Genomic DNA, 72,089 nt, shown 5'->3' with positions numbered 1-72,089 from the left:
AAGAAGGAAGGAAAGAAGGAAGGAAGGAAGGAAAGAAGGAAGGAAGGAAGGAAGGAAGGAAGGAAGGAAGGAAGGAAGGAAGGAAGGAAGGAAGGAAGGAAGGAAGGAAGGAAGGAAGGAAGGAAGGAAGGAAGGAAGGAAGGAAAGAAAGAAAGAAAGAAACTGTCAATGGGCTTATTCATTATCTAGCAGAGAATTGCAGAAAAATGGCTGAGGAGAGGCTGCCCCTAGAGCCTCAAGCTTCCGACTCACAGCAGAGCAGATGGGATTGAGTTCCTGGCTCCAGAGCCTCCTCCCTCCAGTGGCATGGAAGGGTCAGAGAAGGGGCACAGAACTTGTTGTCCCCTCCAGGGTGGTGACCGGAAGTGGTCTTTGTGTCCCTGTAACTGCAGCTCGCTGCTGAGGGCTGCCTTGGTCTCTTAGCTGCTTTGGAACTTTCTGACTTCCTGTGTGGCCTGGCAGCATCTCGGGAGAGGCCAGACACTCAGCATCCCCCGAGGCCATGTGACAGAGAACAGGTCAGTCCACACTGCCAGCTTAACCAAATTAGACCAGTGCAGCACTCAGGACAACACTCAAGCCCGGGGATAGCCTTGCTGCCACCCTGACTGCCAAGCAGCCTCCTTCACAGAGGAAGGAAACACCAGCACGGGTGGAGCCAGGCTCGGGTGCTCCAGCTGGTTGGCTCTGACAAAACCCCGGCAGGGGTCTCCGAGGAAACTAGGGAGCATTCAAACCTAGGCACTGCCTTTCTCAACAGAACAATGGTTAACTCTGCTCACTCTTCAACTAAACTTCTGTATGGGACTCTGAGAATTTTAGAAAGTTCTGATAAGTCAACAAATCCTTTCGCCTTCATTTCCAAGTTAAACCATTAGTCAGGTTACTAAATTGACCACATGTCGGTAAGTTGGCCCAAGTCTAGATTGGGTTTGGTGGGGTGGAGCGCGCAGCAATGGAGGATTCTGCGTCTCCTTGAGGGGACTGATCACTTTGTCTTCTCTGTTCTCCCAGGCAGGAGGCCCACACTGTCCCACCAAAAGCCACAAGCCAGGTCTGTTTCTTCTGAGAGCCCCCATCTCTTGGCCCCCAGAGGCTATGTGTTGGTTGTCTACAGCTGCTCTCACTTGATCGGGTCTCACATACTGGAAGCTGAATCAACAAAAATGCATTGTCTTATCATGCTAGAAGGCCTTGTTCAGGATGCAGGCGTGTCTCATGCTGGAGTGTAGATGGCATCTTCTTCCTGGGTTTCACACAGCCTTCCCTACATGTGCGCTCCTTTCTGCCCTGACTGTCCTGACGTTCTCTTCTCTGGAGCTGGGGCAGGTCGGATTATGCTCATCCTAACCACCTCATTTCAACGTTACCATCTTGTGTTCAAGAACAGTCCCATTCTAAAGTCTTGGGTCTCAACACTTGGGTGTTTTTCGTTGTCTTTTGCTGGGGTCATCCCAAATGGTGCCCAAGAGGCCCAGGGCCCTTCCAATCAGAAATTCTCAGCCAGCTGTACTGGCAGTGCAATGCTGTGCCCTGAGGATGTGGTGCTCACTCTCTGAAGTACCGGGGATTCCTAGTGGTGCAGAGGGCCTCTAGGGTTTCTCTTAGCAATGCTCAGGGAGCCATGTGGTGCCAGGGATCAAGTATGGGTTGGCACATGCCAAGTATGCATCCTAACCACTGTAATATCTCCTGACCATCAACATATGAACGTTAAGAGATTACAGCTCAGCCCATAGTAGCCAGGCTCTCCTTCAGTCATCTGGGACCCACTCTCACCTTCCTCAGAGCACTACCGCTCCCAAAGGTTCAGGAAGCAGTCACATGGGAGTCCCCACTCTACCTCCTGCCTTTTTGGAAGCCAGCCCGAGCTTCTTATCTCACTGCTCCTTTGAAGGAAATATCAGCCTGGAAGTGGGGCTCTTCTCACTGGCCTTCAGCAATATGAGCAGGACCCTCAAATTCCTGGCAGCTGATCAGTGGTTGAATGCACCCTTGTGAATATCAACAGGAGTTCAGATTTGGCCTTACACAGGCAGTTCCAGCTTCCAGCCCAGCACCTTTCTGCTCATACTTAACTAAGACGATTGCCCCAGTGCCCCAGCACAGTCAGGGCAGAAAGGAGCGCACATGTAGGGAAGGCTGTGTGAAACCCAGGAAGAAGATGCCATCTACACTCCAGCATGAGACAGGCCTGCATCCTGAACAAGGCCTTCTAGCATGATAAGACAATGCATTTTTGTTGATTCAGCTTCCAGTATGTGAGACCCGATCATGTGAGAGCAGCTGCAGACAACCAACACATAGCCTCTGGGGGCCAAGAGATGGGGGCTCTCAGAAGAAACTGAGAGCTTTCTTCTGAGGCACCATCACTGGCTTCCATTTACTGAGTTTCAGAACTTGTCAGGTTAGTTCTACAGTAAGGACCTGATACACATATTAATAGCATTGTGCAATAATCCAGTGAAGTCACTGTCATTACCCTCATATTGAAGAATCTAGAAAGGAAAGGGACATAGCTGGGAAATAGATGCATTCAGATTTGAACCCAGGAGCACATAACTGCATTCCTTCTGACTTTGATGCTACACTGCCTCCCTAGCTAGCCTACCTTCTCTAGTAAAATTCTGTGTTTCTGTGAAACTGTCTCTTGCCTCTTTGAAGGGTTCTCGAGTTCTAGATTTGCTATTATTCTTTCAGGCTCATCTCTTGTCTTAAAGACAGAGCTCAAAGGAGAAAAGGACTTTAGATTCAGGATTCATTTCAGACACCGGCTACAGCATTCATGAGCATATGAGCCTAGGGAAGTGACTTAACTTTAGTAAACTTCCTTATTTGTCAAAGGCGATAACCTCTATATCACAGGGATGAAATTAGTTAAGATATTCCAAACCACTTGCACATTGTCTGTAGGCAGTAAAGACTCTGAAAAGGTAGTTCTGGATTAGAGAAGACTAGGAAATATGTAATTAAATGCATTTGAATACCTTGATTATATCTTGAACAAAAAAATTAATAACAAACCTTAATTATATGAAATTAACTATGTCTTTCAATGTGTATATGTACTTCCTATTAATTTTGAAATTCAAATACTGAAAAACATGAAAGGAAGCAATGCAATAAGACAATAGGAAAAAAATTGATTAGACACATGAAAAAGTGTTCAATGTGATCTATTATCAGGGAGATGCATGTCAAGGCCATAACGAGATAGCACCTCCCTGCATTAAGAATGACCTGTGTCAGAAGGATTGGAAGGGATTGTTGGGAAGGATTTAGAGAAAAGGGAACATTTATGTTCCATTGGTGGGACTATAAATTAGTGCAGACACTATGGATTACGGGATGCAAATTCCATAAAAATATAAGTGGAAACACCACATTACCTAATAGTACCAATTCTACACAATTAGCCAAAGGATATGAAAACAGGAATTCAAAAAGATATTTGCATCTCTAGGTTTGAAGCATCTATATTCACAGTAACCAAAGCATGAAGTCAACTTAAATGCAAATTGATAGATTACTGGATAAAGAAGCCAAAAGTAGATAATGGACCAAACATGATGACCTATCAGTGTCTGTGTTGCAAGCTATATGCCCAAAAGTAGAGAGAGAATATGGGGAATGTTGTCTGCCACGGAGGCAGGGTGGGAAAGGAGGGGTATTCCAGGGATATTGGTGGTGGGGAATGTGCACTGGTGGAGGGATGGATGTTTGATGATTGTATGATTGTAACCCAAACATGAACACCTGTAACTGTGTCACGATGATTCAATAAAATTAAAAAATAAAAAAATTTAAAAAGAGAAGCTGTGGTATATGTATACAATGGGAAATGGTTCTGCTGTTAAAAATCATGAAATTATACCATTTGGGATAAAATAAATGAAACTTGAGGTGATCATGTTAAATGAAATAAGTAAATCAGTAAAAAGTAATTACCAGATGGGTTCATTTATATGGCTAAGGTAGAGATAAGCTGGCAAAAACCTACAAAACACCTGGACTCTGAAAACCAGGGACAAAGATTAGATTGAATGGGAGGAATGGATAGAGGTGTCCTTATGGAGGGGGACTAACACTGAAACTTTGGTAGTAGGTACAGCATTATATACTTACAAAGATGTGAAGTTATGTCCTGAAATTCTACAGTATTGCGAACCAACAAAAAATCAAGAAAAGACTGTGCATGTATAAATATATATACAAAGTCCAGATTCAAATGCTTCCAATTGTCCTAGTTAGTATTTACATATACATGAGCATATAGACACAATTATTGCCTATTTGTGCATATATACATATTTGTACATTTATAATCTAGGGATCACTGAATGAATCTGGACATGGATTCTACACTGGCTAAAAGCATGGCATTCATATCTCATTTACTCACTGTGCTGGTCTTAGAGGAGACAGATGCTAAAACATCTGGAAAAATGTGCCAACATCTGTCAGTAACTTGCAAATATTTCATCAAACAAATGAATACACACATGGGCATACTTGCACACACATAGAATAAGAGATGTTACAAAGTAAGAGTTCATTCTATTATCATTGCAACACTTTTCTAGGTTTAAAACCTTATAAAATAATACAAATTTAAAAATAAGAGTGGGAAAAGAGGTCTTCATGCAAACCTGGCATAAATGGAGTTATTTCACTTCTTCTCCTGTGCTTCATTCAAGCCTTTGGACCAAAGGCGGAATTGCCTTTGGTCAGGCCATGGGAAACTGCATATTTAAGAGTTGGCAGCTTGCTCTTCAAGCCCATGTTCTCCTTTGAATATGCATCTCACCTGTCTCTCTGTCTCTTTGCTTGCTTTTTCCACCCTGGAGAAGCTCATGTTCTCTCTTAAACATGTACTTCCTCTCTTTCTCTCCCCTCACATTTTTCTAAGTAAGTTTCATTCAACAAAAACTATCTTGCTCTATTTGGAGGTGGGGAGGGAGGGAAGAATTAGAGTTTTCTCTTTTTCCAAAGTTCACTACTCTCTGGTCTCTGATGCAGAATTTACTTGAGTTCCCAGCTGTGTTTCCACCCAATATTTTAAAGATTTTTCAGAAGCTTGCACTTAAAGTAGCCAGATTTAGAAAATAAAAATTCAGAATGCTTAGCTAAACTAAAATAAATAGCATATCAGATTTCATTTAATTTTTCTTTTTGTTTTGGGGCTACACCTGGCGGTATTCAGGGTTTAATCATGGCTCTGTGCTCACAGATCACTTCTGGTGGGGCTCAGAGGACCATATGTAGTTCTGGCGATTAGAACTGGATTGACTGCATGCAAGGCAAGTGAGTTATACCCTGTACTATGGTTTCCATATCAATTATTTTAGTACTAAGTACTAAATATTTCAAGTATTGTGGGCACTGAACTGGTAAGTGAAATGCAAGGAAAGTGCCTTAAGTCTGTACTATCTCTCTGATATGATGGGTACTGCCAGGGCAGAGCAGCGCAGGTCACTGAGACTCAGAATAAATCAACTTAAAAATCTAGTGACTTAAAGGGTGCCCATTTAATCGTGCACATGGACTCCAGGGGACAGAAGCTGATCCAAAGTAAGAGCAGCATGTTTCTACTCCATGGCATATGCTACCTGGCCAGGAAAACCTGAAGCTTGGGCTGATTCAACTCTAAGTACTGGGATTATCTGAAGGCTCCTTCCTAGTCAATTGCCTCTAAGGAGGATGAAGACCCAAAGACCTGTGAACTGACCCTTCCACCTTAGGCACAAACCTGCTAGAGGTTTTAAAAATGATTAAAAAATGACTTGCTATTTCTGTTAAATTAAAATGTAATCAGACACCTTCATTTTATCTAAGAGTCCTCCCCACGCCTGTTCCCATCCGATCTTCCCCCTGACCTCCTAAAGTAATGATCATCTATGATGACCCGACATTAAAGGCTCTGTAGAAAGGATTCTCAGACCACTAGGATTCTCAGTTTGCACATGGCCACGATGGCCCTAATTCCTGCGTCCCTTGCAGGACTCTCAAGCAGCCACATACATACCCTAGAGGTCAGCAGGTTGAACAAGACAGGGTGGACCCAAGGGATGCAGGGAGAAAGTCTCTGCCTGTATGGGTGGCATGCTAGATGCTTTCCTTCCCCTCATTCCTCCCCTCTCCTCTTCCTGTTCCCCACCTCCCCAGGTACTCCCGCCAGCCTCACACAGAGTCCGGTGTTGTAGCAGGAGACAGGAATCATCAGGCTTGGGCTGAGTTTCAGCATCACACTCATCAATGGTGCATCTGGCAGTGCTTTATCTGTCTGACAGGCTTCCATATTTGGAAGACCCTGGAAGACTCAAGATTCGGAGTAATTAGTTCCTCCCTCAGAGCCTGGTTACAGCATAAACTGAGTTTCTATTTGCTCTGTTTGCACTCAGGACACTAGTGGCAGGGAACCCTGGGTTCCTTGAGTCAATAACCCACTCCTGGTGGAAAATTAGAGTCATTGCATGGGAATCCGAAGGCTAGAGGCCCCACCATCAGGGCCTGGCCCTGGAGTTGGTTTGATGACTTGGGCCAGTTCCTGCTGAGCACTTGCACTGAAGTCAGGTCTGGGTGGTCAGGATGGAAAACTCTCAGCTTGGGCACTGCCTGTGCCTCTGACCCAGCTAATTACCACGTGGGGAGCTCTGGCACAGAGGACAGTGGCTCCGCTTGGGCTGTTTTGGAAACAAACCTCAGGAACCTCCCATCACATATTACTCACTGTGTCTCCTTTGCTCTTGAATGTGCATTTTCCTCCCAGTCCGGGTCTTCTTCTTCCCTTCTCTTTCCTCTTTAATGTTCAGTTACTAACATTAACTACTAATAATGTTTTTTTTTTGCAGGGGAGGCCCTGAGGGGTGGGCTTTCAGAGAAACTTGGGTTGGAAGTAACATGGAACCTGTGGAGCCAGGCAGTGCCAAGGATCCAGCCTCTGTGCCACCTTCCTGACTCCTAGTATGGGGTTTTTTTTCATGGCCCACCTCCTTTCCATTTGGCGAACACCTCTTCACCTTACTCTTGATCTCAAAGGAAAATATCACACACATGGAGTGTGGGGTTTCAACTGAGGCAGAAAAGCTGATGTCCCCAACTGGTTTCTAGGAAGTTCTAGTGGTGGGAATTGATTCTGGAAGAGGGATTGGCTGAGCCTGTGCCCCTGTGTCTGTGGGAATCAAGGAGCAGGGGGAGGATGCCATGTTCACTCGGGTTAACTATGTTCTGGGGTGCATTGTGCTAAGGTGGAAGGGTCAGTTTCTCTAGAAATGTAGCTGCTCACAGGTCTTTGGGCCTTCATCCTCCTTACAAGCAATTGATCCAAGAAGGAGCCTCCAGATAATTCCAGCACTTAGCAGTTGAATCAGTCCAAGCTTCGGGTTTTCCTGGTCATGAAGTAGAGACACACTATTCTTTCTTGGACCAGCTTCTGCCTCCTGGAGTCCATGAGCTTAATTAAATAGGCTCCCTTTAAATCACTCTCTGTTTATGTTGATTTATTCTGAGTCTTGGTGAGGAAAGCTACTCTTCCTTGGTAGCACCCATAGTGCCAGAGAGATAGCACGGTATTAAGACACTTGCCTTGTGTGAGGCTAACTCCAGTTTGATCTATGTCAAACATATGTATCCCTAAGCATTTCCAGGAGTGATCCCTGAGCACAGAGCCAGGAGTAGTCCCTGAGCACTGTTGGGTTTGGCCCCCAAACAAAAAGCGAAACAAAAAATTACTATAAGGATAAAGCCCAAGGAACTTTATCAGTTACAATCCCATCATTTAAACAAAACCTTGCTATTTTTTCAGTCTTTATTTTTTTTCTTTAGACCCATGTGGGTTTCCTACCTTCTTGTACACTGGCAGGATGTCAAGAACTGCATTCCCTCTTTGATATCCGCTAATAGTGCTATTTTTTCAGAGACATCAGCCCAGACTCCTGGTGAAGAATGCTCTTTTCTTGTCACTGATGGTAGTAAAAGGACAGTAAAAGGTAAACACTTGTCACAGATGGCACTAAATGGACAGGTAGAGCCTAGCATGTTCTAGGGCCTGCATTCACATCCCATTACCACAAGGTTCTTTGATCACCACCTGTCAGGTATAGCCCTAATATCTCTCTCAGGGCTCAAATACCAAAGAGGATAGCTGCAAGTGGCCCCTAGTTGAATATATCACTGTATCACTGTCGTCCCATTGTTTATCGGTTTGCTCTAGCAGGCACCAATAATGTTTCCATTGTGACACTTGTTGTTACTGTTTTTGGCATATCGAATACACCACGGGTAGCTTGCCAGGCTCTGCTGTGTGGGCAAGATACTCTTGGTAGCTTGCCAGGCTCTCCAAGAGGAATGGAGGAATTGAACCTGGGTCGGCCACGTGCAAGGCAAATGCTCTACCCGAAATATATATATATATATATACACATATACATATATATACACAAATATAAATATATATATACATATATATGGGCTGGAGTGATAGTGCAGCGGGTAGGGCATTTACCTTGCATGCAACTGACCTAGGTTCAATTCCTCCGTCCCTCTAGGAGAGCCCAGCAAGCTACTGAGAGTATCCCATCCACATGGCAGAGCCTGGCAAGCTAACCGTGGCATATTCGATATGCCAAAAACAGTAACAAGTCTCACAATGGAGACATTACTGGTGCCCACTCGAGCAAATCGATGAACAATGGGATGACAGTGCTACAGTACTACACACACACATATATATACACACACACATATATATATACATATATATGTATTGATATATGTGAACCTATTTCTACAGAAATATGTATATAAATAAATACACATGCACATGCAAATAAATATGTATATGTACTTATATATGTATGGTAATAAAAACATTATTCAAATGATGTCTATCATGGTGAGTATACTGATCTTTATAATGTGGGGGAGAGATTTGGTTCAGTGCCAAATACACCACAAACAAATTGGATTTATAGCCAAAAAGCAGGCAGAGGTAAACAAACTTCTGACCAAATTGACCTATCAAGTTTCCTGCTGAAGGCAGGCCAGAGGGGATGCTAGAGGATGAGGAATCTGATCAGATATTGAGGGTAGGGGATTCTGGTTAAACTGACTTACCAGGATTCTTGCCAAAATTTTACAATGTGTAGGGAAACATCCAAATCCAAAAGTTGGAGCTGAGGGAGCTCTAAGTAGAATTTGGTCAATGGTACTGGTCTTTGATGTCTTTGTTCTTTGTTACTGTAAGCTTTTTGTTACTTTTCCTTCCTTATATATTTTTAAATTTCTCTATTGACAAAATTTTGCTCTCCTAGAATATAGTTTTGCCTTACACTTTGAAAATATCATTTCTATTATTGATTGTATATTGAAGTAACAGTTTCAGTAACTATTTTTGTTGGTGTAGATAGGTATCCATCTTCTTTCATGAACAGTTCAACTATACTAGGTTTCTCTGACTTCTTTCTCTGCCCTTTCCTCTATTATATACAAGTTACTCAAGTGGAACATTTGGGATTATAAATATCATAAATATCTAGGTAGCAAGATGGAAACTGAACCAAGTATTAAGTTTGTGAATGCTGAGTTTAGATTTTAGATATAAAGTTGTCACTACATATATTCCTGGTTCAGGAGTTTCATTTCAGTGTCATTCTACCCTGCCTTATGGGTCAGATTTTATGTGTTCCTGGGTTATGAATTTTTGCTAGTCCCCTGCACTCTTTTCTCTGAGGTCTTCTGGTCTATTCTATCTCCTTCCCCATGATCATTAGGATTGGTGATTTAATCAGGGCCTTTCTACCTGGTGCTGAGACTTGAACCAGGAGGGATTACGTGCTTGGGCAATCTTTCTTGTGAATACAGCAGAGATCTCTTTTTGAGAGTTGTCATGTAAAGAATTTAGATTTGTTGATAATGGAGTAGGAGCCGAAGGCTGGGGTCAGCCTGAGATGGACAAGGCAGTCACATAAATGCATGGCAGGATCGATGTAAAAGTTTGATATTCATTTATTGTACATTTTCAGGCAGCAATTTTGATGCTCTAAAAATTCTTGCTAAAAGAAAGCACTTATGTTGATTGCTGAGTTCTTCTGACACCTCCTAAAATTTTGCTCCACAAGAGACTGTCTTATTCACCCTCCTTGAAAAATCTATCTCTTCAGGATTTATTTTTCTAGCATTTGTTGAGGCAGACACACCACACTGATCTGCCCTTTTCTCTTTCCCACCTTTTCTCTTCTCTAATCCTGCTGTAGCCCCTGATCACTTCCTAATATTTAAAAAGAGAAAAATACTATTCCAGTTGGTGTCTGTACCTGGAGTAAGAAATAAAAGACTGGACAGGTGTGGGGACATGTGACTCTCAGTTGACAGATGTAGATAAGTGAAACAACTCTTGTTGTTTCCATGAATTATCAAAGCAATGAGTTCAGCATTCCTATTCATCCCAGCTCAGAGAAGTGGTACTCCGCTGGAACTCGAGTAGAAAGATGTTATTTGCCTCAGCTGTTTTGAGGCATCAAAATTGTCTGGTCAAATATGAACATAGTTTTTAAAGTGACTAAATGTGTCCCACTTATCTCCTTTATTGCCCCATGGAAATATGTGTGGGTCTTTCTGAATTATCAGAGGATGCATAGAGTGGTTGATGCTTTGTGTGTGTTATTTGCTTGCCCATTTTTTTCTTAAAAAGAGGAGCCCCTAAATCTTTTAAACACTTTTAAAGAAGCAAAAATAAAGTTTCTTTCATTAAAATATTGTTTCAGAGCAGCATTGCTGGCACATCACGCCCCCACATTGCTGGTCATGGTTCTCACTCTGGACTTGTTATTATGATTGTTAATTATGTTAAAAGCAAAGTTTAATAAAGCTTCCAAAATAAAAGCTAATGTAGTGGTAGATTTCCCTGACAATATGAATATAGATCCATAACAGACTCCTTCTCCCTTTCCCGTCCCTCCTTCCCTTCCTTCCTTCTTTCCTTCTTTCCTTCCTTCCCCTCCCTTCCTTCCTCTCCCCATCCTTCCCTTTCTACTTTCCTTACTTAGCCCTCTCCCTGAGTGTCATTAGGTTTGTCCTGATAGTCATGTACAATTAAGTATTATGCCTATCCCGGACTGGAGCAATAGCACAGCAGGTAGGGCATTCGCCTTGCACATGGCCAACCCGGGTTCAATTCCTCCATCCCTCTCGGAAAGCCCAGCAAGCTACTGAGAGTATCCCACCCACATGGTAGAGCCTGGCAAGCTACCTGTGGCATATTCAATGTGCCAAAATAGTAACAACAAGTGTCACAATGGAGATGTTACTGGTGCCCGCTTGAGCAAATTGATGAACAATGGGAAGCCAGTGCTACAGTACCTATCCAAATGAGCCAAATAAAGACAGTCTTAAATATATTTAAAATGCTGTGAGTGTCTTTTTATTAATAAAAATTTAAGCTTTTGTTTGGCAGATTAAGCACAAAGAATATCTCTTCCCAGCTATCATGGCTAGCACAGCTTTCTGCAAGCAGAAAAAAACATGTTGAAATAGATTGCCATAAGGTACAAGAAACATCAAAACATCAAAGTTCTACTTTCTGAAATATGTTTTGACTTAAGCTTAATTTACTCTCTAAAGGAATTTAAAGTAGGTTTTGTTTTTACCTATAACATATATTTGGCAACACTTTGAATTGTATTGTGAACCTGTGCAATGCAGACAAACTAAATCTGGTAGTATATTAATGTCATTGATAGCACATTTATTTATAGAATTTACCCTCTCTTTGGTTCTCAGTTAGAAGCCCATACACAGTAATTAAGCCATTATAAAAACACAATGGGATATAACATAATGGAACCATCCTGCTGTCAAGGCACGCAGAGCAGGGAAATCAGGGTAACATAAAAGAACACAATGCATCCAATTAAGTCCTGCTGTGGAAATGTCACAAACCAGTACCCTCCAAAGGATAAGTAGGGGGAAAGTTATTTCCACAGACAACTGGGGATTGAGTCTTAATTTTCAGAAAATAGCAAGTCCACCAGCAAACCAATCAATCAATCAATCAACCAAACAGCCAGCAAGGGCGATTGTTCAGAGCTAAGTGAGGACTACAAGGTGTGTATTTGGATTTAAGAGATTTACAGTCACTTCTGAAGTAAAGGTTAAAAACTCTGATACTGTGTGGTAGTGGTTTAAGGTCATTACAAAGATGGGATTAAGCAAAGAGCAAAGGCATAACATAAATCCACTGGAATTCTGCACTCCAGAAATGCCAGGGAAGACTGATATTGAGGAAATAGGGCTTGAGCTGAGAAAGAAAATGGTATGAAAAAAATATTGAAAATCTAGATATTTTTTATTGGGGTCAGGGATTGCTCTTGGGTCTGTGCTCAGGAACCACTCCTAGCATGTTCAGGAGACCACATGGGATGCCAGGGATGGACCCCTTGTTGGCCACATGCAAAGCAAGTACCCTGATGGTTGTACTATCTCCTCAGCCACAGAAATATAGATTTTTTAGAAAATATTTACAAGCAAATACTTGGTTTGGTAACTCATAAAATATTGGACAATCAGCTGGTGCCATATAATCTCATTAATGCTATGATCCGCAGAGTCAGAAATAAAACTCCCAGAAGAGAGCAACATAGGCCTTGCCCATGAGTGAATCTGCTCTATGATTGTGTTCTAAATTTTGGAGCGAATGTGGCCACACAACCTCTCATATTCTATAACACTGATGTACCAAGAGTAGAACACAACATTTGAGGGGGTTTAACAAACATGTTTGTAATCTCTTATACAAGGGCTCTAGGATTAAATACAACAGTCTTCACACACTTTCCTCTAACAAAACTTTTTTTGGACCATTTTTAGTGAATTACTCATATCAAGCAATACAAAATTAACAGTATCAGTTCTGCTTTAGGGGGCATGGTTTGGGAGTTGGGGTGGGAAGGTGCAATATTGGTGGGGTTGGTGTTTGAATATTAAATGTAATGAATTATCGTGAACAACTTTATAAAAATTAAAAAATGGGCAATTAAACAGCAGCTATATTTTCTTTTTTAAAGGAGCAATGCTCTGATGATATGTAGTAAAAAATAGAGACACAAAAATGTATGTTATATATCTATATATGATCCAATCCACAACAGAAATTCATATGTATCAAGAGGAAAAATTAAAAGAAAATGCATCTGAAATCAAAGAAAACATGAGGAAATGGAAACATATACCCTGCTCGTGGATAGGGAGAACCAATGTTGTCAAAATGGCAATACTCCCCAAAGCATTATATAGATTCAACGCGATCCCTATAAGGATACCCATGACATTCTTCAAAGAAATGGATCAAGCAATCTTAAAATTCATATGGAACAACAAACGTCCAAGGATAGCTAAAACAATTCTTGGGAAAAAAGATGATGGGAGGCATCACCCTCCCCAACCTCAAACTTTACTACAAAGCAGTAACAATTAAAACAGCATGGTACTGGAACAAAGGCAGAGCCGCAGACCAATGGAACAGGGTGGAATACCCCTACACACAACCCCAAATGTATGATCATCTAATCTTCGATAAGGGAGCAAGAGATGTGAAGTGGAGCAAGGAAAGTCTCTTTAACAAATGGTGCTGGCACAACTGGACAACCACATGCAAAAAAATGGGCTTAGACCTTGACCTGACACCATGCACAAAAGTCAGATCAAAATGGATTAAAGACCTCAACATTAGACCACAAACCATAAGGTACATTGAAGACAAGGTCAGCAAAACCCTCCACGATATTGAAGATAAAGGTATCTTCAAAGGTGACACGGAACTAAGCAATCTAGTAAAAACAGAGATCAACAAATGGGACTACATTAAACTAAAAAGCTTCTGCACCGCAAAAAATACAGTGACCAGAATACAAAGACTATCCACAGAATGGGAAAGGATATTTACACAATACCCATCAGATAAGGGATTAATATCAATGGTATATAAAGCACTGAACTCTACAAGAAGAAAACATCCAACCCCATCAAAAAATGGGGCGAAGAAATGAACAGAAACTTTACCAAGGAAGAAATAAGAATGGCCAAAAGGCACATGAAAAAGTGCTCTACATCACTAGTCGTCAGAGAGATGCAGATCAAAACAACCATGAGATACCACCTCACACCACAGAGACTAGCACACATCCAAAAGAACAAAAGCAACCGCTGTTGGAGAGGATGTGGGGAGAAAGGGACCCTTCTTCACTGCTGGTGGGAATGCCGACTGGTTCGGCCCTTCTGGAAAACAATATGGACGATTCTCAAAAAATTAGATATTGAGCTCCCATTTGACCCAGCAATACCACTGCTGGGAATATATCCCAGAGAGGCAAAAAAGTATAATCAAAACGACATCTGCACATGTATGTTCATCGCAGCACTGTTTACATTAGCCAGAATCTGGAAAAAACCCGAATGCCCTAGAACGGATGACTGGTTGAGGAAACTTTAGTACATCTATACAATGGAATACTATGCAGCTGTTAGAAAAAAGGAGGTCAAGAATTTTGTATTTAAGTGGATCGGCATGAAAAGTTTCATGCTGAGTGAAATGAGTCAGAAAGAGAGAGACAGACATAGAAAGATTGCACTCATCTATGGTATATAGAATAACAGAGTGGGAGACTAACACCCAAGAATTGTAGAAATAAGTACCAGGAGGTTGACTCCATGGCTTGGAGGCTGGCCTCACATTCTGGGGAAAGGGCAACTCAGAGAAGGGATCACCAACTTTAATGCAGTCGAAGGCCATGTGGGTGAAGGGAATTTCGGGCTGAACGAGGGTTAGAGACGGAGCACAGTGGCCACTCAACACCTTTATTACAAAACACAACAGCTAATTAGAGAGAGAGAACAGAAGGGAATGCCCTGCCACAGTGGCAGGGTGGGGTTGGGGGAGATGGGATTGGGGAGGGTGGGAGGGATGCTTGGTTTACTGGTGGTGGAGAATGGGCACTGGTGAAGGGAAGGGTTCCCGAACTTTGTATGAAGGAAGCATAAGCACAAAAGTGTATACATCTGTAACTGTACCCTCACGGTGATTCACTAATTTAAAATAAATAAATTTAAATTAAAAAAATAAAAGAAAATGCATCAAATATCATTCTATATTTTAGGGGGTAGTCATAATATGGTTCCTTAAATTTTTTCATGGTAATTTTCTTGTTCTCCAAACCTTAATCTAAACAATAAAAATATATACAATAGGGTACAAAGGAGATCCAAAAAAAACCTTGTTGCATTTTTAATGACTCCCCTCTATAAATTTTATAATCTGCTAGTCATTAATAGGCAGCATGTGTTAAAGGGGGTTTTCTAGATTCTCTGTAAGGATATAATTGCATTTTCTCCCACATATGAATGTTGAGTCTTTCTCTCTGTGTGGTTGTACAGGGAAATAGAGCCTTTCATGAAGGAGTAAGATTAAATTAGGGGGTAAGTGTAGGGCCCTAATACCAGGAGAGCAAGATCTTTATAAGAAGAGGAAGACATGTGAGGACTATGTGAGCTCAGAGAAAAGTCAGGTGAGCACAAGCAGGAAGGTAAAAAACTTCAGGAGAAAGGAAACTGGACAATAGCTTGATCTTGGACTCTCAACTTCCTGAAGTGGTGTCTGCACCCAGTGGTGTCTGCTCTGGCAGCCCCAGCAGAAGACTCTTCTGGCTAGCCTTTCGCTTACACCGCACATTAGGCAGTAAATGCAGGGTTTGAAAGAGGGGAATCCTAAAGTCGCATTGGCCCCAGATTAAAGGGAGAAGAACAGAGAAGGAAATCAGCTGAAGGGGAGAGAAGAGACAGGAATCAAAAGGGAGCAGAGGTCAGGGGACCCCAAGTACATCTGTGGTATAAAGATGTGGTAGAGCTAAATGTCCCCATTGTAGAGCCCACAACACTGAAAATAAGAGACAAACTTAAACAGCAAAACTTAAAAATATGCCTATCTAGGTGGCAGGCTGGGTGTGGGTGTGGCAGGAGGGAGAAAATGGAAATGTGGTGGAGGCAAGAAAACGTTGGTGGTGTGATCGATGTCAAAAGTCCAAATATGAATAACTTTGTAAATCATGGTGCCTTAATAAAATCTTGAAAGAAAGAAGCCTGCCAGAAAGAAAGAGGCAGGGTGGAGGGTAAAAGGGACTCTGAGGACATTGGTTGAGGAAAGTGGATTGGGGTGAAAGGGTTGATGTTGGAACATTGTATTACTAAAATTTAATCATGAATAACTTTGCAATTCACAGTGATTCAGTAAAAGACCATTTTCCACCTAGTTTTTAAAAATACAATTAACGTAAAATAACTCTTGACATTAATACACACAGAATGAATCTTCTATACCAGTTGTGGCTTTCCATTCTTATCATCTCATTGACTTGGTACCACTGAAACATTGGCCATGGTCAATACCTGAAGAAATTACAGATTGTGTGGGACACAGAAGAGACCTTCGCCTTGCCCAAAGTGAAAAGAAGTGTTGATGGGCACTGTGGACAACCACGGAGGCAATCCTAGTAAGAAATCCCCTTCGCTTTGTTTTGCCTGTATGTGGCTCCACAGAGATTTTCTTCAACACCACTTCTCAATTTCCATATTTAATCAGTAAATGAGTTCTGGACACTTTTTCTTCCCTGCTATATTTTATTTTTCTGAAAAAAACTGTGCCCTCAGCTTCTTGAGATGCTGCTGGTGATAGCCCAATCCAACCTTCACACTGCCCTGTTTGAGAAAACCCTACAAAGGCATCCTCCTAATTCAAAACTAAGCCCTCTCTGGAGCAACCTCTATCTCAAGGCTGGACAACAAAGGCAGATAAAGGTGTGATCTTTCTTATCTAAACTGGTGACATCTCTGAAAGGCCATTCCAACACTAGATCTCCCTGTCCAGGGCTCAACTCTGCCTTTTGGCCAATTCGTCTTCCTCTCTTTCCCCACAGATATTTATCCTGACCTGCAACATTTCCTAATTTATCTGCACCATCTCTTTCTGCCCCAAATCCATGTAATCTCACAGCAGTTATCTGTACATCAAAGATTATAGCTGACCTTTTGTGAGGCACCCAAGACGTTTTAAGATATCTGGCATTTCAAGACCTCTGGTATTTCAAGACCTCTGGTTGAACAGGGAAATTTATTTTATCTCTGATTTGAATTCCTACAAAGATTGCTGTTGAGCATGAGGGTTAAGCTGTGGTGGTCAGCTTTCTCTGCCCTTTTCACCAAGAGGTTTTGTCCTCACACAGCCTTATTCTTTTAAAATTGGGAGTCTAGATCTCCCCTAGCCCTAAGCAGTATTTCTAAATTTGAACCTTAGAACTACAAATATAACAATCAGAAGCCACCTTTGAGGTAATTTAACTCTAGAAAGACTGTTTCAACTTGAACAATTGTCTTGAGGATTCTGAAGGTTGGTTGGCGGTAGGTATTAAGTGTGGGGTGGGATGGAGAGTGTCAGCCATCACCATTTTCACCCCTAGATAGTCCCCTCTCTTCTTTAATAACTCTCCACCTCACCCCACCCCCCCACCATCTAAAAGGGATGAAAATGACCCAAGGTCAAAATTACCCAGGGTTCTGTGGATGGTTACAAGAGTCTGAACCCTAATCATTGTGCCAGAACTAGCAGTGGAGAATCCTACATCCAACAAGTCCTACATCCATCGATGCTACATTTAGCCTGTCTGCTAAACCTAGTTTATCTCAATTCCTGGTATACCTAAACACAAGATTTTGAGCCAGATTCCAGTTCCCTCTTTCTGGGCTGCCTTCTGTTACCTCACATCAACCTGATCCCTTGGCTTGAATTCTGTGTTTTTCATAGTTAAGCCCAACAATGTTTTAGCACTTTGGGATAGGTAAGCTTGGTAGCTCCCCGTGGAGTATTCGATATGCCAAAAACAGTAATGATAGGTCTCATTCCCCTGACCCTGAAAGAGCCTCCAATCGTTGGGAAAGATGAGTAAGGAGAGACTGCTAAAATCTAAGGGCTGAGTGTAATAGAGACGTTGCAGGTGCCCGCTCGAGTAAATCGAAGAACAACTGGATGACAGTGATAGATATAGTGATACAGTGAAACTTGGTAGCATCTTAATTCTTTGATCTACCATTCTTTCCATTCATTTGTTAAAAATATATTAAGGGGGCCGGAGCGATAGCACAGCGGGTAGGGCGTTTGCCTTGCACGCGGCCGACCCGGGTTCGATCCCTGGCATTCCATATGGTCCCCCAAGCACCGCCAGGAGTAGTTCCTGAGTGCAAAGCCAGGAGTAACCCCTGAGCATCGCTGGGTGTGACCCAAAAAGCAAAAAAAAAAATATTAAGCATTTGCCTGGAAAATGTTACAATTATTACCAAAAGTGTCTACTTATGTGTAGATTGGTGACTTAAATGTATAATGACATATAAACTGCCTTATAACAGACTTTTTATTATCTTTTTTCCTTTCTTTTTTCCTCCCAAATAAATAACATCTGTCCTTCACTAAGAAATGTAACCCTTTTTACTCTTTCCATATTGTTCTACGGAGATGTCCGTCACACCAGCCCACGCTCAAGCTATACTGTGAATGTGTATATTCACAGTAATTTACTAAATATTAACTATTTATTAACTAAATATTCACCCATATTTAGTTCTAATTGTTAGAATCATGCCCCTTCCTTAAATTTAATGATACTCTAGTATTTAAAAGTGTCAATATCCTTTACTTTCACATATGTGTTTGCCATTTAACATACGTTACTGTTATATGGGAGAATGGAATTTTGCATTCAGAATTTACTTGGCAGAGTTGAAAATGGAGTGATTACCATAGATTATCCATGTGGGCCCAATGGATCTCCAGATGACTCTTAAAAGAGGAATGAGAGAATGTGATACTAGAAAAATGAACTGGAGATATTTGGAGCATTGAAGCACTTAATCCATTCAGTCCACCCTTGAGAACTTTTCTAAGCCCCTCAATGTGCAATGGGAAGTGAAAACAATGGTCAATTCTCTTGACATAGTGATTGACCAGAGGTGGATATGGGGTTCAGGTGGAGCCAGTACAAGCTCTTTCTCCTTAGGCCACAAAACTTTGGGTTTGATTTTTTTGGTTTGACTTTCATTTTTTTAGGGTCAGACTAAAGATTCTTAGGGACAACTCATGGAGTTTCTCCCAGCAGCGCAAAATATGTGCTCCAGCTCATTGAGCGATCTCTCAAGCCTAAGAGAGTCAAGTCCCTGGACAAAAATTATAAGAATGTCTGGCCCTAGATCTTCAGGGTTCATAGTGTCTGCCAAATGGAAGAGCTGATAAGAACCAGGCCAAGACATAGCATGAGCATGTTGGGAGTCAGTGCAGGTCTTGAGAAGATTCTTGGACAACTTCACCCCTGACCCTTCCTGTCCAATAAACCCCAATAAACCTTCCTTTTTTTTTTTTTTTTAGTTTTATAAATGGTGAAGTGGGATTTTAATGCAGTCTCACTTAGAGCTCATTTCTTTTTCACTACATTAATCTGCTTTGTGATTTGTCTTTTTTTTTTTAATTTATTTATTTTTAATTAGAGAATCACCGTGAGGGTACAGTTACAGATTTATACACTTTTGTGCTTATACTTCCCTCATACAAAGTTTGGAACCCATCCCTTCACCAGTGCCCATTCTCCACCACCCGTAAACCCAGTGTCCCTCCCACCCTCCCCAATCCCATCTCCCCCCCACCCCACCCTGCCACTGTGGCAAGGCATTCCCTTCTGTTTTCTCTCTCTAATTAGCTGTTGTGGTTTGCAATAAAGGTGTTGAGTGGCCGCTGTGCTCAGTCTCTAGCCCTCATTCAGCCCGCAACTCCCTTCCCCCACATGGCCTTCGACTACAATGTAGTTGGTGATCGCTTCTCTGAGTTGACCTTTCCCCGGAACGTGAGGCCAGCCTCGAAGCCATGGAGTCAACCTCCTGGTACTTATTTCTACAGTTCTTGGGTGTTAGTCTCCCACTCTGTTATTCTATATACCATAGATGAGTGTAATCTTTCTATGTCTGTCTCTCTCTTTCTGACTCATTTCACTCAGCATGAAACTTTTCATGCCCATCCACTTGACTACAAAATTCTTGACCTCCTTTTTTCTAACAGCTGCATAGTATTCCATTGTATAGATGTACCAAAGTTTCCTCAACCAGTCATCCGTTCTGGGGCATTCGAATAAACCTTCCTTTTGATATATTTATTTTAGCTGACTCCGTCTTCTCCTTCTCCTCCTCCTCCTCCTCCTCCTCCTCCCCTTCTTCTTCTTCTTCTTCTTCTTCTTCTTCTTCTTCTTCTTCTTCTTCTTCTTCTTCTTCTCCTCCTCCTCCTCCTTCTTCTTCTCCTTCTCCTCCTTCATCTTCCTCTTCCTCTTCTTCTTCTTCTTCTTCTTCTTCTTCTTCTTCTTCTTCTTCTTCTTCTTCTTCTTCTTCTTCTTCTTCTTCTTCTTCTTCTTCTTCTTCTTCTTCTTTTCTTCTCCTTCTCCTTCTTCTTCTTCTGGCATGGGGTCCAGGAGCATCTCTGCAACTTGTTGATTTCTTTCGAGGTTTATTTATGAGTCTCTAGATCCTGGGCAGTTAATGAAGCCATTCCTGGACACAATTGTCATGCTTCTGGAAGAACAGTGACTCTGCGGGGGAGGGTTGCCCATCCTCAACTCTGTGAGAACCTCAAGATTTCTCTCACAAAACCCACCTACCTGAATTTTTTAACAGATCAATTTATGAATGAGGCTTGTCCCAAGCAAGGGATGCAGGCCATAAGCATGGCGGTAATTGTGGAGGGTGGAGCTTTTCAGCTGCTCAGGCTTTGTTAGGATGGGTAGTGGTCTCACGAGCCCCTCTCTGGTGCCCCCAGATGACTCAGCCTGATGCAGGGTCTGGATGCATTTCTGCCAGTCACTGAAGTCTTAGGAGCAGGCACAGACAAAAGGTACACTACTTTCCGGAACGCTACAAGGTAAAGACAGAAGAGTTGTTGAACAGCAACACAATTTCTTCTTGCAGTTTGCTTATTGTTGGAGTCTGAAATTCTGCCAAGTCTTTTTACTTCAAACTTGTCAGCAGTTTAGTTGAAGACAATAGTTGAAACGGCCCGTTTGGCCTCTACCTAAACTTCAGCAGAGAGGAAAACAGCTTCAGCAGCTGAACTTGAATGGTCTCTTTACCTTATTTGCCCTGACCAGAGTTGCTTGCTAGCGAGGAATCTCGAACAGGGGACTTGGAAGTGCTGGGTTTATGAGACAAGGCTCAAGCATACACATTCTCTGAGTCAGAGTCTTTGGAGTTAGTGGTGATTTCGTCGGGACGTGGGAGGAAAGTGCTTTGCGAACTTGAGAACCTCCTTCTTAGGTTCAACATTTTCAGCAAACTTGAAAACTTAAGTCTTTCAGCGTTGGGAGTTTGTTTTCTCTCGGAAAATGCCAGGATCCTTTTTCTCTGCAAGAAGGGAAAGACAAGGCTGAAAGTGAAAGATGAAAGTTTACTTGGGCATGAAATCACTGTTGGACAACTCATTTCGTCTGAGTTAAGTGTCAAAAAATCTGCAATTTACTGAGAACTTTTCCTGAAATTACACAAGGGGTGGATAATTGAGAGCAAACTACTTGGGCTGATGGGTTGAAGCTGCCCTTTTCGAGAATGTGGGTCCCTCCCAAGCTAGAGCTTCTGGGACAAGTTGTTTGCTTCCAGTACCAAGTTCTGATCAATCCCCACTACGTTCCCAGTTTTAACTTTGCCCCAATACCCTTACTTCTTTCACTTTTTTATTTTTATTTTTTATTTATTAATTAGTGAATCACCATGAGGGTACAGCAACAAATTTACACATTTTCATACTTGTGTTTCCCTCATACAATGTTTGAGCACCCCTTCCTCTACCAGTGTCCATTCTCCACCACCAGTGAACCCAGTATCCCTCCCACCTCCCTATACCATCCCCCCTCCTCCCACCCCCCTCCCTGCCTCTGTGGCAGAGCATTCTCTTTTGTTCTCTCTGTCTCCTTTAGTGTGTTGTGGTCCACAATAGGAGTATTGAGTGGCCATCGTGTTCAATCTATAGTCTACTTTCAGCATGCATCTCCCCTCCTGAATGGGTCCTCAAACCAGAGCTTACTTGATGTTCCCTTCTCTATCTGAACTGCCATTTCCCCCAGCATGTGAGGCCAGCTTCCGAGCCATGGAGCCAACCTCCTGGTACTTATTTTTACTATTCTTGGGTGTTAGTCTCCTACTCTGCTATTTTATATTCCACAGATGAGCGCAATCTTTCTATGTCTGTCTCTCTCTTTATGACTCATTTCACTTAGCATGATACTTTTCATGTTGATCCACTTATATGCAAAGTTCATGACTTCATCTTTTCTAACAGCTGCATAGTATTCCATTGTATAGATGTACCAAAGTTTCTTTAACCAGTCATCTGTTCTCGGGCACTCGGGTTTTTTCCAGATTCTGGCTATTGTAAGCAGTGCCGCGATGGACATATAAGTGCAGATGTCATTTTGACTATATCTTTTTGTTTCTCCGGGATATATTTCCAGAAGTGGTATTGCTGGATCAAATAGAAGCTCAATTTCTAATTTTTTGAGAAGCATCCATATTGTTTTCCAAAAGGGCTGAACCAGTCAGCATTCCCACGAGCAGTGTAGGAGGGTCCCTTTCTCTCCACATCCTCTCCAACAGCGGTTGCTTTTGTTCTTTTGGATACGTGCCATTCTCTGTGGTGTGAGGTGGCCAATACCCTTACTTCCGAGCAGCCATGAGGCTAGCTTCTATTTTGTCAGATCTGCAAACATTGCAGTTGCATTGCAATTTACTATTGTCACTTGGTGATTTTTGATGTGGATCTCAGGAAAACTTGCCAAAAACTCAAGTTCTGTATGTCTTAATAAGAGTGAATGGCACCCTCTTTGCTCGGCGACAAGTGATGGACAGCTTCTCTGTGTATAATGAGCTGTGGGTCATCATGCACAAGAGTTTCCCAGGAGGTGCTGGGGCATTTTTCATTTCTGTTTCCTGGGATTCTGACCCATGGCCCTCTCACCTTCCAATCTTCTGTCTACTTTAATGCAGCAGTATTTTCATTAGGGTTCTATTTGGAAGCCTCATAAAAAGGGGGAGGGGGGAAATTTTAGGTCAGTATGGAAAAAAATATTTCAAAAAGTCTTTACATAGCATGAATTTCTTAAGAACTGAGGGCTGGAGCGATAGCACAGTGGGTAGGGCATTTGCCTTGCATGCGGCCAACCCAGGTTCGATTCCTCTGTCCCTCTCGGAGAACCTGGCAAGCTACCGAGAGTATCTCGCCCACGCAGCAGAGCCTGGCAAGCTACCCGTGGTGTATTCCATATGCCCAAACCAGTAACAATAAGTCTCACAATGGAGACGTTACTGGTGCCCACTCAAGCAAATTGATGAGCAACAGGATGACGGTGACAGTGTTTTTGGTTTACAGTGTTTGGGCTCACTCCTGGCTTGGTCCTCAGGGATCACTTCTGTCAGGGCTTGGGGGACCATATGTAGTATTGTGAATTAAACCCAAGTCAGCCACATGCAAGGCAGCACCTTCCTCACTGTACTATATCTCTGGCCTCTTAATAAATATATTATGGGCACAGTTTTCTTTTGGTTACTAGGGGCTGGAAGGAGGGAGGGACATTAGGGAGTGAATGTGCTTTGCGGTGACAGGAGTTAAATGCAGTGCCTTACAACATGCAAGTCATTGTTGCTACTTGTGAAAATACCCTGGCTTAGCGTGGTTTTCATATTTGGAAGGTTGGAGAGTGGGGGCAGTGGGTAGGCCATACCTGGCTGGCTCAGGGGTTACTCCTGGCTCTGTGCTCTGAGACCACTCCAATATTAGAGTTTGAGAGACAATATGGTGCTAGAGATCTAAAGCAGATTGGTTATGTGCAATGCAAGTGTTCAATCACATATGCTCTCTTTCCAGCTGCAATATGGCTTTCTCGGGTTTGTCCTTTGCCTTTTTCAGGGTGCAGGCTTTCTTAGCATCCACAAAACTAAATGGTATCAGTTGGCATAAATCTGAGGAAACTTGATATGCTTCTGCTGTCAGAATTCCCAGGACCCAGTGCTCTCAGTGCAGAAGGGTGACTCAAAGCCTTAAGATATGGCATGTGGCTCCCCCACCCAGGGGTCAAGCCAGCATTGCTGGTCCTATGCACACAGTACACTTTGCTATCTGGAGCAAGAATTGGGTCCACCCTGTGTGAGAGGAAAGGCTTGTTTCATGCTCCTGGCGTCCACGGGCTCTGAAGTGCCGGCCAGTGGAAGGCAGCTCCTTTCTTGCTCTGCTATCAGACGGTCTGTGAAGAGGCGAGAGCTCCCCCGTGAACCACCTATCCCCTGGCCTTTCCTGACTGAAGTGTAAATGACTTTGGGGAGCAGAACCAGCTACTCAATGAATGCATTCTTTGAACTTCTCTAACTGAGAAGCCTTCTGAGACTTTGAAAATCTTCAAAGATCTCAGTCCATGAAATCAATAGTTTAGTTTTTTTTTTAAGTTGCCAGAGTTAAGGCCAGAATTTCACTCAGCAAGCAAATAGGAGAGGGCCTGGAATGGAGGATCTGCCTCCCAGTGCTCCTGAGGAGGGAGAGGCATGGTCCTCACCACCAAAGGGTAGGTGAAGGAGTAGAGGGCAGGTCCTGTGCCTGTAAGATGGCAACAGAGGCCCTTTTGGATGGGTGTTGGCAAGGAGATAGGAAGGGAGCAGAAATCTTCTTGGAGGGAACTACTTACAGCCAAAGTTGGAAGTGACCAAAGGAATCTGAACTGTGTCCCCACCTTGTGCCTTTTTGGAAGGATAATTTTTAAAAAAATTTTTTTATTGAATCACCATGTGGAAAGTTACAGAGCTTTCAGGCTTGAGTCTCAGTTATACAATGCTCAACACCTATCCCTTCACCAGTGCACATATTCCACAACCAGGAACCTCTGTATACCTCCCCCCAACCCTCCCCCACCTGTGTAGCTGATAGATTTCACTTTACTTTGATTACATTCAATATTTTAACAAAAAACTCACTATTATTGTTTGGAGCTTCTCCCAAAAGTCAGACCTTTTGAAAAGGAAGCATTTGATAGTTTGTTTTCCATTGCTGACAATTAAGAGATATGAGGCTGTTGTGGCCACATGGTTTTGGATTTCTGTATTTTAGTAACTACGTCCAGGGAAATTTCTGCCAGAAATTACATCACTGCAAGCTTGTACCTCCCTTTGTGGTGCTTATAAAATGGTGGCCACCATGCCATGTCCGGAAAGGAAAAGCCAAGAGAAGAAAACCCTTCCCCTCCTGGTGCGACATGGGGCCGTGGCTCAGTTCACAGTTTAGAGACATTTCTGCAAGAAGCTGCTTGTGCCCAAAGTAGTTTAGCTGGCCTCTGGAATCATGCTTGTGCAGCAGCTGAAAGGCCGCACACGTGTGGCCTCTGTGCTTAAATCTTGGCAGAGAAGGCTTGGAAGGATAATTTTAAAAGAGATACACAAATAGGACGGATGTCTCATTTGAATACAGTAGTTACTATATATGCTGTAAGTTTTCATGAATTTTCATGCATTATATAGTGTAACTCTTTTTTATAAATTCCCATAAGAATTGTTTAACTATCCCTAAGTTTAATTTCATTTTTTGGTGGGCCACATCTGGCTATGGTTGGGGCTTACTCCTGGTTCTGTGCTCAAGGATCAGCCCTCGTGGTGCTCAGGGTACCAAGGGTGGAATTATGGTCAGCTACAAGGAAGGCAAGTGCTTTGACCCTTTTACTCTTTCACCCTATCTCCACTCTTTTGTTCAGATAAGAAATTGAATCCTAGAGAAGTCAAGTAACTTGCTCAGGACCCCTTGACTAATGAGCACAACTACTGGGATACAAACCTATATCTGTTCCTGTTCCTGTAAACTCTCCCCGAATCCAGAGGTGGGGAACATCTGGCCCATGAAATGAATGCACTGTAGCACTGTCATCCCGTTGTTCATCTATTTGCTCGAGAGGGCACCAGTGCCGTCTCTATTGTGAGACTTGTTACTATTTTTGGCATATCGAATACACCACAGGGAGCATGCCAGGCTCTGCCGTGCGGGTGGGATACTCTCGGTAGTTTGCTGGTCTCTCCGAGAGGGACAGAGGAATCGAACCCAGGTTGACCTTGTGCAAGGCAAACACCCTACCTGTGGTGCTATCACTCCAGTCATTATGGTTAGGGTTAGGGTTTAGGGTTAGGGCTGGGGTTAGGGTTAGGGCTAGGACTAGGGCTAGGGTTAGGGTTAGGTTTAGGGTTAGGGTTAGGGTTAGGGTTAGGGTATGGACTGAATAAAATGCATAATCCCATAGTCTTGCCTGAGCACCAACTGGGCAAACTCAGATGCCTCTCACCAGCTGTTTGCAGCCTTTCTTCCTGTATCATATGAATCATGAATGGTGTCAAAAAGATCAAAATGGCCTTTTTGGCTTAGAGGGGTTCCCCACTCTGTCCTAAATGATCATTTTTTGTTGTGCATTGGGTGGGTGGAAGAACTGAATGCTTTTGTTGTAAAATTTTAAAGGAGTGTCTTGGCTCCAGAAAAGGCTCAGGGAAATTCTTAGGTTTAAGTTCAGAGTGCTAACTTCTAGGAGCATTGCTCCGTGCCAGTCACAAAGTTTCAGGGCCAAGGCCATGCCTCTCTGAATTTCTTGGGCCCCACAATTCTGGATGGGTTTTTCTTCCCTATGCCAGGCTGTTCCCTTACTCATCTGCATGGATGGTTCTTACCCTGAAATCAGGAAACAAAACTGGAAAGAGGAAAACGGTGTTACAAGTAAAGGAAAAATATCTTCCTTTAGGAGGTGGGGCCCAGGAAAAGGGAGTGATGGTTAAGAGGTTTGTGAGATGCTGGTACCTGTTGATGAACAGTGACAGAAGTCAGAAGCAGAACAGGCCCCTCCCTTTGTGCCTGCGAACAGCTCACGTTGAGGCCCTGTGTTGGCGGAGAGTGGAGTGTGACTTGTTATCTTTGAGCAGGATGTCAGCCCAGTCCACAGCACCCCCAGGGCACACGGTGCAATAAAACATATATTTGGTGAGAATGTTCAGCTTCCAGATGTCCCTGCGCCACAGCGCAGCTCGCTGAGAGGCTGCACATGACTGGCTGAGGTGTGGGGACCACTAACTCGCGCTCACTCCCCCTCCATGGGACAGTAGGACCCAGCTTCTTGGCAGCAGTAATGGGAAAACTGTTGGGGGTTTGGACACTGCCAGAGGATCACGGGTGAACCTTGGTTGAGGGAAGGTAGGAAAAGGTGGATGTTCTTTTGTGCTGCTGCTGAAAAGGAAGCTACCAGGAGCCTGATTTTTGTTTGTTTGTCTGGGGGTCCCACCCAGCAGTGCGTAGGGCTTACTCCTGGCAGGCTCAAGGGACCGTATGGAATGCTGGGAATTGAACCCAGGTCTGCCAAGAGGCCTGGGGGTTTGGAGTCCAAGGCCAGAGCCCTGTGTGGACACACTTGGATACATGGGATGAGTCAGTGGGTTGGGGCAGGGTGTTGCGTGTGAGGCTAATATCCAGGCAGGCCCAGGAGCGCTGGCCTTGCTTTTTCGACTTAGAGGATGTTCTTTCCTGGTATCTACTAGGGCACACGGGATCCTTCAAACTGTAAGCGCTTGTTCTTCCTGGCAAAGAAACAAATCCAAACCAGCCCTGAATTTTGTAGTAGTGCTGACTGGTAGCTGCTTGGTTGAGTCTAGGAAGCACTTCCTTTGTGCCTCTGTGTTTTCATCTTCTCAACAGTAAGCTCCAAAGACAGTATTAGTTCCCATTCTTGGAAACTGAGAAAAGGACAAGCGCCCTCCAGCCATCCCAACTTGCCAGTTGTGGGGCAGGGCCTATTGCTTAGTTGCAAAGGCATGCCTTGAGTGCATGAGATCTGGTTTCGATCCCCAGTGCTGCAAAAAATTTCCTCTCAAACAGACAGAGACCTCCCCTTACCAATGTGCCAATCATTACCATGCTTATATACTACAAATTCCAAATCATTAGTTTTTTCCTCAAGGGGCATACCTATTAGGAGCCCGGGTCACTGAGGTAGAGCTTGACCTGGTGGTGTCGGGCCTGTCCTGCCCACACCCAGGGCTGCGCTTGGAGGTACTTCAGAAGCCACATGGTGTGGGGAGTTGACTTTTTATAAGCTAGCCACATGCCCTGTCACTTGTTCTGTCTCTTAGCACCTGAATTCTTAGCTTTTTAAAAAATTTAATTTAATTTTTATAAAGTAGTTCACAATATTTGATTACATTTAATATTCAAACACCAATCCCACCATCATCACACCTTCCCACCACCATATTTTGGATGTTTCCATCCTGAACCCCAATCTTTGTCCCAAAGCAGAATTGAAATAATTTATTTTGTATTATTTGTTATGAATAAACCACTGAAAATGATCCAAAAAACTATCCTTAGAGGAGAGTATATGAAGATTGTTGAATTTCACTCAGAGGCCATTAGCCCTTCTAGAAGAGATTACTAATATGTTGTTAAGGGTTGAGCCTTGTATGTATATGTATATATATATATATATGTGAAAATATATTTCCCTTTAAGTTGCTTGCCTTCTACTTTAAAACTCATCCAATGCTGTGCACTACTCTTGGAGCATGAGCAGTGTGCGATATGAGAGGTTGAGCGCCCACAGATGCAGACACGTGGTCCAGGAATAGGTTTACTAGTGAGTGAGACTTGGCCTGAGCATGTTGGGAGCGGCCTTGAACATGGAAGCAGTTGAGTTCTGGAGGTTTCCGGCCGCTGGGGCTGGTCCCTTAGGGTGGGGAGGGGTCTCACCTGACCCCCTCCGGGGTGCCCCAAATGAAACAGCCTGGTGCAAGGTCCAACAGCATGGCTGTGGCTGTGTTGTGTTATGCTCTCTTCCGAGAGTGAAGGACAAGGAGTCCCGAATTCTTAGCTTTTTAATCCAAGCATTTTCTTGACATCTGTAGTTCAAGTATACAAGCATTTTCTGACCCTGCTCGCCTCTCCACCTTGTTTTAATTACAGAGACTACTGGAAGAACATCTGGGAAGTTTGGGAAATGTCTTTCTAACCAATTGGTAAATAATTTCAATATTTTAAATCTCACTTTCTCTCTATCTCTCTTTCTATCATTCTTTTGTCTTTTCTCCTTTCTTCCTTTTCTTCTTTCCTTTCCTTCCCTCTCTCTTTCTTCCCTTCTTTCTTTCTCCCTCCCTCCTCCCTGTCTTTGCTGCATTCTTTCTTTTTTTCCTCTGTACCCAGGGGTCAATCCTGTGGCGTCAGAAATTGAATCCATGGTCAGCTCCCATGCAAAGCAAGTGTCTTAATCCCTGTTTAATATCTCTGGCCCAAATTATGTTTTTAGATAAAAGCAAGTATTATTATACTATACAGCAGAAGGGGGAAGTATGTACATGAATCAAATTTTCATATAAGTGCAGCATCTTGAAGAGAGGCTGCAAAACATCTGCAGGGGGTGGGTTGTATGAACCCACAGCAGGAACCTCTGAAGAGAGGCTCCAGTAGGGGCTGAAGCATCTCCCTGGTGAGCCCTGAACATCCTGGGGTTGGTAGATGGGGTTGCAGAAGACAGAGTGGAGGAGAGAAGGTCTTAAATGGAGTTGAGAAGATTTGCAACTGGTGTGAACTAGGTGAGAGGCAGAGAAAGAAGATGATATGCTGACGACTTTCCCTGGTAATTTCCAGAAGTAAGATTTGAACTGCTCTTAAGCCACCCTGGAGCACTGCATCAGATGAAATCTAGAAATAATCATGCTTAGAGCAATGATAATATTAGCTTCATTCTTTGAGTCCTCTCTATGTATCAGGCCTTATGCTGCCCTTGTTGCTGTTCCATTTCATTTCACGTGTGCCATTATCATGTGCCTACTGTTATCCTGCTTCTCCATGTGAAAAATAGGGCTCAGAAAACAGACACCTGTGTGGCTAAATATCCAAGGGACCACTCCCAAGATGCCATTTGACATAAATGGCAACATCATCTTCTCAGTTTTCTTAGAGGGCAATCACCAGGCATAATCTCTCTCTGTTTTAGTACTAGAAACACACTCTCTCAGGGCTGGAGAGATAGTCAAGCCTTAAGGCATTTTCTCTGCATGTATCCCAGTTAGAACCTTAGTTCTGCATATGGGCCCCTGAGTACCATCAGGGGAGATCCCTGAGCCAGGAATAAGCCTAAGCACCACTGAATTTGACCCAACGTCCAAACTTATTTACTCTACCTTCCTACTGTATGGGAGTGGGGGACACCTGGTCTGCTCGGGGGCTATTCCTGACTGTGCTCAGGAGTGACCCCTGGCTCTGCTCAGGGGACACTACATGGTAACAGGGACTCAAACCAGGGTAGATTGTGCAAGGGATTCGTCCTACTCTCCGGACTACTTCTCTGGCCTCATTAGCTTTTTTAAGACTCCACATGGATTTCTGGGGTAAATTCCACCCACAGTGTCCACCTCTTGTGCATTGAGGAAACTCAAATAAAAATGGTTAGGTAAGTTCCCTGAGGTCATATCATCTGAGCAGAAGTGTTGGTGGGGGTCAAATCTGGATGCTATGATTTTAATGCTAGAACATGGCTGCTCCTGTTACTGGGTAGGCCTCTCTCTGTCTCTCTGTCTCTGTCTCTGTCTCTTTATCCCCCCACCCCCCATCTCACTTATATGCTCTTTTGTCTGGCTCAGGTCTGTGCAAACGTTCCCATGTTTCACACCCACCTCTCCTCTCTTCTTCTCTGTCCTCTTCCTCCTTGAGTTCACACTTTCCTCTGACTCCGTGAGCCTCAAGCCTCAAGGCTGCATGCATACAGATAGTGGTGCTATAGTTGTTAGCGTATCTCTAGTCCTTTGGCACATGAGCTTCCCTCCCTGGTCTCCACATCAGCCCTGGGTGAACAGCCTGCTGTGGAGAACAAGTTACTACCTTGCCACCAATTACGCTCATGTATCATAATTGTACGGGTTTTTCTCTGAAAGCCAAATGATGAAGCTAATAGAGTTCATGCTGAGAACAGATGTTCTTATTTCTACCCAGATGCTCTACATGGCAAGGATCCTCTGACTCTTTTGTACTTCATTTGAAGTGTTTCTGGTTGAAGAGTTCTTGGGAAAGGTTAAAAAAAATCATGCTGTCCTTCCAACAAGGAACTGGGCACAGGTCTTAAGGGGGTGTGAAGTCGCTATCCTTGGCATTTTAGAATCCATCTGCTTCCTGAGGACATAATCCTATTTCTGGTTCAAAACTGTCTTTGCTCACATTTTGTAATTAAGCATTCAGATTTTCACTTCTCTGCTTGTTTTCATCCCAAATAATGTGGCAGTTAGTAATTCTCCCACTTTTTCTTTATTTCCTGGTCCCTCTCTACTTGGTATTTAGGGAAAGTTCTTTTTTCTCCTTATCACAAATCTTAAAAAAACATGAATACATCAAAATTTATAGGGGACTTCTTATGTCCCATTCAGTCAACATTTATGTGGGGAGGGGGCTTCCTATGTCCGGAGTGCTAGGGTACACAACAGATAGTGTTTCTGCCTTGCTGGCACTAATATTCTGCTGGGGGAAAGGGAGACAATGGGAACAGAATTCAACCAAGGATCTAATTTCTGACTGAGAAAGTGATAGGAAGGGATAAAGTGAGATGGTAGGATAAAGGGTTGTTCTATAGAAGGTGGTCAAGGAAAGTCTTTTGAGGAGGTGACAGATTGAGGTTAGGAAAGAACATCCTAAAGCGTGACTGGCAAGTTCACAGGCGTGAGTCAGGGAAGAACTGGGGAGTCTGAGAACAGAGACTGGTCAGCTTGCTGGGCAGAGCACTGCGCACGGAGTGGAGGGGAGATGAAACCAGAAGGCTCTCAGCTCATAACACCCTCAAGGGACCTTTTCTTTTTTAAAATTTGATTTCTTTTTTAAAATTTGAATCACCGTGATATAATTGCAAGCTTTCATATTTGGGTTACAATCACACAGTGATCAAACACCCATACCTCCAACAGTGCACATTCCCTACCACCAATATCCCGGGTATACCCCCCCTTTTAGCGCCCTCCCCCTGCCTCCATGACAGACAATATTCCCCATACTCTCTCTCTACTTTGGGGCATTATGGCTTGCAACACAGACACTGAGAGGTCATCATGTTTGGTCCATTATCAACTTTTGCTACACGTCTCCCATCCCGACTGATTCCTCCAGCCATCATTTTCTTAGTGATCCGTTCTCTATTCCATCTGCCTTTTCTGCCCTAAAGTATTGTTTTCAGTCAGCTAGCAAAGGTTGACTAGAAGTCTGTCCCCAAGGCTTGTTTTGGGAGAGGGGTAGTTTGTTCACTGGAGGTGGGTCAGAGTTGTGCTTTTTCATCTTTTTCTTTTTTTCTTACATTATGCAAACACTGTGATGGGATCGAGCGATAGCACAGCAGGTAGGGCATTTGCCTTGCACATGGCTGACCCGGGTTTGATTCCCAGCATCCCATATAGTCCCCCAAGCACCGCCAGGAGTAATTCTTGAGTGCGTGAGCCAGGAGTAATCCTGTGCATTGCTGGGTGTGATCCAAAAAGCAAAAGCAAAACAAAGAAAGACAAAACAAAAACCACTGTGGTTGTTGATGATGATTTGTTCCAGGCATTCAATATTCCAACCCCAATCCCACCACCACTATCACCCTTCGCCATTGCCTCCATCTTCCCAACCACCCCTCAACTTGCTCCCATAACGGGCCCACAATAATTTGTTTTATGTTGCTTGTTGCCACTACTTGGCTAATGGAATAATAAAAAAATTCTAATCCTGAGATGTCAGGAGCGAGGGAGTCTCGGGTCAGTGTATTCAGGGGGGAGGGACAAAGAAGCCAACAAGGACAGGGATTCTTTCGCTCAGCTCTGCTTTGCATGTAGGCGCCCATCCTCCTAGAAGCACCTCTGTGTGCTTTGTCTCTCCTAGACGTACGAGCCTAGGTAAGCCCAATGGGAAACACTAAGTGTGAGGAGAGGAAGAGATAAGATTGCAGCATGTTCTGGCCAGAGAGTATTGCCCTCCAAACACAGCACAGACCTTTCCCTTCAAAAAGAGTTTACCTTGGGTCTGAAGAAAGGGAACGCTTTTCTGCATCTCGGCCACATAAAAGTAATAATTTCTATTAGCCTGAGTCATTCAAAAATGTTATTTTCATAGGTTGGAATAATTAAATGTAGTAATTCAAACCAGGAGCGATAATAGCGGGTAAGGTATTTGCCTTGCATGCAGCCGACCCAGATCGATTCCTCTTTCCCTCTCGGAGAGCCTGGCAAGCTACCGAGAGTATCCCTGCCTACACGGCAGAGCCTGGCAAGCTACCTGTGGCATATTCATATATCAAAAACAGTAACAACAAGCCTCACAATGGAGACGTTACTGGTGCCTGCTTGAGCAAATTGGTGGGCAATGGGATGACAGCGCTACAGTGCTACAATAATTCAAAATAAGAGAAATAATGCTGGCATTTGAGCATGGAGCAGTCATTGAAATTTACTGGTTGTACTTGGATCTGCAAAGAATGATGATGAACTATTTTCTTTCAGTTCTCTCGGCAGCAGTAGTTCTCTCTTGGTCCAGGGAGAAAGAACATATTTAATTTTCACATTGAAGACAGTTGTATCTCTCTGCTTTCAAACAGGCTCTTTCATGTTAACATCACTTATTTGGAGGAAAACATCAGTCCTTTGCGGTTGCTTCCTCCTCCTCTTCTCTTTCCCACCAGCCAATGGGGCCCGAGTCTCCAGGCAGCTCCTGTAACTGCACCATGCTGGGGGAAGGGGCTTCAAGGAGTCCTTGTGGCCTCTGCCCTGGCCTCCCCTTGCCCCCGGCACTGGGCTCCCAGCCTGGCTGTCCTCTGTGCTTCAGCCTCTGCTCCCAGCTCTCTGCATCTGTAGCCTTTGGTTTCTGATCCCCTTCCTCCTGAACTGTGCTTCTTAGCGTTACTGAAGACCTTGGCAGCTTAAAAGACAAGGCACGCTACTTTACCTGGGATGTCCAGGACGTGGGGTGGGGTTGCCCTGTGTTCTCCCCCTGGCAGCCAGGCTGAAGTCAGGGACACTCCAAGTCTCTAAGCAGCCATTCTTCACAAACTTTCCACTCTGCCCAAGGAAAAAGGAACTGACCTCATTCTAGTAGTTTCTCAGTTCCATGGAGTTTGTGAGTTATCAGTTCCCCATGCCTATCTTAGGGTTCACCTGAGGACATGTGGATAAAGAGAAAATAGGTGCTCCTGGGGCTGGCTTGCTGAGTTCTCTCCTTTTGCCCCCTCCTAACAAATCCTCTTACCCTTCAGAGTGGAAGGAGCACCCCTTAATGTCAAATAACCCTCTTTCACTGCCTTATGAAAGCTCATGCTAATTTCTTTTTATGTTGTTTCCTTGTGACACTTTTTGTTTCTTTGCTATAGGGCCACAGCTAGTGTTGCTTGGACACAACCCCCAGCTCAGTGCTTGGGAGTCACTCCTGTGAGGGTTTGAGGGATCCTGTATTGGTGGATACAGAACTGGGACCTCCGTCCTGCAATGCATGTGCTCAGACCTCTACTCCAGTTCTTCTCTTCAGTTTTCTTCTCTTTAAACCCGTTGTTCTTCCCACCCATGTCATCACAACAATCTTCCTCTGATCAGCCTCAAAAAGGTAACTTAATTTTAATTTTAACCTACATCAAAGCTGTCTCTTCAAAATATAATAAGCTATATAGAAAGCTTATTCCATATAGCACAAAAGCCTACCTTAAGGCTTTTGTGCTATATGGAATAAGCTTTCCTCTGCTTTGGACAATTGGCCCTGGAAATGCAATAGGACTGTGTTTTAGAAACAGTGTCTCCATGGGGAGGTGAGCAGGTGCCCATCACATGAAATATGCTCTTTGATTCAATTCTCCTCATAACCTTCATCAACAAATTCATTTCTAAACTGACATAACTCAGACATAGGGGTGGAGCGATTGTCTGAGGTTGCCATGAAGAACCGAAGTCAAAAGATTTACACCCAGGCCTCCAGGGACTGAAAAACGTGAAGACTTCCCACTAGCTGTTAGCCTTACATACCCGCCCTACTACCAATACATCTATCACCTACATATCAGACAAGCAGAGTTTTTGTATATTCACATATTTCACAGGGCATAATTCAGAGGGACAGAGGATCCCTGACTTTAGAGAATGACCTATTATTTTAACTCAGAAATTTTGGCATCTCAGCCTTATCATCATTTGCCGTCTTCCTTCTCTCCCACATCTGCAAGACTGTGTTGACAAAGCTGGTCTCTGCCTGCCATTGGGGAGTCTGCTGTTGGCCCAGATGGAGATTGGCAGAGCTGGAACCCCGTGGGGTCAGCCTCTCCACATCCTGCCCGTCTGCCTAGGTTCACAAAACCCAGCACTGTGTCCTATGCAATGTTCCACCCCCATGGTGAGTTGTGAAGGAAGAGCTGGCAAGCGGAGAGAAGCCACAAGGCAGACAGACATGTCTGGCGATCAGAACTGGGGGGCATTGTTCGTAAATTGAGGTGATGAAGGGATAGTGACCCATGAACCCTGAGACAGGTGGGAATACAGTGAATTAGTAAACATTGTCAGCTTCCACAGATTCCAACAGCTGGCGGCTGTTGGGAATTGGGAATGGAAAAGACTGTTGCATATTGGGCACCAGGATTAGACCTTGCATTGGGTTGAGTTTTGTCCCTTTTGACTGCGCAGGCTAGTGACTAAGACACAGCATGTCTGGGTTCCCAGACTTCTCCCGGCCAGCCTGTCTGCACAGTGTAAACTGGAGGCACAGGGCAAGGGCACATCCTTCTGACCTCCCTTGCCCATGACTCAAGGCAAAGGTTCCATGACTATTTCCAGGGCAGAACAGACATTATGGGTATGTGAGGCTGGTGAGCCATGCAGGGATACCATGGGGGGCAGCTGGAGTGAACCGATTTGTGGTCAACATAATTATATGGGCTCAAATATTAGCTGACTTCTGCAAGACAAGTGCGAATTTAACAGATAAAAAGTGGAAGAAGGTTCTCAACAAAACGAGAAAAGCTGTCGGCATGTCACCAAGGCAAAGCACATTCAGGAAAAGGTTTTTCACATTTCCTGTAGGTCTCTGCTATGACTTAGATAAACTGTCACCATTTTATTATATGTAAGAAAAAAGATTTTGTTACTAAAAGTCATAATTGACAACACTGGCGTAAATGTTTTGAAAAAATTCATTCATGGGCTGAGAAATAATACAGCAGGTAAGGCATTTGCCTTTCATGCAGCAGACCTGGGTGTGAGTCTCAGTACCATACTGAGTTCCCTGAGGCCCGCCAGAGTCATCCCAGAGTGAGGTCAGGAGTCAGCCATGAGTATAGCTGGGTGTGGCCCCAAAAGAAACAAACTAAAATGTTCATTTACTGGAGAAACTTCTCATTAAAATCCTGCGCTGCCATATCCACCTATGATGTTGTAAAATTTGGAATAAAATCTCTCTCCCCATCTCATTGAACTGGATTTTGGTCTCAGTTCTTTGGGCCCACAAGACATTTTTTGTTTGTTTGTTTGCAGATATCAATACAAGTAAAATTTTTCTTAAACTCTTGCAGCCAGAAATATGATGGATAAAACAGCAATAACTCTCAATTGCCCCAGCAGGAAAGATGTAGATGTTTAAGTAGCCTATCTTTATAAACGAATTTTTCCATTAAAAATGCAGAGGTGTTTGTGAAGAACCACCGTAGCACTGTTGCACTGTCGTCTCGTTGCTCATCGATTTGCTCGAGCGGGCACCAGTAACGTCTCCATTGTGAGACTTGTTACTGTTCTTGGCATATCGAATACACCACAGGTAGCTTGCCAGGCTCTGCCATGTGGGCGGGATACTCTCGGTAACTTGCCGGACTCTCCGAAAGAGACAGAGGAATGGAACCCAGGTCGGCTGAGTGCAAGGCAAAAGCCCTATCTGCTGTGCTATTGCTCCAGTCCATGAAGAACCACTATCATAGAAAAAAACTGGATTAAAAATTAACCCCAAGTGTAAGGTAATAAAAAGTATAAGGGTTGGTGGGGGAGTGCATTAGGACAGAGGAGGGACCACTATGACAATGACAGTTGGAAATTATCACTCTGGACAAAAACTGGGTACTGAAAAAGAGGTAAGTGATAAGCATGATATCCTTTCAGGAACAGTATGGCAAAGCTCAGTGCTTAAAAGGAGAAGTGGGGGTAGAGAGAGAGAGAGGGAGAGAGAGAGGGAAAGAGAGAGGGGGAGAGGGAGAGAAAGAGGGAGAGGAAAGGAAGGGAAGGAGGAAAGGGGAAGGAGAGAGAGGGAGAGAGAGAGAGAGGAGAGAGAGGGAGGAGAGAAAAAGTATTTGTCATATTTTCCATAGAGGCAGGCTGGGTAGGAGGGAGGAAAATGGAACATTGGTGGTAGGAAATGTACACTGGTGCTGGAACATTGTATGACTGAAACCCAATCATGAAAAATGTTTTAGCTGTGCATTCATGACAATTCAATGAAAGAAAGGAAGAAAGAAATAAAAGAAGGAAGGAGGAAAAAATAAGAAATGAAGAAAGGAGTTCGAGAGGAAAGGAAGGAGGGAGGGAAGGAAGGAGGGAGGGAAGGAAGGAGGGAGGGAAGGAAGGAGGGAGGGAAGGAAGCAAGGAAGGAACGAAGGAAGGAAGCAAGAAAGGAAGGAAGCAAGGAAGGAAGGAAGCAAGGAAGGAAGGAAGGAAGGAAGGAAGGAAGGAAGGAAGGAAGGAAGGAAGGAAGGAAGGAAGGAAGGAAGGAAGGAAGGAAAGGAAAGGAAAAAAGGAATCATAGACAGGGTTAGATTGAAGGAAGGAAGGAAGGAAGGAAGGAAGGAAGGAAGGAAGGAAGGAAGGAAGGAAGGAAGGAAGGAAGGAAGGAAGAAAAGGAATCATAGACAGGGTTAGATTGCTTTGTCCAGGAGTCCAGGAGGGCAACTGTGAATAATGTCAATGTCATTGTGCCTGACTTTGACGGAAGGAAGGAAGGAAGGAAGGAAGGAAGGAAGGAAGGAAGGAAGGAAGGAAGGAAGGAAGGAAGGAAAGGAAAGGAAAAAAGGAATCATAGACAGGGTTAGATTGAAGGAAGGAAGGAAGGAAGGAAGGAAGGAAGGAAGGAAGGAAGGAAGGAAGGAAGGAAGGAAGGAAGAAAAGGAATCATAGACAGGGTTAGATTGCTTTGTCCAGGAGTCCAGGAGGGCAACTGTGAATAATGTCAATGTCATTGTGCCTGACTTTGACAGAGATTGTCAATTTCAACCATTTTATGTACACAAACATATATCAATAAGAGGCCTTTTGATGCATATGTACCTACAAAAACATGCATTACATAGGAATTTAACATTACAAATCATACCAACCTACAGATATTTGAGTCTCTGCAGCTTGTGAGATGTTATTCTTCGGGACATAAACACATCAGTGAAGGAAGCTGACAAAAATTCTTTTTGTGCAGGGAGTCAGAATGCAGAAGACAAACAAATCATCACACAGGTTGATGCTACATGCTAAGAAAGAAAAATAATCTGCAAAGAAAGATGAGAAGGTGGGAGAATTTGGTGGTCTTGGTGGAGACAATGAGATTTGGGCAACATCCTGAGAGAGATGGGCTGGAGGAGCAGATTCTGCAGGCAGGAAGACCCCTGGTGTGAGTACAGGGAAGAATGTGTCCTGTCCTCAACTGCAGTGTGTAGGGGCACAGGTAGCAAATAGCAAAGGTTTCTCATTCTCTGTCTCCACATGGTGCCAGTTTAATGGCTCATTCTAGGTCATCTAAATGCTTGTGTAAGAAACAAGCATATTTTCAAATGTGTTAAGTTTGGTTCATCTTGCACTATTACACATCATCCTAAATCATTAGGAACATACTTCATTTGAATAGTTCTTTTGGTATTCTGTTGGAAGCAAGTACTGTGTTTTGCTAGCCATTCTTCTCTTTGGGGGCCTTTTAACTACTTCTCATAGTTATTTAAAAACATAGCACTTGTGTCTGGAGCAATAGTACATGAGATAGGGCATTTGCCTTGCAAATGGCCAACCCAGATTTGATTCCCAGCACCCAATATGGTCCCCTGAGACTGCCAGTAGGAATCTTGGAGTATAGAGCCAGGAGTTAACCTTGGTCACTCCTGGGTGTGGTCCCAACACAAAAATAGACAGAAAAAAGTAGCACTTAATGTTCTTGTCTATTAGTGTGTGAAGATTTCTCTGGGATAGATTCCTTATCCAAATATTTCACAGAGTTGTTGTCCCCACTAAGAGCTTTGAAATGAATTCATTGTGTGCTATGATTCCTTCTGGGAGAACCTGGCAAGCTACTGAGAGTTTCCTGCCCACATGGGAGAGCCTCTCAAACTTCCCATGGTGTATTCATATGCCAAAACCAGTAACAATGCTGAGTCTCATTCCCCTGATCCTGAAAGAGCCTCCAATGCAGCGCAGTTGGAAAGGAGGAGTAAGAGAGGCTTCTAAAATCTCAGGACTAGGACAAATGGAGACGTTACTGAGACCGCTCGAGAAATTTGATGATCAACAGAATGATGATGATGATGATGATGATGATGATGATGATGATGATGATGACAATGATGATGGTGTGTTATGTATTTTGATTAATGACTTGGAAAAACTCCTCTAAGGATTTTTTCAACTTCCCTGCTATTTGACATAAGACAAAAACATTTTTAAAGTATATTCTGGTTGAGGGATGGGTGTTTGATCATTGTGTATTGTAACCCAAACATGGAAGCTTGTAACTAGCTTATGGTGATTAAATAACATTTTTTAAAAAAGCATATTCTTGTCAGTAACTACTTTTGGCATAGCCAGAAGTTGAACATCACAATGGAGTGGGAAAGAAACTTTTTCCTCCAAATTGCATCATTTGGCAAACTTTTTTACTACGGTAGTCACGTCTCTGTGAGACATGAGGAAGTGTCTACAGAAAGCCTCTCCGTCAATAGTTTGCTGCTGCGAGTCCAGGCCAGCATGGAAGGTTCTCTCCACTGATCCTCCTTCCCCATCCCACCCCTCCCACCCCCAGTCATTTGATCAGGCTCTAAAGCATACTATTATGGGCTTTGCTTTCTCATTAGACACTTTTAAAATTCTGCTTAAATACTTAACTAGGTATTTTCTAGGATGTTGACAGTTTAAACTCCTCAGTGTACCCCAACCATACTGGTGAGTGCCTATCTGTCTGTATGCAGACTCTGTGTGCTTTCTGGATGACTGACATCTTTGTCTAAAGCAGCTACAATAACAATGGGAGCAAGCACCCTTGAGCACTGCCTTAGTGAGTCAGGGCTCATTTAAAAATTTTACTTTTATAATAGTCCAACAAAGAACCATCCTCTTCACTTTATACCTGGGAAACCAAGAATAAGAAAGTAACTGCCCAAACAACACACAGCTCAAAGGTGAGTTGAAGCCAGATCATTTTTAGACTTTGCGGGCTTATCATAATGAGCACTGCACATCCTGTCTCATTTCCGGTCTAGCATTAATCTGATAGTGTTACCCATGCACGGAACGTATTCTCCATGACTCCTTTATTATAAGTCAAAGCTTTGACTGTGGTCCAGGGTAGCATTTCAGAGCTACATTATAAAAGGTACTTCTGATGTTTCTGGGGTGACTATGCATGACCATTATCCAGGATAAACTGCCTATATACAGTTAAGAAGGTCAAGCAATTAGAGTTAGAACACTGATTTCATCACCTAACAGGTACAATGACCTTCCTTGGTTTCTTAATTTGGAGAACAGAGACCACAATGACATAGTTTTAGTTTGTTGTGAGTATAAAAACTGTGTGACTAAGCACCAAATCTAAATACTTTTAATATTGTTTATTATTGTTATTCCAAAGGATGCAGAGTTGACATAATTTTCATTTATTTTCTCAATTCATCAATAAATTTTTTAATTTATCAATAAATCTCAATTTATTTTCTTGTGCTTTTCTATTTTGGTTTTTGGGCATACCTGGTGGTGCTCAGAGCTAACACCTGGCATTGAACTCAGGAATCACTCCTGGTGTTACTCAAGGGACCTTATGGGATGCCGAAGATCAAACTGGTCTCCTGGTGCAAGGCGAGTGCAAGCCCTATTCACGGTACTATCTCTCCCGCCCCTTGGTACGTTTTAGGGGGCTGCAGGCTCTCGGTGTTTAGCCTGCACTGCAGAGCGATGGTGTTGGTATTCAGGTTTTCTGTGGAACTTTGCAATTAGCTGTGCTGTGATCCTACTGGGCTGGCAGTATTAAGAAATCTTGAAGTGTCCAGGAACTACAGACCTGGAACAGTTTGATGAGGTTCTGTTGTGGAGCTGGGCTGTCTCTAAGTCAGAGGCTGTACCCACAGGCTGTACTGCAGGCTACTGTACCTTAAGGCAGAAAGGATAATTCTCCTCCCCTATTCCAAGAAGGCTTTAGAATTCTCAGACTTGACCAGTCTTTCTCGGAAGTTGCTTATTGATCTTGATGGAGATTTTAGAGCAGCATCATTCAGTAAACAGATAGGACTGGAGAGCGCAGTGGGCATGCTTTGTATGCAGGAGTCCTGGGTTTGATCCCTTGCACTGCAAGTTCACCCAGGGACTAGGAGGAGTGACTTCTAAGAATGAAATGGGAGGGCCCATATGGGGTCCCAGAAATTGAACCTGAGTTAGTCAAACACACGGCAAACACCTTACCTGTTGTGCTATTATCCTGCCCCGGAAGTGTTAATTTTAGTATTTAATTCAGCATGTCCATGATGCCAACTCACTATCATATTCAACAGACACTATCATATTCACTCTCCTGGCTGTGGTGTTCATACATCTTTGGTTTTTTGGTTTTTGGGTCAAACCCAGTGGTGCTCAGGACTTATTCCTGGTTTTGTGTTCAGAGATGACTCCTGGCAGGCATATGGAACCTATAGTGTGGGATGCTGGGGATCAAACCTGTGCAAGGCAAATGCCTTACTTGCTATACCCTCACTGACCCCGAAAACACATCTTCATTGTGCTTTGCCAGACATGGCCTTGGTACAGCCAGAAATTATTTGAGGCATTGCGGATCAGAGTGGAGCGATAGCACAACGGGCAGGGCATTTGCCTTGCATGCAGCCGACCCAGGTTCAATTCCTCCATCTCTCTCAGTGATAAGGGCAAGCTACTGAGAGTATCCTGCCCGAACGGCAGAGTCTGGCAAGCTACCCGTGGTGTATTTGATATGCCAAAAACAGCAGTAACAACAAGTCTTACAATGGAGACATTACTGGTGCCCACTTGAGCAAATCAATGAACAATGGGATGACAGTGATAGTGCTGAGAAGAAACAGCATGAGTATGAGTTTCTAACTGAAGATACCAAGTTTCTGGAAACCACAATTCAAATGACCCGGAGCATTATGCTAAGGCAAGAAGCCAATCATAAAAGGCCACCTATTGGATAATTCACTTTGGATGAAGTGTCTCAAACAGACAATAGAACAGTGGCAGATAATTTCAGGGATTTCCTAGGATTGTGAGGTTTAGGGGGATATGGAAAGTCATCACTGAAGAATAAGTGGTGGGCGGTGTAAATATGTTCTAGTATTAATCGTGATGTTGTTTTTGTAACTCTGTGAATATGGAGAAAATCCTGAATGTGTGAAGTGAGCAAAGTAAAAAGAAGGTACTGATAATATATCTCAGCAAAAAAAATTTTCCTTAGAAATAAGGTCCTAGGACTGGAGTGACAGTTCAAAATGCTGGATCACATACCCTGCATGTGTGAGGTCCCAAGTTCCATCCTTAGCACTGTAGGACTCCTGAATATCCCCAGGTATGGGCTTAGTGGCTGAAGCCTCGTCTGACCCTAGGCCTGAGCACTGAACTGTTGAACCTGCAGAGTACCTGAGGAAGACCATTGAGGAGGTCGGTGTCAAAGCAAAATGAATGAAAACAAATTTCTGTAATATGCCAAAAAGAAGTCGATATATGCGGTACTCTATCATGTATGCTATTATAGAATGCGTTGCTCAAAAAAAATTTTTTTACAGTATTGTTGCTTCTAGAAAATATACAAAAATAGGCATGAAGGTTTTTCTTACTTTTTAAAAAAGCTTAAGACAAAATAATCCCAGGAAGAGAAACTAGACAGAAAAAAAGTCAAAAGTTGGAAACGAGAATACCTGTAATTCTCCACTCAACCTGATTCATGCTCAGCGGGGTTTGCATTTGGAGTTATTTGTGATAGGGCTGGTCTGTGTGATTCACCCATCCTCTCTTGTGGGAAAGCCATGTGACCAAATGGCCTCCACGAAAGAGCTACTTGACCTTGCTCCACAGGCCACACAGATGCATACATGGCAAAGGGCCCAGGAAAGATGAGAACAATATGGAGCTTGTGGAATCGACCACGGGGCTGAATCCTCACCAACTGTCAATCTGGGTCCAGCTGGAGGTATTTAGCCCACAGCAGGTGGAATGCCCATCAAAATAGGAAAAGATGCAGAAGTAGCTTGGTCATAAATGTGTTGTCTCTTGCCTCACACAGAAAATATCTATAAAAATGACTGGCTCATGTTAGGACCTTAATTCATATTTGGGGAAAGCACTGCTGTTGGAATGAAACCAGACATAAAAGAAATGGTCCTTGACTCTCAGGTAGTCAGGGAACATAGCAGAAAAAAAATACATTGAACTGCTTTTTTGACATTAAAGTAACTATTAGGCCAGAGAGATAGTACAGGGGTTAAGGTTTTGCCTTGCACATGGCTGACCCTGGTTTGATCCCCGCATATGGAATTCCAGGAGTGATCCTGAGCACAGAGGCAGAAATCATCCCTGACCACCGCTCTAAACCGAACTGCCCCATCCCCGCCTCCAAGTTTCACTTTTATGGGTGCCTTTCAGTGTTTCTTATACCCACAGGTCATTGACATTCTCATTTTGCTTATAGAGGTTAGACTACTGGAAGGCAGACTTAATTTGCAAAGTCACACTTCAGGCAGTAAAGGGAGACTCCAGTCTAGTTCCCTTCTCAAGACCCTTGAGCTAAAATGGCCAGGCCTGATAGCATCGCTTAACCCTTCCACTTTTCCAGGGATTATGTGATGCTAACCACAGACAGTGTTGTTGAGTGAACTATCTTCTGTGGCAGCCTCAGAAGTGGATGGTCCACCCAACTACCTCTTTGGGGGCAAAAACAAGGAGTGAATTAATTCTGAAGTCAAAAATCCCTGCACCTGTGGAGAAGGGAAGCTCACCATAGTGGTTTGGACCCGTAATCTGTCTTCACCATAGTTTCCTCACCTGTAAACAGGGGCAAGATTGGTGATGTAAAAAACTGTGCAGGAACTACATATGTGACCATATGTTAAGTGCCAAGCACCATGTGGAGAGCAGAGTTCATTGAAACTTTTTTTTTTTTTGGGTCACACCCAGCGATGCTCAGGGGTTACTCCTGGCTCTGCACTCAGGAATTACTCCTGGCGGTGCTTGGGGGACCATATAGGATGCCGGGGATCGAACCCGGGTCGGCCGCATGCAAGGCAAACGCCCTACCCGCTGTGCTATCGCTCCGGCCCCCCCTTTTTTTTTATCCCTCATTTCCTACTCACAGTTCTCCTTAACTTCCTGCCATTTGCTCAGGAAAGGGGTCCACTCACAACTGAGAGTTTAGACCATCCTGGAGGGTCTACAAATACCTCTGGGGTTCAGGGTTGTTTGATGTGGGGAAAGGTAGAGGAAAGGCATGTTTTGTTTAATAATTTAAAGGCAAGACTAGCCATGTCTTTTTCTTTCCTTTCTTCAAATACCACTTATTTATTTTGTTCTTTCTTGGTGATTTTATTTATTTATTTTGGTGTTGGACCACACCAGTCAATGATCAGGGGTTGTCCTGACTCTCCACTCTGGAATTATTCCTGGGGGTGCTTGGGGACTATATGGGACACACTTGGGATCAAACCTGGCTTGGCTGTGTGTAAGATGAGCACACATACCCACTATACCTGATTTCTTTTTTTTTCCTCTCTGTCACTTGTTAAGTCAGAACCATTGGGTTTAGTGCCCAATCTTTTTTTTTTAATTTTATTTTATTGAATCACCATGTGGAAAATTACAATGCTTTCAGGCTTAAGTCTTAGTCATAAAATGATGAAACAACCATCCCTTCACCAGTGCCCATATCCCACCACCAAAGACAAAAAAAAAAACACCACAGTACACCTCCCATCAGCCCACCCCCGCACCCACCACCCGCCTTGTAACTGATAAATTTCACTTTACTTTCTATTTACTTTGGTTACATTCAATATTTCAACACAAACCTCACCATTGTTATTAGGAGCACCCCACTAGAGTCAGACCTGTTGTGAAGAGAAATGAGGTTGCGGTTTTGTATTTCTGTACTTTAACAACTAAGTCCAGGGAGATTTCTTCCGGATCATTGCAAGCTGGTAAACCCCATCTGTGGTCGTCATAATATGGCGGTCCCCACGCCCTTCGTCCCCGGGAAGGGACAGGAGAGAGAGAGAAATACCTTTCCCCTCCTGGGCGGGCATGGGGTCGAGGCTTAGTTCTATGGCTGGAGACAATCTGCAAGGAGCAGTCCATGTTGAAGTTGGTTCAGCTGGGTCTGGATTCACGCTCGTGCAGCTGTGGAGGAGCCGCACGCGCGTGCGGCCCCCAGGGCCACATCTCGGCAGCGGTGGGAGGGGCTGGTGCCTCCCACCTTCCCAAGAGCACCCTCACGCCCTTTTGCTGCAGTTTTTGTCGTAAAATCCCATCTGTGGTCGTCATAATATGGCGGTCCCCGCGCCCTTCGTCCCCGGGAAGGTACAGGAGAAAGAGAGAAATACCTTTCCCCTCCTGGGCGGGTAGTGCCCAATCTTGACCAGGATGAACCTGAGCATTGCCATGCTGGAGAGAGCTCACAGGAGCCCATGAATCAGAATGACAGAAAATTTTCCCAGAAGAGAGCTTGTCCCAAGAGTGTGGTGACCAAGGAGCCCAGTGGTAGAGCGAGATGGAGACTCGGGTCATACCCAGGCAGAGTTACAGAGTCACTATTATTTAGCTGGAGCAGCGGCATGGCCAGAACTGGATGTGATGAAAATTCAGAGGCAGAGACGCCAGGAGGGAGTTTCTGAAGTCAAGGCCTCTGTCATAGAGGTGATGCCAGTTACCAGCTTGGGCTCAACATTGCCACTTAAACATCTAGAAACACTAGTACATGAATCATGAGGCTGAGTTGCCTACCCAACATCTGGGACATACGATGAGGAGAGTATCCCCTCCACCTCCTCATCCCACTAGGCGGTCCCCGCCAGGACCCTTTTCACTCCAGCTGACCAGACTGGCACTGGGGGTTTCTCCCAGTAGCAGAGCACCAGCTGTCAGACTCAAGCTTTGGCAAAGGTCCCTAGGGAATTGCATTAGCTTCCAAAGGGCCAAATTCATTCTGGATCTTTCTTTTAGATTTTTGGGTTTGGGGCCAAACCCAGTGGTTCCCAGGTCTTCCTCCTGGCTCTACAATCACGGCTCACTCCTGGGGGGCTTAGGGGACTATTTGAGGTGCCAGAGCTCAAACCTGGGTCATCCACACATAAGGAAAATAGCCTATCCACTGTACTATCTCTCTGGCCCTCACTCTGAATCTTTCTGAAAAATGAGAGAGAAGTGTGACTTCTAAAGAAATTTCAGTTGAGACGTTTACAATTTCAAGGCTGTTAACCTATTAATCAACTCTGCTGTTCCCACAAAGCTCACTTGACCCCAGGAAACTAGTCCTTGGGGAACAGGTGACTCTGGGCCTGGCCCAAACATTTACCCTCTTATCCGATGCTTAATCTTCCCTTGTGCACCTGCACAACAAGGTAAAACACATTCTTTGCAGTTTGTCCAGTTCAAACCAGTAGCCCTGCTGTAGGTGAATGCTGATTACAAATCTGGCCCCTTCACAAAATGTTAATAGTGTGCTTTGAACCCAGTGGAAAATGCCCGTAGAGAGATGACCAAGAGCAGCTCAGTGGAAAGGGCACCAAGTCAGAATTCAAGAGGCCTGGATTCCGGATTCCATCTGTGTTCTCCTGTTACCTGGATTTTCACCTGTACTGTCACCTGGATTGGACGGTGTCACTGACCACTACATAGGAATGTTACCTGAGTTCTTTAGGATTACAATGGTGCTACAGGGAGAAAGATGTTGGAAACCAAGTAAGTGTTTAATTCTTCCATTCAAGAAAACGGGTTGCCAGTGGCAGCATATTGGCTGCTCAGTAAATGTAGGCAGTCCTTGGAGGAGAAAGAGTAAGGAAGGGCACATCGAGCTGCATTACCCCCAAAGGAAGCTAGGCGCTGAGCATTTAGGAGAAAAGGAAGGATAGTGGGGAGTTAGATGAGGGCCAGTATCAGTACCATCAAGGAGAAGCTGAGGCAGGAAGAGCAGGCAACTCCTTCAGACTTGGTCAGGGTCAGGGACCAGAAATCTGAGACCCTGGAGGACAGAGGATCAGGGAAGTTTGAAAAGAATCTCAGGAATTTCAACCGGCCCCTGGGCTCACACAGCTGCATGGAGAACAGCCCTGTCAGGATTTGCACCCCTTACCAGATGCATAGCAAACTCTTGAGTTTTCTGGGATGAAAAGGGGTTTCTCAGATGTGACTTCTTATCAGAATCACCTGGAGGGCTCAGCCTTCTCCCTGCTCCCTGCACCTCTGTCTTTTCGTCGTGATGTTTGGTGGTGACTTCACAGAGCTGTGATCCCACCCAGGGCCGTGTGTGTGTGTGTGTGTGTGTGTGTGTGTGTGTGTGTGTGTATGTGTGTGTGTGTAAGCATAAGCTCTACTACTTGAGCCACAGCCCTGACACCTTGGAGGGTTTCTTAACACACCATTTGCTGTCCCCCCAAATTTCTGATTTCATAAGTCCACAGAGGGGCTTTTTGGAAGGTTCACAAGTCCCAGTAAAGTCCATCTATCTGCTGGCCTGAGGTGGCACTTTGAGAGCCCAGCACACAGGCTGCTGTGAGCTTTGGGCCTGGGCAGGAAAGAGGGAGGCAGAGCAGGCCTTCGAAGAGCCGTAGCTTCCTGTTCTGATATCATAGACCTGTGGCTGGGTGGGGGAACACTGCACCAGGGGAGGAGCTTGGACTGGGAGGAATGCCATCTGCCTTTCCAGCTCTCCTTAATCTTGGCCACAGAGTGCCTGGGGCCCAGTGCGCCTTCATCTACAAGACACAGTGGCTCAGGGCAGCACAGTGAGGGAACCACCTTGAGTTCAGAGTTCTTGTCTGACAGGGGAGTCTTTGCACACGTGAAGCCTCGGAGGCCTCATACTCAACCTCATGTTGGCTTGTCTTGCCTCCCTCCAGGCTTGGGAGCAGTTATGATGGTGAGGCTACATTTCCTCACTTCTTGGTATTTTGCGCTAGCCATGTCCCTCCTTCTGAAGAAGCTGGTGTGGTTGCTTCACAATCCACTCTGACCATTGGCATTCTGTTCAGGTTTCCTTTGACTCAGACAGTTTTTCTTTGACATCCTGTGAATAGCTATTTTGTCCCCATTTCCTTACCTTTTCACATCCCCATTAACACACGAAGAAGCTCTGTGTTCTGCTTTTATTGCTTTCTCAGGGTGGAAGTTGGACACCAACCATAGCACATACGGGTTGCTGCTGAAGTATAGGAGACAGAGTGGGACCCGCATGGCTGGTTCAAGGAAGTTTCTCTAAACTAGTATTTCCTAACATTTTTGCATGCCAGAATTAACTGGTAGCTTCTTATAACCTATATCCATAACATGAGAGTTGGATTTCAATTTATCTAGCACAGAACTCTTGGCTTTAGAAACTTTGAATCTCCTCAGGTGATTTGACTGTGTAGTCAAGCTTGAGACTCACTCCTTTAAACCAGTTTTTAATCACAACACTTGGGTGCTGTGTGCAGCTGCCTTTTGGTGTGACTTCCTTTTAACAACCACAAGCCACGTCAAGGAGGTCGGAGACTGCCACCTTGGAGGTGGAGCAGCATCGATGCCACAACCTTAAGTTTAGGCAGGTAAGAAAAGCAAAGAGGTATCTTGAGACCAGGAAGGCAAGCCAAAATAAATTCATGTCCAGAGACTAGAAAAAATCAAAACAATACAAAACCAAACCCAGACTGAAGACGAGGAGAACTGGGATCAAATCAGGGACATGAACTGAAGCTTCCAGTGCCCAGAGAAGAAAACTTCAAAGGGGGATTCAGACCTTTTTAGTCAGCACTGGGCCAAATCTCAATTCTAGATCATTTGCAGCCTAAGTTGGAGCCTCTTCAGAATCATGTCCTGGGCCAGAGCTGGCACAGTGGGTGGGACTGAATTCCCTTGAGAGGCCCACAGCTAAGACAGAAAAGAGAAAAAAGCCAGAAGTTTCTTGAAAGAAGAAAGACAAAAAATAAAAAGTACAAAGGGAATTGTTTGGTTTATGTATTGCTTAACAATCACTTGCTTATTTTTTTTTATACCAAATTGGCCAAATGTTTCCGGTGTTGCATAGATGCAGTCTGTAGTGATGGGACTCCAAACATAATGCTCTCTTTGAGCAGTACTTCTTTAGGCTGACAAGTGGAAATGCATTCCCTGGAGGCCTTGCTCAAACAGTGCCTCTAACTCAGTAGGTATGCAGTGAAGGGTGGAAGTATGCTTGGAACTCTGTATTTCTAATAGGTGCTCCACCTCCCAAATGATGCTCATTTGAGGATTCTTGGGGAATCACAAGGACAAGCAGGGTAGTACTGGTGTCTACTTCTGGTACCTTGAAGGAGCCTCATGGGGACCTCTTCTGGCACTGTTGGCAAGGAGGAGGGCTCTCATCTCATTTTTCAGATGACTTAGGAAATCTCTTTCTTACATGGTCCCAGTTGGAAAGTCACATACATAAGGACAAAGACAGCATTCTGTCATGCACTGCTCTGAGTAAATCCCTCCCTCTCCGTGCACACGTCTCTCTCCTGGGAAGACCCAGTATCTCCATCCTAAGAGAACCAGACTGGGGGGAGGGTTCCTAAATGCAGTAAAAACCACAACTAAGTCACCTGTTACCCAGGAACAGAGCAGCAATTCTTTCATAAATGAATGTCAACGAGGTGCAATTTTTCTGCTGTAGCAGAATTTCTACACCTGACAGTATTCTTAATATACTTTAATTAAGAGGTTAATCTGTTGTAGAAATTGCTTTTCTCTGAAGCCACCTGAAATCAATTTAAACTCAATTACAAGTGGTTAGCTATTGTTTATGTGGTTAAAGATTAGAGAATACATTTTTGCTTGTCAGGAGCCATCCGAGTGAATTTTGAATGTCATGATCAGAGGAGAGGCTGAAGAGTTGAGTGCTCTTTAATGGGCATAGAGAAACCATTAGAAAATGTAATCAGTCATATTTGATGACTTGACCTTGGGACACAGTGAGAAAAGGGTCTAATCATGTCTGTCCTATAAGTGCCACCAGGATTGCTCTGCTAAAATTAATTGATCATTACGTGCTTTCTGAGAGCCCCATATACCCAATTTGATGGAATATAAATTGCAAGAATAATCTGTAAATTATATAACAAGCTTCAGAATACATTTGCCCTCTGTCTCTGCGGCAGAGATTAAATCTGACAGCTAGTTTCAAAATGATAAAAATTGCTTAACTATGTCAGTAGTTTGGAATGTTCAAATTTTACAAAGAAAAAAATCTTTCACATGGCAGGAGCCCAGTATATAAATCTGAATTATAGTCCATTTTCTACCAGTAAAATGTAGAGAGTAAAGGGGATTTGAAAAGATTTTCTGGGACTTGAATACATTATTTTTTATTCAACGGGCTTGCTAAGGTACTTAGCTGCTATTAAAAATTTGGATGCATGTCAGACACAAGGAAGCTGCCTTGAATCTGATCCACTTCTATGCATGTATATGAAAGAGTGGCCTACCTCAAACAGGCCCGTCAGCTTGCTAGTGTAATATCTCATTGTCTGGCAGAGTGATACACAATGACATTACATTCTTTCGATTAGCAGCAGGTTAAAAGGTTCTTGTCACCCTTTCACATGTCAAAGCATGAATCCAGTTACCTCCTCTGTGTGTTACTTGGGGAGGGAGACATTCTGCCACTGTAGTATACACATTCCACGACATTTGGGTGAAACTTGCAACATCTTCTAGAACTCACCTATCCCCCCCACCCCTGTGAAAGGAATTATTTTTACATTTTTCCTTTGGGCTGACACTTTTCATGTTTGAAACAAGCCTTTCCAGGATTTTCTTCCTAAATTTTGGATGGTTAACTATTGAGTAGAAGACCATCTGTTCCTGCCTAACTGGCATAACGTGGGAAGACCACATTTTCAGAGCATGAAAAAAAAATGTGAATTGGGCTCAGGAGTGCTTTGCTTTAAGGGCTGAGGCAGTTCCCCAGATGCCAGGACTCTGGCATCTTCTTCCATGATGAGCTTTCTGGAACTGGCCCTTTGGCAGCTGATTAGTGTTGAGAGTTGTGTAAGAGGGTGGAGCTCACCTCCAGGGGCCACATTTATCCTGTTAGGGCTCTGGATTAGAGGAAATGAATTCAAATCCTGACATCACTTACTCATTGGGAGCCTTGTCAGATTCTTGGGAATTTTAATGCCTCAATTCCCCATCTGTAAGATGGGATAATAGTCAGAGTAGCACTGTAGCACTGTCGTCCGGTTGCTTGATTTGCTTGAGCGGGCACCAGTAACATCTCCATTGTGAGACTTGTTGTTACTGTTTTTGGCACATCGAATACGCCACGGGTAGCTTGCCAGGCTCTGCTGTGTGGGCGGGATACTCTTGGTAGCTTGCCAGGTTCTCCAAGAGGGACGGAGGAATCGAACTTGGGTTGGCACATGCAAGGCACACTCTCTACCCGCTGTGCTATCACTCCAGCCTATAGTGAAAGTAAAATTCAATACTGTGCTTAGAAGAGTGTCAGGCACAAATACTTCAACCTTTCAGCCTAATCAAAGGAAACCTAAAATTGTTTATGAGTTCTAAATAAGGATAAATTATGTGAGAAAGATTCTTTTCCTGGCTCATCAATACTTTTTGGATATGGAAAGTCTTATAAAGACACCAAATTAAGCTTGCACTTGATTTTTCATTTCACAGATATCTTTGGTGGCAAGTCCTTTTGCAGTGCACTCGGGTGGACAGTGCAGATCAGGTCCTGGGCGGAGGCCCAGGGTTAAGTTAGTCGTGCTCACAGCCATGACCTAGACCAGCTGTGTGAGACGGAGGTGGGAACTGGCCCTGTGGCAGCTAATTACTGTTGCTCCTCCTTGAAGCACAGGTGTTTTGTTTTTTTTGTTTTTTGTTTTGTCTGTAAAGGGCAGGATTGAGACATGGCCCAGACAACTATGTAAGCACTTAGATTCCAACCTCTGTACTGTTGGACATCTTTGAAAGAACTTTTCTTGTTTTTTTTTCTTTTTTCATCACACCCTGTGATGCACAGGGGTTACTCCTGGCTTTGTACTCAGGAATTACTCCTGGCAGTGCTCAGGGGATCATATGGGATGCTGGGAATGGAACTGGGGTCGGCCGCAAACAAGGCAAATGCCATACCGCTGTGCTATCGCTCCAGCCCTGAAAGAACTTTTCTCGATCTCCAGTTCAGAAATGGACAGAAGGCAGTCACTGGTCAGATGATATGCCATTTAGGTTGCCACCTCTGGGGTTGGCAGCCTTGTGCTACCTGATCTTCTGCTCATGGTACACTCATTAGGGGTGGCTATTTACTAAGTTTATTACAGTTGAAAAGCCATGGGAGATTAGGGAGGTATCTCAGTAGTTAGTGGTGCTTGTTCAGGGACCTAAGTTTTATTCCTGGCAGTACCTGGTATACAGCATCACCAGGCTGTATATTGCACTGTACTATTCACCCTGGTTGGCTGAGGATCTCTGGGAGAGAGTCCCCAGCCCACTGAGCACTGCTTTGGAACACATCCCAAAATATTAGGTCTTCCCTTGAATAATATAAAATAAAGCACGAGCACTTTAATTCACTCCATACTGGGAAGCGCTGTTAAACTTCCTTCATATCCCCCAATACCCCTTTTACCACGTTGTGATTTTGGGAGTGGAGTGGAGTGATAGCACAGTGGGTAGGGCGTTTGCCTTGCAAGTAGCCAATCCGGGTTTGATTCCTCCGTCCCTCTTAGAGAGCCCGGCAAGTTACCGAGAGTATCCCACCCACATGGCAGAGCCTGGCAAGCTACCCATGGTGTATTCATATGCCAAAAACAGTAACAACAAGTCTCATAATGAAGACGTTATTGGTGCCCACTTGAGCAAATCGATGAGCAACGGGAGAATAGTGCTACAGTGATTTGGGGAGTATTTCCTTTGTCCTACTTATCTTGTCCTTCCCCGAACACCCACTCAGCAAATGTCTGCAGAAGGAGATTCTGAAGATGTTCAGTTTTTTTTTTCTTTTTTGTGGACTTTTGGACCATTTCTTGTTATTTTCACTTTCTCAAGGTCTTGCTGGGGAGACAAAGCCCACATCATCCCAAACACAACTTCACTGCTGCTCATTTTATGGCCCCAAGGGTGAAGCATCTTTTGCAAAAAGCACCGTTGTGTCCTGTGAGCCTCACACCAGGTTGGAGTTGCCACTTTCAGGAGCATGATATCCAATCCAAAATTATTTGTCTCTCCAAAGGATCTTGCACAATTGGAAGCAGTTCCAGTAATTTAAAATCAGAAAATTCCACTGACAACACATATTTATAAATTCTCTTGAACCCCCCCCCGACAAATTTTAAAATCAGGGCAATAGAACAAGGATATAGTATGAGATGATGAAAAAATTCTTCTAGAATGTCTCAGGGGCCAATTGAGAGTCTCTTTGAACTGTTCTAGATATTTCTGTTGAGCAGTCACCTGGAGATGATTGAAAAGGTGTCAGGTGGAGGATGTTCCACACACCCAGCTCCTGCGTAGCTCGCCAGCCTTTGGGAGGTATTTGAGTCTGGGTCCCACTAAAGGTCTACCCTGTAAGCCAGTTCTAATTCCTTCAGATTCAGTCCTGATGCACATGCTCGTCTCTCAAACAGAATCCCACTTTGCGATTTATATAAATTATATGTCACTGGGCAACAGGCTCTAAGTGCTGATTTGGCCATGAACAGGTAGCAGAGAACTAGGGAAAGAAAAAGGAGTTGGCAAAGTGTTCAGAGCTTCCCACATTTTCCTGGCCCTGTGCAGCAGTTCTGCAAGTAAGGAGGCCAGAAGTAAGGCAGAACAATTCTCCTTCTGCCTAGACCAGGACCATGATCTTAATAGGGAGCCTTGGAGTGCCCGATCCTCTGTTGCCTGAGGCGAATAGAATAGAAGAATAGAGGGCATTCTGTGAGGAGGTTCAGAGCAATCTCACCATGAGTAACCAAGAGTCTTCCTGCACTTACAGAGGCCTGCATACATAGAATTTTCTGCCCCTGGGCCTGATTTTCCTCTGATGTGAAATCACTGTCCAACTCTATCATTCTTGTTTTCATGGCTTTCCCATAAGAATTGTGCTCTTTGGCCACAAATGAGGGCCCATATCCAACCTATCCCAACGTTAAAGCTTCCCAGGAGACACCATGGTTGATTTGCCAGTGGGTCATAGGTTTTACTGGTAGCAGGTCTGAAGAAACTGCCCTCCTGGTAGAGTTCTGTGTTAGCACCACAGCATCACAACATCAGAATGAGTGAGGATAATACCACTTGGGGTGAGCATCAGCTCATGAGATTGAGTTCAATGTGCCAATCAGTGGCTGAACTCAGAAGGTTCAATGGCCCATGAAATCAGGGGCAACAGAGTAACTTCAATATAATATTCCACATTACCTTCAACTGAGTCATTCATTTGAGAACTTGGTTACTGAACCAAATGCAAGAACAGATACCCGCAGAGTGCACGTGCAGACAAAAAGAGATTCTGACTGAGGAGCTAATTTCCATTGATTTAGTGATACAATGAATGGTTTCACTCCTGTGCAAAATACCAAGCAAAGGATTTTGGTCTTGTCCTCCAAAGGCTCCCCCTGACTCCATTTCCCTAGAAATAGCAGGCAGACTATGTTACAGTAAATTCCCTCTGTGAGTTGAATTCTCTGTCATGGAATTAGGGACTTGGATTATTTTATCTAAAAAGGGAACAATGAAGATCATTTTCCTTTTCCCCTTCATAGTTCTTTTGTTCATTAACAGGATATATCAGCCAAATTTTATTGAAGGAATGAAATGGGACTCTCTGGCATGCGTATGTGATATAAGGCTAGGGTTTTTCTGAAATCTGTCAGAATGTTTTTATAGTTAAAAAATACAAATTATTTTTTCCTTATGGAATAATACATCTGTGTATTCTCCTGTAACCTTTTGCATGTATGTTTCTATGATTATATTAAGAGTTAAAGCATATTTTCCCCTTTGTTCCTTTAACTTTCTAAACTTGCTACGTAGGAAGTATCTTTAATGGCCCAATAAGAATCCATCAGATGAATGTACCATTGTTGTGATTGCAAAACTGCTTCTAATTTCTCACCTCTCCCTCTTTCTACATCCTTTTCATTGTGATTTTATAGCTCCTTCCATCAGTAGGTGAATCTTATTTTCCAGTTCTTGGACTATGGCTTGGCCTTGTGACTTATTTGGCCAACAGAATGTAGCAGAAGTGATGGTGGGCACATTCCTTACCTGTACCTCCAGAACGCTTGAGTATTACTGCTTTCTTTCTTAGAACACTGCTGCAAGACACCATTGTCAGAAAAATTCCAAGCTTCTCTGTTGGAGTCTGAGAAATGGTGTGAATATGTGTGGGGTGTGACAGTAACTCAGATCATAGCTAAGCCTCCTAGGCCAACCAATTACCTCTTGATCTGCCCATATCTATAGTTGCATGAAAGAATTGACAAAGACAAGAAGAAACTCCCAACTGGTCTATAGATTTACTCACAAAAACAAATACTTATTTTGTAAGCCAAATATTTTGGGGGGAGTTTAGTTAGGCAGCAATAGTCAACTGACATAGCCAGAAGTGTCTTAATTATTTCCATTTTGTTATTTATGTAGGTGTTTTCAAATTTCTTTATTACAAAACAATGCCATAATGAAAAACTTGATGGAAAATGTTTCATCTTTTTAAGGGAAACTGACATTAGCTTTTGTTTCTTAAAACACATTTAAAAATCCAGTGGTAAGGCACTTACTTTGCATAAGACAACCTGAGTTTGATCCCTTCTACCATATTGCTCCCCAGTCTTGGCAGGTGTGATCCCTGAGTGTAGAACCAGGATAAGCCCTGAGCACCACTGGGTGTGTCCGAAAAATAGAAACAAAACAAAGAACAAATCAAACAAACCCTAAAAACACCATATTGACTGGAATTTGAGATTGTAGAATTATCATTGCCAAACAAATCTAAGCTTTTGCATTGCACAAGTGCTTTATACAATTGTCTGTAAGATGGTGGATGTGTATTTTTCATATAGAAACAAATAGAATGAGGCTGTAACCAATTTCAAACCAGACAAACTTCACAAAATTTATAGAAACTTCAGGTTTGGGTAGGCAAACCTGAATATAGTGACTATTTCATATGGTGCTAAGTAAAATATCATTAATTATTTTTTTAAAACCAAACAATATTTCTTCCTCCAGAAAAGCCATGACCACACAAAATTGACCAGATATTATGTCCTCTAAGATAGCATGTTGGTAGTGACTCTCTAGCTAGTCATTTATTTAAAAAATTGTCATTTGATTTAATAGGCACATCATATAAATTGAAATAGCCTCCAATAATCATAGCTTATACAATCATTTAATAACCATTTGTATTGTTTCTTCATTGGTCAGCAACATTTCTATTAAACTAAAAGTTATTGTGATGATAGAAAACAATGATTTCCAAACACTTTTTTTACATTCTGCACTGTTAACTTCTTGGAAACCAATGTAATATCTATTCTTTTATGAAATCATATCCCCAGAAATCAATACAGATATATTATTTATTTTAGTTGCCTTATTATTGTTGTTATCACTATTGATTTTTTTGTTAAGATATCTCTAAGAAAAGAAAAACTCACTAAAGATAGAATTAGGGCCTGGAACTATAGTACAATGAGTAAGGTGCTCATTTTCTGTGTAACTGACCTAGATTTGATTCCTGGCACACCACATGTCCCCCAAAGTGATCACCGGGAGTTATCCCCGAGCATAGCCTGACATAGCACCCAAAAAACAAACAAAAAACCCACAACAAACTAAACTACTGTTAAGAGCTTGAAATTCTGTTCTCAAAGAGACAGCCATTTGTGTTTTACTCCTTTTCTTACCTAGCAAACAAGACATACTACTATAATTTTGAAGTTGTCTTATAGTCTTTCTCCTTCCTATGATGCTGTGCTTTGTTTGAAACCTGTTGAGATGGCTGGACTGCAGGAAATTCATTGGTGGTGTATGTATGCAGGTCATGTTAAAGTCATGCAGAACATAGTCCTTTCTCTGAATTTTCCTCCAGGGCTTACTTCCTTTTGAAGTTTTTTCATACAGCAGGTAGGGCGTTTGCCTTGCATGCAGCTGACCTGGGTTCGATTCCTCTGCCCTTCTCGGAGAGCCCAGCAAGCTACTGAGAGTATCCCACCCGCACAGCAGAGCCTGGCAAGCTACTCATGGCATATACTTGATATGACAAAAACAGTAACAACAAGTCTCACAATGGAGATGTTACTGGTGCTTTTTCAAGCAAATCAATGAACAACAGGATGGCAGTGCTATCATGCTACATAAATTATCTACCTTTTCAGGGTTTTGTGAACATTTTGGGGTATTATTCTTCACCTACCCTGGCCATAGAGAATCTGAAAAGATAGTCATTCAGACGACTTGCTTTGCCACAATGTTAGAACTGTCACCTAGTCCTTCACTCCTTTTACAGGGAACTAAGAGGAAGCTCAGAATACCTGCCCACTGGGAGGGACATGGGGAGTGGTGAGAAAGTCAGTACTATAGGTGGGATTTCTGCTCCCGAAACGAGCCCGCAACAGCCTTCTCTCACCAAGAGTAGAAAAGGCACTCTCAGCATGAAGAGCTTCATAATTTAAACAAAGATATTAAAGATATTAGACCTTTCTTGTTTTATTTCTAAAATTTACTACATACTCCACTTTTTGTATTTCTAAAATTTACCACATATTCCACTTCTGTATTTTTTAAAAAATACCCAAATCTAAATAAAATCCAGTCATTCTGCATCCAAGTCCTAAATTTTGTAATGTTATTATCCACGTATATATAATTCTGGTTTTTTTCGTCACACCCACAAAAAAAAAACCTGAAAAGTTTGGGTTACCCAGCCTGATGCTCCCTACCCAGTCAGAGGTTCCAGATGGAAACACTCAGAACCCTTCATCATCGCCAGGAGTGATTTGTCACTTCTGCACAGAGAAGGAAGGGCCACTCTCCTCTCTGCAAGCAATTGGGGGCTTCAGGTTAGAACCTTGTGCTTCAAGGGCCATGAGGCCAAAGGGGCTCCTGCACCCCTACTGATGCTCCCCCACTTTCGTTAGCCCCCAGTTGTCATAGGACTGCTTCTCACAGCACTCACAGGTGCAGGGAATGCAGGGTCATGTACCTGAGGTCTGTTTGGTTCAGGTGCTTCAGAGATCATGAGATCATCTAAAATTAGATACAACTTAGAAAATGGAATAATTTGTATATGAGCATCCAATGTATAATAAAATTGCATGGTGCTAAAGAAATTGAGAGGGAGTTCCCAAGCAGTGCTCAGAAGTTTGAGATCCATCCCAGCTCCTGTAGGCCAGCCAGGCAGTGGCTCGGTTCAAGAGCTCCAGGATACAATGCCACTTGGCCCTACAGTTCTGGGAACACAAGGCCACCAGGCAGTGCCTGTAAGGTTATACTTGACAATGCCTGTGGAATGGCCATGTGGTTCCAGGGATCAAACTCAGGCAGGCTCATATATGTTCCCCAAACTCTACTATTCCACTACAATCCCCTGGACCTTTAAAGAATCTTTTGTCCTTGCATATGCTGGTCATCGACCTCTACTGCTCTGGGATTTCCCATCCTGGGGCCTGGCTCCAGGGGAGATTCTGGGCCTCTCTGTGGAGCTGTCCAGACCAAGGTGGCTTCTGGGGCCTCAGTGATGAAGGAGAGCAGACCCCTGAGGGCACACTGAGTCACTGAGACACTGTTGTTCTCCCTCAAAGCCGAATAGGAGGGATGAGAACACTGGTTTAGACTCTGCACCATTGGGGGGTACAACTGAACCCACAACTCTAGCGTCAGATGGGGCCAGCTCCATCTCTCCCTTGCCCCAGTTCCTAGAGGGCCGCTCTACCCACCCCCCACCGTATGTCCTCCATCCCTCCAGGGGGAGATAAGTAGCTTCTCAAGTACAGGCCATCCATTCCCGAAAGGGGTGGGTTCACACTTCTCCCATCTTTAGACTAGTCCCCGCCCACCCCCGCCACATCCCCACAGCCCAGTCTGTGATGTGTGTGCCAGAGACTAAAGGGAATATCAGCCTTTGCAAACCCTGGAGCACTGCTCTGTGACCCCATCCCTTCAAAGTCACTGCAGGCACTCAGGAAGAGTGGACCCCACCCTGTACTCCTACTCAGGAAGGCACAGACAGAGGTCAACAGCTCTCATAACAACATGAGCTTTATTCTGGTATTGAGGAGCACTTAGCATAGAGCAGCCTCTAGTTGCTAGGGGAGCGTCTTGAGTGAGGGTAGGTTCATCTGTCCTTAGAATGGACGATGGCAGTCTGATGATACCCTGGATGAGGGGCTGCACCATTTCTGTGGTGAGAGTGTCTTCCACAGTGTGGATGGAGGACTGAGGCCCCGCTCTTCTTGGACTCGAGCCTAGGGGGATTGGATGCTGTCCCCACCTCATACCCTGTGAAATGACCTCTTGGGACACAATCTTTCTTCGAGCAATACCTGTCGTCCTTGGGGATGCCGTGCTCAGTGTCTCCCACCATACCCCGTGGCTCTCGGCCAGGGATCCTCAGGTAGCCTGTGAGACTCCTGCTTTGTCTGTCTTTAGACTTGTTTGACCTGGTGGCCGGCTCTGGTTGCCTAGTGGTGATTTTCTCCTCCAGGATGTTGCCAATGGCAGCCTTAAGTGCCGCTGCTTGGGAACTGAGTGTCCAGGTTGGCCCGCGACTCCCGTATTTCCGGGTAGGGGAAGGTATGGGCTTGCACTGGGGCAGCAGGTCTTTAGGTCTTTTAGCGTTCGAGGGGAAAAAACACTGCAGAAATTGGGAAAATGGCGAGTCCTCTCTGGAGGCACCCTGGGGGTCAGCTGTTGTACCGTCAAGTGCCAACTCATCTGCCGCGAGATATGCATCCTCCTGGCACTCTTGGAGTAGCGTTTCTGTAGTACTGTCATGCAGGAGGGCGCCACTCGTACAGTCCCGAAGAACGATGTCCTTGGCCGGCTGTGGAGCCTCCTTCCGAGTCTCAGGCCACTCCGGGAGTGCCCACGCACCATCACAGGTCTCCTCCGCTGGAGCACCCGTGGAGTCTGCACGTTTCATGAGGCTTTGACGGGAAGTGGATGCACGAGTTGGAACATAGTCTTGAATGTCTCGGACGTAGTCACATTGCAGAGAGACTTCTCGAGAGGAGACCTCCCGAATGCCTGCCATTTTCACGTCCTGTCCCACCCCCACCAACTGGGAGCCTAGAGTGGCCTCTGGCAGTCCTGCTCGCTGGTGAGGGTTGAGGTCTTGTGAGGGTTGAGCCCTGCTGCTCTTCCCTGGCCTGGGAATCGGTGTTCCTGAGTTCAGTTCTTCATCATTCCGGGTCAGCTCATGGTTCCATAATTGGCTCACCAGGTGATAGGTGGCCTGAGGTGGGGACTGGCTCCTCTGTCCAGGCAGAGTGGCTGCTGAGGGCCTAGGAGCATCACGCTGTGGGCTCTGTCCCAGCTGGAGAGTCAGAGACTCCCGTCTCGACATGGTAGGTTTTGAGTCCACGATCTGCAGTGGGAAAGTGGCTGAGCCCGTAAGGACATCACTTAGGACCTGACCCACGCTGTGCCCTAGATGCTGCCTCAACTGCTTTTCTAATGAGCTTGGCCGTGGGCATCTGACCCCACGATCTTTCATGCACGGGTCAGTTTGGCCCATCAGAGCAGCTGGTCTTGAGAGCCCGTGAGTGTCTCTGTGGGAGTCTCCAGATGGCTGGTGGAGGTCAGCAGGGTCTTCGTTGCAGACATGCTGAGATGTTGTAGCCATAGGTGGTGAGATCCCTCCACTTTGGAGTTTCTTCGGCGGGGGACATTCCGCATTTGGTAGGACACTTGGCAAAGAAGATCCTGAACTCTTTGCTGTCAGGAAAGATTTGTTCAACTCTCCTGGTGGTGTGGCAGGCGGTGTGAATATGCGACGGACCTCAGTGTCCATCTGGATCTGAGTCTGGCACGGGGGTCTAATTTCCACCTGAGGCTGAGGTGGGGCTGCAGCAGCAGGCAAAGCCTGACGTACTGGGTTGACAGGAGAAGGCGCTGCTTTAAGAATCTGTCTCTGCGCGAGAGGGACACGAGGGTTGAACACTGTCGATGGACCTCTTACCATAGGGTCAGCAAACCTCACAGGGGCCACTAAGGATTCACTGTGCAGAAAGGGGAGACCCCAGTAGAGCTGCCTGAATGTCTGCGATAAGCACGCTCTCCAGTCGTCGGGGTGTGCGGCCTTCCCAGGGTCCAACAGTTGCAATGATCTGCATCTCGTGTCCCAGGACTGGACACCTGCAGAGTCCCGCTCGCCACCCAGGGACGCAAACACCTTCGCCCAAGAGTTCAAGGGGCCATCAGAACAATCTTCCCTCCTTCCCCTCTTCCAGACCCTCCGCTCCACTTTCTTGTGGATGAGCATCTCCAGCAACTGTTGGAAGTCAGGGTGGAGGAAAGAGAGGCGGGCAGCCTCAGCCTGTGGGTTCATGGGCTCTCTGCAGATCAGGGCTGCTGGTGAGACACGGGAAAGCTGCTTCTCCTGGGACGCGGGCAGTGATGAGGAGCGGAGGTTCGTGGTCTTGCACCTCATCTCCTCCCGGGACAGAGTCGGCCCAGGACTCTCTGCCTGGCCCACGCCCGAGAGGGTTTTGACGGAAGGAGCAGGCCAGAGGACACGCGAGCTGGGCAAGGAGACATGTCGGGTGCTGGCCAGTGGCAGCGATTCCCACTGGGGAGTGGTGGGGCCCGAGGTGCAGTGGTGGGAGGAGGAGGCTGTGGTGGGGGGAGGGAAGCTGTCTGGTTCCCAGGGTGCCGAGAATGGAGACAGGAGACGTGGTGGTGGTGGTGATGGCGAGAGGCCTCTTCGGGGAAAGGTTGGCCTAGAGTTGCTCTGGAACAGAGGGACGGAAGTCGAGAAGGTGGAGCAGCTGGGGCTAGGAGTGAAGGTTCGAGGTGGTGGGAACCAGGCTGGAGGAGGAGAGGGAGATGGTGGAGAGTCCAGATTTGCACCATCTTGGTCAGACTCTGAGTCTGGCCACGGCGGGTCATGAGCCGAAAGGTTTTTCATTTTTGTGTGCTTCCTTAGGCGTCTGTGGGAGAAGGAAGGAGCCCGTGTGAGACAGGGCCTCACGGGCCCCGGAGTGTGGGAAGGCTATGCGGGTGGCGCCTGCAGCCTTCAGCCCCTCCAGGGCCCCACACTGACCTCACGACTTCACAATGCGCCTGATGTCCTTACCCCACTGCTGAGCCACTGTGTCCGCAGGCCTCTCCCTGCAGGTCAGCTGCAGGCTGCCTTTGTCCCGGGATCCTGTGACCACAGCCCCCTCCCCATAAATTCTGAGAGCACACGGGGGCACAGAGAAAGATTCCTTACCTTTGCAAAAGTAAAGCAAGGTTCCGAGCCTCCTCAAGTTCCCTCAGACACACCCTGATAGCTGCAAATAAGGAGACTGGGTCACAGGGTGAAGGGAACCTGGCACCTCCGGGATGGCCCTAACATTTCTCTCCAGGGGAGAAATTTGGGGGAATCTGACTGCGGACACCAAGAGTCTGTGCCCAAGGCCTCGTGGTGCTTCTAGTGTTGGGCCTCTTTATCGTGAGGGTGCTAGGTCACTTCAGAACTGCTTCCACATTCCTTTTGCCGCCAGGACATTGTCCCCTGGTGGACAAAGAGTTTGGCAAAGGTTGGGACAAAGGGAAAGGGCAGTGGTCTCCCCCAAATCCCCACCCCCCTCTCCCCACCCCCGTCTCCCTGGAGAGCAGTGTGAGGACAGCTTGTTCCCACTCGGGCTGAGTCGCAGCTCCTTGGTCAGGACTGCGTGTCCACTCCAGCCATGCCGTCCACCGGGCAGTGCCGTTCCCGCGCTGCTCTGGGCCTGAGCCTGAACCCAGGAATGGGGCGAGGTTCCTTGTTCTGTCCAGGCGACTTCCTCGGGCTGTGTTTTCTGGGGGATGACTCTGCCGCTTCCCTCCTTTGGGAATCAGGAGACAAACCCCAGGGGACGGAGGGGAGGGTGCCCACGGAGCCTGGCTCTGGCAGCAGCTTACCTTTGAGCTTTTTGTGGGTCTTTGTCCTGTGTCCCTTGCAGGGCTTTCTTGGACCCTGAGAGGCAGAAAAGACAGGCTCTGGGGCTCATTCCTCACTGCTCCCTCTCTACACTAGCTCCGGGCCCTCAGTGCTTGGGAACAATTCAAACCTTGATGAACGCAGGGGCTGTGGTTTTCTTCCCTTTCACTATTTCTAGAGAAAGAACATCAGGGGACGCTCTGACAAAACCCCATGTAATCCTTCCCTCCCTGCTCTGCTCCTCAAGAAACACGTATATTCTCACCACCCGGGTGCTCAGATCAGTCAACTAGGACCTATTTTGTGGGGCCCGTGCTCAGGGACTCTCATCAGTGACTCTGTTGGCCAGCACTGGGGAAGTGCTGGGGTCAGACACTTGCCAAGGTCCTGGGGACCTGAGCTTCCCTCAGACACCCTGAATCTAAGTTCTCTTGTCTGACGTTGCTTCTCACTCATCTTGGACCACTCTCTCGAGTCCCTCAGGATTCCCACCGCGATACCTTTGTATAGAAATAGCTAAATGTTTAAATTAGAAATAGCTAAATATTTAAATTATCTTTTTCCCCACTCTGCCTAGGCTGACTTTTCCCCTGGAGGATCCAGTTTATTCTTTCCTGGGAACAGCTGTTCTAAACTTACCCATCTCAAAACTATCTCCACTTAGTTTTAAAAAGCAGAAATTAAAGAGAAAAAATAAGAAAAGATATAAACTCTTTGACTTGGTTGCGTGTGGTTTCTTACCTCCTTGATCTTCCTAGGTAGTACGCATGGATTCCTGTGGATGACAGGCCATATTGCAAACAAGGTGGCCACAACACAAAGGATGAAGAGGACTGCGCTAATCACACAGTTGCTGAGTTTTACGTTAAACCAAGCAAGAAGAAGGCTTTTCAGAGCAGAGAATAAACTCTCCATCTGAATCGCACAGGTGCCAGTAGGCAAGTGAGCGCTGGGCTTCAGTTTGGCCACTTAAACCTCAGACCCTCATCACTGCCCTGTGACCTGGCACAAAGGCCACCTGCCAGCCAACAGTGGCTGCAGCAAGAGGAGGTGGAGAGTCACAGCCCCGCCCTCAGCTCCTGCACCCTCCCATGTCTTTGCTGAACCATCCCTCACTGCCAGAGAGACCCACGTTACTTCCTGTGAATTCCACCTACAGCTTGTCATTCCCTGTTTTTTCTCCCATCTGTAGTTGTGGAACACCAATTTCATACTCTGAAAAATCTAGAGTTGACCAGGATTTTTGTATGAAATTTTTGAGGGTCCTCTCTCTGAGAATGTCCTGTTCTAGGCCTCAACTTTCCAACATAGTGTGTTTTGTGGGGCAGTTATCCAGTCACATAGCTTTTATTTATTATATTCCATACTAAATCTTATCATAATTGTATATAATTTAACTTTATTTCACGTGTATATGCACTTCAAAACGTTGTTTGTCAATTTTTGTCCATTTTTAAAAATTGAAAAACCCATGGCTCTAGACTGCTCTCTACTTTTAACCAGAAGTAGTTTTATAGTATAATTTAAAATTTGCAGATTTAAAGTGTAAGACAGAAATAGCTAATTTTGCTGAGGATATTTCATGGATGTTCACCAAGGATGTTAGACAGACATTTCCTTTTCTAGTATTGTTTCTAGCTTCATGGGTATCAGTGTAACTTTGGTTTCACAGAAGCTCTTAGGAAGGGTTCCTGTTCAATACTTTGGAAGAGCTGAAAGAATAAAGGCAGTGAGTTTCCTTTGATATTCTGATAGAGTTCACCAGTGACCCTATCTGGACCAGGGCTTTTCTTCTTCTGGAGACTCATAATTTCTTTTTCAATGTCCTTACTTCTCATTCACCGAATTTAGTCCAATTTCTTCTGCATTAATGTTTGAGAGATTGCATGATTCTAAGAATCTGTGCATTTCTTCTATTTTCATCAAGTTTACAGTGTACTTGTTCATAGAGACCGCTGTGATATTTTTAATTTCTAAAGGGCCTGTTGCAGTTTCTCTGCCTTTGTCCTTGATCCAATGCATTTAAAACTGTTCTCTTTTTTTTTTCTCCAGGAACCGAAACTGAATGTTCATCTCGCTTGTGCCTTTGAAAACCAGCTTGTGGACTAATAAACTCTTGGAGAGCTTTCTTGATTTGTATATCATTGATTTCCTTGCTATTTTTAAAGTGCATTCTTTTATCTGCTAGTTTTGGCGTTCATTTTTTCTTTAGATAGTTAATATCTGTGTTTTGGTTGAATTAAGCTTTTCCCTTCTCTCCTGATATAGGTGTGTATTGCTATGAACTTCCTCCACGGTGTAGTCTTTGTTGTATCCCATGGATTCTGACACATCATTCTCACTAGTTTCAAGGAGTGTGTGTATATATTTCTTAATTTGCTCTTTGAGCCAGTTGTGATTTATAAGTGTATTTTTCAGCATCCAAGTATTGGAGTTTTTCCACATATCATAATTATGGTTACCTTCTATTGTCATATCATTGCAATCTGATAGGATGTTTGGTATGAATTCTATATTTGTAAATTTATATGTTTGATTATGCCGTAGGATATGAACTTTTCTGAAGAATGTTCTATCATGTCCTTGGAATAAATAAGAATGTGTATTAAAAAAAAAAAAAAGAATCTTTTGTCTTGTTTGGGCTTGCGGCCGAGTCCTGCTGTCTTACAGCTTTCTCCTGACTTTGTGCCCAGGGATCTTTCTTGGCAAGGCTCCAGGGATGCTGTACTAGTGATCAAACCTGGGTTTGATCATTCAGGCGAGCACCTTACCTCCTGTACTATCTCTCCAGCCCCAAAGACAAAATTTGAAGGATTTTTCTATTTGTACTTGTTAAAATACAGAAATTCAGCAGAACTAAGGAAGCCTGTAATTAGCATCAATTATTAGTTAAATATGGAAAGCCATTCATTCCATTATTTTGGGGAACCAAATTTTTTCTTAAATCAGATAGGTAAATGGACAGATTTAATTAAAAGACACTAAAATCTCCATAGTTCTTTGAAACACCTTCTGAGTACTTCACAATTGTGTAGCCAATTCTTTTTTTTTCCCCTTAATATGGAGTGTATATGCAGAGGGGCTAGAGAGATAGTACAGCAGGTGGGTTTCTTGCTTTATATGTGCCTGACCTGGTTTCTGTCCCCAGAGCCCTATATAGTCCCTCAAATCCTGCCAGGAGTGATCCCTGAGGGAAGAGCTAGGATAAATTCATGCATATTGCTGAGTATGACTCCCAAACAACCAAAATAACAAAAAAATAGCTGCAGAGTCTGGCTAGAAGGGATTCAAAGTTAGGGTATTGTCCCTGATCATCAGGAAGTTCCAAGATGTTGCTCTGGGTGATATGTTATCTAAAATCAAAGATAAGTCATTTAAATAATAATAAAACAACGATAATACTATTGAAAAATATATAATTAAATTCTATTAAATGTGGATACATAGTCAGTTTACCTCTTTTTCTCCTTTTTAGGCTTAATTAACTCTTCATTTCCTGATTCCCATAACAGGCAATATCCAGAATATTCTTAGAGATAGATTTGATTTGGTTCTCACATTAGCACTTCCCGTTAGCCAACATATTGGAGGCATGGCAGTGAGCATGAACATTGCTGTTCTGTCAAGTTCACGTTCAGTTTGGGGGTACAAGAAATGTGATGGTGTGGTAGAGAGGAATATGGGAAATCCCAGCAAGGAAGAGTGAGAGTAAGAGAAACGGTGGAAAGAGTTTTTGAGAATTCTAAATGTAGTCAGAAGGGTACCAATATATTTATTTTTATTTTGAATTAACAGTTTTCTTCCCTCTGTAGAATGAATCCAGATGACTTCAGTCTCTTGGGGTAGCAGTTCTGAAGTTTGGACCCTTCCTTGCTGAAAGCTCCCTGGCTCCTTTGTGCACCTTTATCAGTGGTACCTAAAAAGGCAAATAATCTAAAGACGCATGAACATATACACCTCGAGGTCACCTTGTCCTTAACTGGCAAAGCATCATTCGCAGGCATATGACGTCAATCGGCAACGGTTGACAGATGATTCATGTGTGTTCATACCATTGTTGGTTCCCGTTATTGTTTTTCTCTTCACACTTGAGTTAATCATTCATTGAGTTAAATACTCACGTGTCTTCTTAGGTCTCTTTCTACAGTTTCATGAGGACCAAACCCTAGGTTAACCTGGATGTGAACACTGGTAGTTCTATCTAACTTTCCCAAAGGAGTCGGCCGCTGGCTGGTGAGGCAGCAAGAAGGAAGACAAAGTGAAAAACCAAACCCTAGATATCTATAGAAGGGGGCAGGACTTGCCCTCTCTTTTCTCATGAGCAAATTCAAATCCAAGGCCCTATCCTTATTCTAAAATTACTCTAGAGTCTGAAGTTATTTGTAGTGACCTGTTGGCCTGAGTGTGCATCATCAACTAAACAGGAGAAAAGAGGGCAATTAGGATTTTGAGATAAACACAGGCAGACAGAGTCCAGACTCCATCAGCATTGAAAAAAATCCAATGCTGCGTAGAAGTATCTTCTAACCCTCTGTTTCTAAGTTGAAATTTCACTCCTGAGACAGCAGGCCAGAAGGGAATGGCTCAGGCAAACTCGCCCCTCTCCTAGTCTGGGAGAGTCCCAGTCAGACAGCAGCAGGCCCTGAGTAAGTCTTTTTTAGAAAATAGCCTTCTTTACAGAAAACTTGAGGGTCATATACTGACCTCTATTTGCTTCATTTGGCTTGGGGAGACTTCTTGCTACCTGTACATCCAAAGACGCTCTGTCCTGAGACACAGAATGAGGTTCATTTCCCTCCCATCAACAACCAATTTCTGATCAGACTCCAAATGCAACTTCAGACCAGACTGGAGTCTTTCAAAACCAGAACTGAGCCCAGGCTGGGCCCTGCTTGCAGAAATTACTAATGACTTGCTGGTAATCACCCAAGTCCAAGAAACCTCCAAACTCAAGAAATAGGGCTTCAGAAAGGAAAGGAAAAAGAAGTTTCTTTTCTTAATTCATCTCATCACCATCTGGCTAGCTTGAGAATCCTTATTGCGCTATGATTAATTTTTTTATGCCATAGATTTTTCTAATTAATTATAATTACCAGGAACAGGAAATTTCAGCCTGACTAGCTCATGTTTACCCCACATGGCAAAGTTGGAAGACTGTTTTTAAAAAATGCTCTTTGGATTGTCAATTTTTTGTTGTTGTTTATGAGAGAGCCACACACAGAAGTGCTCAGGGCTTACTCTGACTCTGCACTCAAGGATCACTTCTGGCAAGTTTGGGGGAGCCATCTGGGGTGCCAGGGATCAAACTCTGGTCAACCACATACATGGCAAGTGCCCTTATCACTGTACTATTGCTCTGGCCTAAGAGTGCCAATATTTTATTTTATTTTATTTTATTTTTTTTTTTTTTTGCTTTTTGGGTCACACCCAGCAATGCACAGGGGTTACTCCTGGTTCTACACTCAGGAATTACCCCTGGCGGTGCTCAGGGGACCATATGGGATGCTGGGATTCGAACCTGGGTCAGCCTGGGTCGGCCGCGTGCAAGGCAAGCGCCCTACCCGCTATGCTATTTAAAAGCTGGATAGAGCCTCTGAAATCAGCCATTTCAAAGACTTCACTAAGAGAAGCAGAAACCCGCCTGAGTTAGCAGAGAGAGGATGAAAACTGGGGCTCACATCCCTTAGGAGCAGGGATGTCTGCACCCCACTGGCTGCCTGGAGAATTAGTTCAAACCAGAAGAAATCAGTCTACCCTCTTCACTTGGGTGGATTCATCAAACTCAGGATGGAATTTGGTCAAAATGTCTCATTGCATCATCATGTCGCTTTGAAACTCCAAGTTCTTTGGACATGGAGTTCTTGTCTATGTGATGTGAACCAACAAATTTTCTGGAAAAAATATCAACCCCAAAACTTGGCTGGTGTCTCTGAGGGGAAAAAATATGGGCAATTGATTTTTTTTCAAATTAACAGAGTTGCTGTTTTTGCATCCTGGGAACACTCACTTTAGATCTAGAGAAATTTGTCCCAAACTGGATTAGTTCATAGAACTGGAAACGGGCTTGGTGCTGTCATAGCAGCCCCATGCATGTGGCCAGTAACCCAGCGAGCTGACGGGGAAGCTCCATGGCTCACATTTTCACTTTTGAGGAGAACATCCTTTCAAATAAAATATCTATGTATGATCTCAACTTGTAAAATAGATACTTCTTACATAGGTGAATAATGTTTAATAATGTTTAGTAGGGTACATTTTCCCCTCTGAAAAATATTAAGTAAGAAAAATTAAATTGTCCTCATGAGTTTATATGTGAGATTGGGAGTGACAGGCACCCACTGTTGGTGAATCGTGGCAGCCCCCTTTCAGCATCGGGTTTCCTGGCATCTTAACTTATTCATCTGATATGACCAGTGCTCCAGCACATGATCTGCCTTACAGGAAGGACCCCTAACCAGTGAGCTTCACAAAGGCAGGAGCTAGATCTTAAGTCACCGTTTAATTTCCCTTCCCTGAAATGACTTCTACTGCTATAGCTTAAAGTAGACATCCCATCCCACAAGTAGTGGTTGAATTACAAGGTAATGAGTTTTTATCTGATGAGGTTAACTAATGGAGACTCACTGGGGAGCTCAGAGCAGTTGAGTGCTCTTAAGCTCCCTAGCCAAGGAGTTTAATGAGATACTCTATCTGTGATTGTGAAATGAGTTAGAGCTAGTTGCGTCAGCTTGCTTCATACAGATTCCTCATCTTTGTGGCATATTTCAATTAATGGCATTCTTTTGTCTATGTGATCATTGAAACAGGACCATTTTCCCAACAACTCCACTAGCCTTCATCCCTTCCTCTTTAGTCAATGACAAGTCTTATAAAATCCTATCTCCCATGTGCCACTTTGTCTTCTTCAGACATTTTCAAGGCCTTGCCTCCAATCTTCTTCATCTTTCACCAAGACAATAGTACTGCAATAGCAGTAACTATCTAACTCATGTACCTGTCTCAGAAGTCTATCTTTCCTAGCTCATGTTATGTTTTGTAATAACATCTATTTCCTAAAACTAAGACCTGGTTAACCAACTTAGCTCTTATAAGATTTCAGTAGTTTCTGAGTGTCTGTAGGTTAAACTTTAAATTCTTTTGCAGGGCAAGTAAGGCCCTGTCCCACCTCAAGTGACCCTTTTTTACTTGCCTGGAGGACACAGGTCCCTTTGAGGCCTTTTCACATTCTCCTGTGCTACTTCCCTGCCTGCAATACCCCAGCATATTCTCTGTTTTCTGTGTCTGCTCAAAGTAGATTACACTCCTCATTCAAGCAGAAACTATAACTTTTTTGCTCCCTGCTCCATCCATAATGTTTAGATGAACATCAGCACAAAATGTGTATACAACGAACATTTGTTGAATGCATTGTAGCACTGTCGTCCTGTTGTTCATAGATTTGTTTGAGCAGGCACCAGTAACGTCTCCATTGTAAGACTTGTTGTTACTGTTTTTGGCATAACAAATACACCACAGGTAGCTTGGTAGACTCTGCCCTGTGAGTGGGATACTCTCAGTAGCTTACCGGGCTCTCCAAGAGGAATCGAACCCGGGTTGGCTGCATGCAAGGCAAATGCCCTACCTGCTGTGCTATCGCTCTAGTCCATTTGTTGAATGAATAATTAAACATTGGAAATGCTGGTAAATTATTTCACTGAATAAGAATTGAATATATATCCTTACCAGAAGATGATATTCTTAGACTAAGAGTGTTTTCAGCTCAGTTCCTTTTGAAGTAGGAGACAAAAAGTTTGATACAACCTCGTCTTTGTACATTAGAAAGCCTGAAAAACTCAGTGCTGAAAGCAAGTGCGAAGACTCTTCAAAGAACATAACTGTTGGTAGTTTAACTCTAGCAATATTCTTCAGACTGGATTATTTTCCCATGACTTCCTGCCCATGATATTTCTATTAGATCTTCACATGCTTCTCAGATTCATTTTTTCAAATACCCTTTAGGACATTTTGCTCTCATATAAAAACCAAATACAGTAACAATGATGGGTCTCATTCCCCTGACCCTGAAAGAGCCTCCAATGCAGTACCACTGGGGAGAATGAGTAAAAAGAGGCTGCTAAAATCTGAAGGCTAAGACAAATGGAGATGTTACTGGCACTCACTCGAGCAAATTGATGATTAATGGGATGATAAAAACCAATGTTCAGTGTGGTAATCATTGTTACCAACAGATAGAAGTCTAAACAGAGTGAAGTCTGAGCAATAGTAGAGTGGGTAGGGCATTTGCCTTGCACAGAGCTGATGCAGGTTTGATCCCTGGCACCACAATCTGTCTCCAAAGCACCACCATGAGTGATCCCTGAGCACAGAGCCAGAAGTAAGATCTGAGCATCACCACTATGGCCTAAAAACAACAAACAAAAAACAACAATGA

The sequence above is a fragment of the Sorex araneus genome, chromosome 1 (genome assembly GCF_027595985.1).
Source record: "Sorex araneus isolate mSorAra2 chromosome 1, mSorAra2.pri, whole genome shotgun sequence".
NCBI lineage: Eukaryota > Metazoa > Chordata > Mammalia > Eulipotyphla > Soricidae > Sorex > Sorex araneus.
Note: the sequence above shows the minus strand (reverse complement) of the source record.